The 60,948-nt window shown below is 36.2% G+C and overlaps 2 protein-coding genes across 2 annotated transcripts; both read left to right on the forward strand.

The window, feature by feature from the left end:
- Positions 1 to 47,531: 47,531 nt before the first annotated feature.
- Positions 47,532 to 48,722, forward strand: LOC150035350 (uncharacterized). Its single transcript, XM_090314762.1, has 3 exons — positions 47,532 to 47,695; positions 47,938 to 48,014; positions 48,460 to 48,722. The coding sequence occupies exons 1-3, from the start codon at positions 47,532 to 47,534 to the stop codon at positions 48,720 to 48,722; spliced, it is 504 nt and encodes a 167-aa protein (XP_090170888.1).
- A 4,497-nt stretch (positions 48,723 to 53,219) lies between these two features.
- LOC120079395 (putative nucleoredoxin 1) lies at positions 53,220 to 57,502 on the forward strand. The gene is made up of 3 exons (XM_039033559.2): positions 53,220 to 53,419; positions 54,696 to 55,184; positions 56,706 to 57,502. The coding sequence occupies exons 1-3, from the start codon at positions 53,336 to 53,338 to the stop codon at positions 57,261 to 57,263; spliced, it is 1,131 nt and encodes a 376-aa protein (XP_038889487.1). The 5' UTR covers positions 53,220 to 53,335; the 3' UTR covers positions 57,264 to 57,502.
- Positions 57,503 to 60,948: the final 3,446 nt, after the last annotated feature.

The following is a 60,948-nucleotide window of genomic DNA, read 5'->3' on the forward strand; positions in this document are numbered from 1 at the left end:
GAGATGCACCAAACAAGGGTGCATCGTTGACTCCACCATAGAGGCTAAGTATGTAGCGGCTTGTGAAGCTGCTAAGGAAGCTATTTGGCTTAGGAAATTCTTGACTAATCTAAAATTTTTTCTAGACATTTCAAAGCCCATCACACTTTATTGTGATAGTAGTGGTGCTATGGCTAATTCTCGAGAGCCTAGGAGTCACAAGCGCGACAAGCATATAGAGTAGAAGTATCATCTCATCCAAGAGATTTTGCATCGAGGAGACATGATTGTCACGCTAAGCTTCAGAGCACAACGTTGTTGATCAGTTTACAAAGGATCTCATGGCTAAGGTGTTTGAGGATCACCTGCAGAGTATGGGTCTATGGGACAGGCCACGTCTATACTAGGGCAAGTGGGAGATTTGTACTGGGCGCGTGTTATGCTTTAGTTTATTAACTGTGTACTTTGTATTTTGACTATATTGTACACCCCACTAGCTTTAGGTTAAGTGGGAGATTGTTGGGGTTAATGCCCTAAATCTCGTAGGGTTCTATAGCTTGTAAACATTATTGAACAAACTCATTGTGTATTTAATAAAATATATGATATTTTATTCAAACTCACTGTCTATTTAATAAAATTTGTGATATTTTAGTTGCATTAACCATAAACCAATAAACTAACATCCAAGGTTATTTTTGTAACTTAAACATGTATGTAGAGACATACCTCTGGGGGATAAATAAAAAAAAAGTATATACCCCAGACTCAGTATCATGCCCCACGAGTGAGTTGCCAAGTGCCCCCCAAGAACTACGAGATCGCCCCTTTCAGGTGGATCATGTTTAAGTGATAACCTAAATGGTCTGTAGTAGATGGATAAGACTAGGCACCTTATCCTAGTGACACTACGAGTATGGCTCGCTTTGTAGGTATTACAATTGTTGTAAAGTGTTACAAATGATCTGATCCTGATCATTCATGTATAGACATGTGAGCAGGGATATGCTATACAAAGAAGTTTGTATAAGACTGGACAACAAAATGTTTAGTCTCATTATATAACACTGTTCATAATAGAGACTTACATTTCACCAGGATGACCATAGGTAACATAATCTGAATCTTGAGTGAGTTGTGAACTTTTGCCTATGAGGGCGGTCCTTTGATTTGTATGGGTGAGAGTGGCCAGACCGTCAGCTCAACAAGCCTACCGTTTTGGGGATTCGTTTGATTAGGGAGCTGGGAACATGACTACACAAGAAGGAATTCACTCCTTCCTCAAGGTCGGGGTAAGTAGATAAATTGCTCCCTTAAAGGCTGATTTCGGATCTTGAACAATGTGGCACCACATCCTCTCTTGGCCCGAGAGGGGTTTAGTCATAGTTGAATTATGGTCTATTGTTCACTAAAAGGATCAGTGGTACTTAAGGAGTTAGATGTAACTACAGGGGCAAAACGATAATTTTGGCCTAGCTGTATTTATGAGCAATTTGGGAAGGGTCATCGTACTATTGATTGGTTATATCTAATGGATTCATCAAAATATATCTGTAGTGCGACTTTCGGTCTTTAGTGGAGTGCCCGATAGTTAACGGATGGTGAATAATTTAATTAAAAAGTAATTATTCATGTACCATTGGAGCTTCAAGTTATAGGTTCATCAGGTCCTCTTACTAACTCAATAGGATTAAATGAGAATCAATTTTTGGATTGATCTGAATTGTTCAAATTAATAGAGGGATTTAATTATATATGATATAATTAAGTGGTTTTAATTATATGTGATATAATTATTATAATGTATTTGATACATTATAGTTTAGTAAGAAGAAATAAATATTTGAATATGATTCAAATATTATTCTATGAATTGGATTCATAGTTGTTAAATTTAATATAAATTTGATTTATTTCAAATATCATATTAGAGAGAAAAGAAACTATAGGTTATATTGTATGTTATACAATATTAAATCTATAGGTTATATGTTATATGTGATATAATATATAATTATATATATATATATATATAATATGATAAGTTAGTTATCATATTTGTATTTATATATATTAAATATCATTTTTATTTTATTTTAAATAAAAATGAGGGAGGGAGTTTCAACTCCCTCCCCCTTTTTTCTCTTACGTGGGTGGTTGTAGTATTTGGTTCTTTGAAAGACAGGAGAGAGTCTCCTTCTTCTAATAATCTATTTATCGAGATTGACAGTGAGAAAAGAGACAGAAGAGTTCTGTGTTTGAAATTGTTGCTGAACAATTTGCAAATCTTCTTTTTCCTCTCTCCTAAGTTTCCCTCATATTCCAAAATAGCTAGAGCCCACCATTCCTGAGTTCTTTACCTGAGAATACTGAGGAAGTCTTTGTTGTGGTGTTCGTTCTTGTTTGAAGGTTTCTTGAAGAAAGTTTTCAAGGATTTTGTGTGCTGTTCGAGGGAATTTTGAAGAAAGGACCTCAAAGGTAAGGTTTCTAAAACCTTTTGTTAGCATGTTGTAATTTTCATATAAATGCATATCTTGTTTCTTTGTTTCAATGTAAATTTATATTCAATGAATAATGGGATTTGGGACGATCTTGCTTCCACTTACGGTTCCCTTCAGTTTGGATTCCTTCACTACTTCCTCTATTCACCTTGCTATTGACCCATGCAATCACTTTCCGAACGGAGATCACTTCTAGAGTGACACAAAGTGTTGCACATATCTCACGGTGTGAACTCTTTGAGACATGAGAGCTAAGAACAACATATCATATGTGTTATTAATCTGTCACTGAAGTGTTCTATTTATTTTTTGGTAAATCTTTACTTACGAATGTTCCGGCTAATTAAACAACCTAAGTTTATGTGGTTTATGCAAGTATAACATTTATAATTGGATTTAACCTACGACGTCTAGGTGAAAAACCAATTTTAACACCTCACACCGTTCACATGTGCTCATAAAACCGGTTAACAATGCTCAATTATTCAGCCATAATCCCAGGTAGGAGGTATTTCATAGACTGTCAACTTAAGTACCACCAGCCTTAGACAGGATTATATAACGGTTGATTTTGTAACCGTATTTTACAAGATATTGACTTATTTTAACTATTAAAACAGGTGGTTAACCTACGTGAGCATGCTTTTATCTTTGTTATGGAATTTAATATCTAATCCAATTATAAATACTTATAAGATAATAGACATACTTTGCATCCATAACATGCTTTTATATAACAATTATATAAACATTCATTCCATGCAATTAATATAACAACTTATATCAAAAGCCATGGAATCCTACAAATGCGTATTATACGTTATAATACTTATAATATACTTGCAATGAATGCTATATGCTTATCTTATGGTGGGGTTTTAAATCTACATGACATACAATATGCACACAATAGATAAATTATTTAATTCATACATTCACAATACATAATTAAATACATAGTAAAATGGACCGGATCTGGACGAGTGGAGCACCGACTGAACGAAATGGGCTGGGCTGCGCGCTAGGCTTCAACATGGATAGATTTAGACGAGTGGCGCACTGACAGGTCGAGGTCATAGGTCTGAACCAGGTTTGGGGACCTATACGTGCCAGGCTTCAGTCCGCCGGTTGAATCATCCATTTGGGTCGGGTCGCGGGTCGTGAACTGGGTCTAGGAGGCCATTTCGGGCCTGTGATCAAATTTTCACTAAATTGGAGCTGTCCTCTTTGCCGAAACGGAGCAATTACAACCTAGTTTTGACTTTAATAACTTTAGCAAATTTACAGACCCTTCATGACATGTTAAAGGCCATTACAATAATTATTACAACCCAGGAGGAAAAATGGATGCCAAAACCAAAATTATCAATTTTAGAACACCCAATCATTCATCACATGAATCAATACCGACCATATGCATGAATAACCAAAAAATTGAGTACTTTAAGCATACTCTGATACCAATTCATGGAACGAATACATGCGCAACGGAAGAAAAACAGATCTAAGGTACTCTAATTAGGTTAATTACAAAGATAAGCATGCAATTAAATCAAATAAAATGGGAAAAAGAATACATCCTTTGTAGACTTTAAAACTTCTCCAAAATAGCTCTAATCTCCTCACGAACGGTTCATAGACTACCACGAGAGTCTTCTTGACTATTTTTCGGCCTTAGAATGGGATGGTGGAATCCGGTGAGTGACTAATTTGGAGAGGAAAAATGTTAAGTCTTAGAGAGAAAATTTTTAAAAGAATATCACATAATCTCATTAATTTCAACTATGGCCAAGCGTTCTAAACCATCATAAATCTCCTCCTTTTAAAGACCATTACATGCAAAACATGCAATTTTTTGTTTGATGAGAATTTCATTAAAAAATCCACTAACTCAAAGTGGGATTTAGTGGGACAAGTGTCTTCAAATCAAGACAACACTTAGCCATGCAAAAGTTGACATTTCTCACTCACAAATGTTAGATTTTTCCACTAGTGGGATTTAGTGGGACAAGTGTCTTCAAATCAAGACAACACTTAGCCATGCAAAAGTTGACATTTCTCACTCACAAATGTTAGATTTTTCCACTAACTTGGTCAAAGTTTGACACTCAAAGTCCAAATTCAACAAATTTGACTTTTTGACTTTCAAAGTCAAAAGTCAATAATTTGACTTTCATTGCATTTTTTACCTATTCAACAAATTTGACTTTTAATGAAATTTTGACCAATTCTATTTAATTTCAAATTAATTCTAATAATCAATTGTAAAATTAAATTAATATTAAATAATTAGTTCAAAAATTTAATAATTTAATTTAATATTAAATTCAACAATAATCCCAATGAATATGAATCACCATTCATAATCTTGATATTTAAATCTTATTTAAATATCTCCTATTTTCTCTCTCTTTATGTTTAATTCACAATTAAACATTAGGTTAAATATATCATATATATTTACTGCTTTGCTCCAAAAACCGAATTTGAACACTGCAAATTCGTTCGTCATATTGTTCTAAGTTTTAGTCCAATATGAGCTCGTAGGGGGATCTCATAGACCTACAGATCATGGGCTTCAATGATCCACGATTAACCGGCTAAACTCTTTAACCTTATTAACCATCATTCGTTAACTACTGGGTCACTCCACTAAAGCCCAGTAGTTGCACTTCCCTTACTATTGATATATTATGTCCATTGGATATAACCATGATTAATAAGTTAACCCTTCACAGGTTGTTCGTAATAACAGTTGGGTCAAAAGCTGTTTTACCCCTGAGATTATATCTTGCTCCTCAAGTCCCACTGATCCTCTAATGAACAACTGGTTTGTGATCCAATCACTAAACTGAGTCCCTCTCGGTCCAATGAGAGGGTAGGGCCCCTTGTTCAAGACTCAAAGTCAACACTTAAGGGAACAATCTCTCTACTATCCTTAAAAGCGGGTAGGAATGAATTCCGTCTTGCACCCTGTATCCTCAGCTATCTACTCAGTCTTACTCTGAAATGGGAGGCTAATTGAGCCAGCACTGTGAAGCCAACCTTCACCCATGCAAATCTAAGAATAATCCTAAATAAATAGGATTTCAGAGTTAGCTCAGGATTAATGTCAAGTTACCTAGGTCATTGATTTGAAATAGTCAGTCTTAAACAGTAAACAACGTTATAAAGTAAGAGTTACTTAATTCTTGGTCCGATTTTATGCAAACTCATTGCATAGGATGCCCCCACTCCTCATATTAATACATGAACGAATCAGGCTCACTTTGTTTATAGCACTTTACAACACATTATAATAGCTACAAAGTGAGCCGCATCCAATAGTGTTACGAGAATAAGATACCTAACCTTATTCGTATATTATAGATCATTTTGGCTATTTACTGAACTTGATCCACTCTTATGTCTCCCCATAAAGTTCATGTATTCAAATAATAGACATGGATATTTAATTTATTGGATTTAGTCTTTATAAGTGCAATTCACATCTTCAACAACAGTTTTATTGAATAAACATCAATAACATCTTTATTGATAATAGAATATGTTTAACATTACAAACCGCGATTTTTAGGACATACAACCCAGCAGTCATAGTGTGATTCAAGGTTGAACTCTATTGGATAGGCGCAGGTGAAGAGGAGCTAGCCTAGATATGAGTTAGACGTATGGTTGATTATTTGAGGGGCTTAATGGTTCTTTATTTGAGGGGAGGTTTTTTGGAAATGCGACCAAAATCCCACATTGGTTAGATAAGGAAAGGATCATGGATATATAAAGGAAGACAACTATCTTCATTGGAATGAGGCATTTTGGGGTGAAACCAAAAGTAAAGCCATGAGGATTTATGGCCAATGTGGACAATATCATATCATTGTGGAGATAGTTGAAGGGTGGTGTCCCTATCAAGTGGTATCAGAGCCTTGATCTAAACTTAGCTATGTGTGGGTGAAATCCTCAAATAATGAACTAAGAAATTTAGTGAGTTTTGGATAGGTAATGTATGCTCGGTGGTGGTCCTTTGTTCGAGGGAAAGATTACTGGGAATGCGATCAATCAACATTGAGGGTTTATGCCCAAAGTGGACAATATCATATCATTGTGGAGATAGTTGGAGGGTCGCTGTCCCTTTCAAGTGGTATCAAAGCCATGCCCCTAACTTAGCCATGTCGGTAGAATCCTGAAGTGTTGAACAAAGATGTATAATGGAGCCATTATCTTTAACTCCACAATAATGACAAGTAGGTACAAATTTTGATTTAATATGCAAATCTCTAGTATTTACATGTCTAGGCACAAATTTACCACTATGGATACAATTAGATTTTTCATGAATATGTTTAGGCACAAATTCTGACTTTTCAAGCATGGACCTACCTTTTTCATGCTTAGGCACCAATTTAGTTTCAACAAAATGAGGCACATTAGGTAATCCTTCTTGAGACATACAAGGGGTGACTTTAAAAAAAAAGTAGTACTCTTAGAAGTAGATGAACATTTTTTATTCACATAGCCTAATCCCCTTTTATCGTTAAATTATTTACCTTTATCAATAATTTTATCCAACTTTTGTGTACCACTAGTCAATTTCTTTATACTTTCTTTAGCACATTCAAGCTCATTCTCAACACTTGACTCTTTTTCTCCTAAAGCTTTAACAAGTTCATTTCTATCGTAGAGATCACGTTCAAGAAATTTAATTTTATCAATAAAAGAATTTTCTTCATTTCCTAATCCTATATTGTTAGTTTCCAAATCAATAATTTTATTTTTCAAACTAGCAATTTCATCATTTAATTCCAAAGAGAAAGATTCAATCTTCATATTTTTTATCTCTTAAATCATTCCATTAAAATTTCAATTCACATGATAAGGATTTTAATTCATCATTCTAAACTTCAATGAATTAATCCCATCAATCAAACACATTTCTAATCACAACAAGAATCATGCAACAATACATTATTGGCTCCATTTTTTAAGCAAGCATTTTCATCCATCAAATTTTTATTTTCAATAGACAATGCTTTATACTTCTACGATAATTTCACATATTTGGAACTAATTTTTTCTAAGTCATGTTGCATATTTTCAAAAGCATCATATAATTCATTATAACTTGAAGATTTTTTAATTACCTCATCCTTATCAATTTCACCATCGAAACGAGCCATTAAGTGCAAGGAGGATCCATCATATTTTCCCTTTTCCCATCATAGAAATTTTTTTGATTTTGAAAATAATAAATAATAATTCTCCTTCATATCAAATAAATAATTAGTACAAGGAAATTTTTCTATGCTATAGATATTGTCAAGAAAATTTCGAATATCATATGCATAATCAAATTGTGCAATTTTATCACATACTTTATTATCCAAAGCACTACATATGATATTTATAGCTTGGGCATTAAAAGAGAGCAATTTGTCATTCAATTTTAATTTTGACAAGTTATGTTCACAAACATACAAGATAAGAAAATCAATAACATGCAAACATGTCTTTATTCTCTTCTTCCAAACATCAAAATTTTTACCATTAATGAAAGAAGGTGTATCAAAACATATTGACCTTCTAAAGTTATCATAACAAATAATTTATCAAAATATTAGTAATATACTTTAGGTATCAAAATAATACTTGAAAAATAATTTGCCTAGAAGAGCTACTTACTTTGATACCAATTGTAAGGGTAAAAAACTCAAACAATGGGCATCGATTCAAATAATTTCTGAAAAATGTTTTTTATTACAAACAAGAGCAACTGACTCTAATATCAATTGTTGGACTGGTATGACAACCCTAGAGAGAGGTGAATAGGGTTCATTAAAATTAATTCAAACTTTTTCGTAAAGTTAGCCCAATTAAACAAATTAACAAACTTTTAAACAAAAATGAATAATAAATTGACATTAACAATTTCAAGCAGTCAATTTAATTTCAATAATAAGATTGGTAAAAGATATGCAAATTAAAGAACTACCAAATAAAGTAAACAAATATGAGCAATTAACTTCAGGAACAAATATTGTAATTAATTTCTTGTAATAAAGTATAATAATAAATTAATTATAAAATAAATAGGAGAGAGATAGAGAAATTGACATTGGTAATTTTATGGTTGTTCTGCACAACCCTCTAAAAGTATTTGACTCTTTCTATGACTTAGAGTTGAATTGCTACAACGTTCTTTTTCCGGAAGGACACAATTACAACTCTCTCAATAGAGTGGATTTACAAGTTATAGCACTCAACAAATTAATCCTCACAACACAAAATCCTTCTCTAAAAAAGAATATGAAAAGAATAAATTGAAGCTCAAAGAGAATAACAATAGAGACTTTGAGTTAAGGAAGATTGAAAAGTAATGTAAAATTGTCATCAAAATTTTGGGGAAGAAGATGAGTGTAAATAGAGAAGAAAAAATGCTGGAAACCACCTTTAATTTTGGTAATTGGATCTTCAACGGTGGAGATTTTAAACTCAACAAGCTGTTAAACACAAACAAAAATAAATATAATAATATATATTTTTTAAAATCATTTTTTTAAAACCCAACAACAAGCAATGACCACCATGTCTCCAAAACTAGATGTTAGATGCAAACATAAAATAATATTTAATTCATTTTCTTTTTAAAATAAATCCAAAAATCAAAAGCTCATCATGTGTCACTCATTCATTGTTCAAAGTGACACCATTCAATTGGTTCACTTTGATCAGAAAAATTTTGTCACATCATTAACTTGAGATTTTTCTGTCAAGCTTATTTTGGTCATATATTCTTTGTTTAAACTCTGATTTGAGTGGTTTAAATTGTGTTGGAATCATCGTTCTAAGCTCTACGCAATAGGTACTCCAACACTCAAATTGTTAATGGATAAAAACATATTTGTTATTATCAAAACATTAATTAATTAATTAAAATTAGTTAATTTGAGATTAAGGGCCAAAATGCCAATATAGTTAACTATAGGGGTAAGATGATAATTTGATCCAGGTGTAATTACAAATAACTTATGAAGGATCGACTTACTTGTGATGGTTTATCCATGGATAGAACATGTTCTACAATACATAAGAGTGCAACTACAAGTCTTTAGTTGAGGGCCTCATAGTTAATGAATGTTGATTTATTTATTTAAGAGTTTAATTAATTAATCTTAAATTATTGGAGCTTATGATCTGTAGATTTATTAAATCCCTCTACTAGCTCACAACAGATAAAACAAGGACTAAGTGTTTTGAAAGAATTTGAAATGTTCAAATTGATTAAGGGAATGTAGGTTAGATGTATATGATACAATTAATATTATGTATTTGTATATATTATAATATAAATTTTATTTTGAATCAGATTCAAAAATTAAACTATATAATACAAGAGATTGAAATAATATGAATGAGGTCCATATTATAACCATGGGTTATAATTAAGGGGCAATTGCAACTTTAATAAAAACGAATTGAAAATTGGGTGCGTGTCCCTGGGTTTTGCTTTTCTGCAAACATGTCAAAAAAATTTCGCTTGAAAATTTAATTGCTATTTGATTTCTATGTGATTGTTATGTGATTTCTATGTGATTGTTATGTGATTGCTATGTGATTGCCACACCTATAATTACAAAAAGGTTGAAGTCATGGCTTTGGTTTCTTAAAATGTATTTGCCATACAATGCAATTTCCCTAACATTAATGTGAATGTATTCATAGTATAACTACAGAATAAAAATAATATGAACGAGATTCATATTAAAACCGAAGGATCTCATACCGAGAGTTTCATGAGCGGGTTTAGATCGCTTTGATTTCATAGTGACCGAAACACAAACGATATACATTCAACACATATAGTTATGCATATAATCTAATTATCGGCATGCTCAAGATACAATAAAAACCATGGAAAAGGTTCATACCAAATGAAGACTCTCTTCGAATGTGTGAACCCTAAGCAATGGAAAACCTCCCACCGATCTACCAGCGCCTGACGAGTATGTCGACTGCAATAGCACGATCAGAGCATACACGAACAATGTAGCGGGGACGACACCAACACAAGAGAAACCCGGGTATCATTGGTGTCAAAAATCCAAAGAGTGGGCTTTGGTGAGTTTGGTAGAGGACGGAGGAGAAGGCGTCGTGTAGACGATAAGCAAATGGGAGATGAAACCCTGCTATCGTATAGCAGAAATGTTTATCGTATAGTAGAGCTATATGATCGTGTAGAAAAAACTAAATGATCGTTTAGGAAAAATGTATGCGATCGTTTAGAGAAAGCGTGAGGCAGATGATCGTTTAAACGAATGTGCTTCTATCGTATAGGCTCTCACGATCGCTTTCACGGATTCTTTTGGGCGCGCGATAATACAAAAATGCACGATTGATGAAAATAAAAACGATTATCATTGTTTTAATCTGCCGGTTACCATAACCATCGCAGCCCCACTTCCCACATCCGAACATGGATAAATCCATTACTTACTAAATAATTAATCAATTAATTTAATTAATACATATAATAATATTATATTTATATCCTATAGTTTGATATCATATATCTACTATAGTATTTTCTCCTCTACTTGATATAAATCATATTTATATCTAATTTCCTCCAAAATAATGTATCTCATACATTTAGCCAATTATATCATATATAATTAACCAGTCCAATTATATCATATATAATTGAACTTCCTCTTGTCAATTTGAACATTTCAAATTAACCCAAACACTGGTTCTCGACTTTATCCAAGCTACCCAGGTGACCTAATGGACCTGTGGCTCGAAGCTCCAATGGTACGTGAATAGCTGACTAAACTCTTTAGCCACGAGATCCACCATCCGTTAACTGTCAGTGATTCCACTAAAGACCAACAACTGAACTCTTCTTACCACAGATATATTTCTTTGTCCATCAGATATAACCAATCATGAGTATGATGACTCTTCACAGACGTTCGTAAATACAGTTGGGTCAATTTACTGTTTTGCCCCTATAGTTACATCTCACTCCTTAAGTACCACTAATTCCTCTAATGAATAATACAACATAGTCCAACTATGTGTGGACATCTCTCGGGCTAAGAGAAGGTGTGTAGCGTCACATCATTCAAGCCTCAGAATCAGCCTTTAAGGAACCATCTATCTACTTACCCCTGCCTCAGGGAATGAGTGAATTCCATCTTATGTAGCTGAGTTTCCAGCTCATAAATCAGACGAATCCCCAAAATGGTAGGTTTGAATCGGCGACCTGGCCATTCGCACCTATACAAATCAAAGGATCGCCCTTAATGGCAGAAGTTCCCAACTTACTTAGGATTGAGGTCATGTTATCTATGGTCATCCTAGTGAAGTGAAGTTTCTGTCATGAGCGAGGTTATATAACGAGACATTAACACTTCGTGGTCAGGTCGTATACAAACTCTTTGTATAGGACGCCCCCGCTCGCATGTCCCCAACTTGAACGATCAGGATTAGACCATTTGTAACAAATCACAACACTTGTGACCATTCCACAAAGCGGGCCGCGTCCGTAGCATTACCAGGATAAGGTTTCTCTCCTATATCTATATACTACAGACCATTTTGGTTATCACTCAAGACATGATCCACTTGTATGTCATCACATACATGCTTGAGTCACATACAGATAACTAGGGATTTTATGTTTATTGGTTTATGGTAAAGCATATAAAACAAATAACAGAGCGAAACAACAAGATGTGAAGTAAATATCATATATTAACAATCACAAGTGTTCGTATATGCTGTTTACAAACTATAGGACACGAGACTTTAGGGCATTAACCCCAACAATCTCCCACTTGTCCTAAAGAGAAGTGGGGTACACAAAAAACTTAGTACAAGACAATAAACTAGGGCACATAAAAGCCCAGTACAATAAAATCTCTCACTTGCCCTAGTTCAGCCGCGAGCGATCCTGTAGACCCATGCTCTGTAGGTGATCCTCAAACACTATAGCCGTGAGAGCCTTCATAAACAGTTCAGTAACATTGTGCTCTGAAGCTATCTGCGTGACGATCACGTCCCCTTGATGCACTATCTCGCAGATCAGATGATACTTCTGCTCTATGTGTTTACCACGCCAGTGACTCCTTGGCTCCTTGGAGTTCGCCATTGCCCCACTATTATCACAATAGAGGGTAATGGGCCTAGACATATCTGGAACAACATCCAGGTCTATCAAGAACTTCCTGAGCTAGACGACCTCCTTAACAGCTTCGCAAGCCACTACGTACTCCGCTTCCATAGTGGAGTCGACGATGCACCCCTGCTTAGTGCTTCGCCACACTACAGCTCATCCGTTAAGAGTAAAGACTGACCCTAATGTGGACTTACGAGAGTCCTTATCAGTCTGAAAGTCAGAATTCGTGTATTCTGTAAGGATCAAATCCCTCGAACCATACACAAGCATGTAGTCGCTCGTTCTCCGAAGATACTTGAGGATGTTCTTCACTACGATCTAATGACCCTGGCCTGGGTTAGACTGATACCTACTGACTATGCCCACAGCGTAGCAGATGTCTGGACAAGTACAGAGCATCGCGTACATCAAACTGCCAACGGTAGATGCATATGGGACCTGTCTCATCTCCTCAACCTCTTGAGGCGTTTTAGGACACATTTCCTTAGACAAAGTGACTCCATGCTTGAACAACAGTAGGCCCCTCTTGGAGTCCTGCATTGAGTACTCGAGCAACATCTTGTCAATGTACGATGCCTGAGACAGTGCTAGCACTTTGTTCTTGCAATCCAGAAAGATCTGTATACCTAGAACAAACCGAGCCTCTCCCAAATCTTTCATTTAGAATTGGGTTCTTAGCCAGTTCTTAACTGTAGTCAGTAGACCTACATCATTCTAAATAAAGTAGGATATCATCTAAATACAACACTAAGAAGACTACAGAAGCGTTGATGATCTTCTTGTAGACACAAGGTTCATTACCGTTTTGGTCAAAGTCATACTATTTGATAGCATCAAATCGTATGTTCCAAGATTGAGACGCCTGTTTCAGTCCATAAATGGACCGATTAAGTTTGCAAACCTTTTGCTCTTGACCTTGGGCTATTAATCCCTCAGGCTGTACCATATAAATGGTCTCCTCAGGATTTCCATTCAGAAAAGTCGTCTTGATGTCCATTTGCCAGATCTCATAATTATAATAAGCTGCAATGGACAGAAGGATACAGATCGACTTTAACAAGGCAACAGACGAGAAAGTCTCCTTATAGTTGACTCCCTTTACCTGGGTATAACCCTTTGCCACAAGTCGAGCCTTGAAGGTCTGTACCTTCCCATCAACACCCCGTTTGTGCTTGTAGATCCATTTACGACCTATAGGGCGAACCCCATCAGACGGATCTACAAGATCCCATACTGAGTTGAAGTACATCGACTCCATCTCGAGATCCATGGCCTTGACCCATTCATCCCAGTCAACATCCTCCATTACCTTCTTATAAGACAACAGATCCTCAACGTCACCATCTGCTACCATAGCAAGGATTTCCATGAACCCAGATAGCGAATGGGTGGGTTCGTAACCCTCACACTATGTCAAGGTTCCCTCAACTCTTGAGGTGGAACTGACCTACTGGATGAACTCCCATCAACAACTCTTGTCGATGTAGCAGGCTCTTCAACAACTCTTATTGAAGTTTCAGTAGTTTCATTGGAAAGCTCACGCAACACGACTTTGCTTCGTAGACTGTGCTCCCTTATATGATCATCCTCCAGGAAAGTAGCATTTGTTGAAACAAACACCCTATTTTCCGTTGGATCATAAAAATAACCCCTTCGTGTACCTTGGGGGTAGCCTACAAAGAGGCATAACCTCGACCGTGGTTCCAACTTTTTGGGATTAGCCTTAAGCACATGTACAGGGCACCCCAAATTGCGGAAATGACGTAAACTAGCTTTACACCTGTTCCACAACTCCAGAGGTGTTCTTGCAACACTCTTTAAGGGAACACAGTTGAGTATGTACACCGCAGTTTCCACTGCAAAACCCCAAAACGATCCCGATAAGGAAACGTAACTCATCATCGAACGAACCATGTCCAATAAGGTCCTATTTCTCCTCTCCACTACACCATTTTACTGAGGTGTACCCGGCGCTGAGAGTTGGGAAACGATTCCATATGCTATCGAATAGTCCTGGAATGCGAAGTCCAAAAACTCCACCTCGGTCTGATCGAAGTGTTTTAATCTGTCTATCTAATGCATTTTGAACTTCACTTGAACTCTTTGATCTTTTTAAAAGATTCAGACTTTCGTTGCAAAAGATAAACATACTCGTACCTGGAGTAATCATTAGTAAAATTGATAAAATACTCATAGCCACCTCGGGCTCGCACATTCATAGAACCACAAAGATCAAAATGTACTAATTCAAGAGGCTTATTGGCTCTAAAACCTTTTCCAATAAAAGGTCGTTTAGTCATTTTACCGTCAAGGCAAGATACGCACACGGGTAAAGAATTTTCTTCTAACTCACCTAGAAGTCCATTCTTTACCAGTCTCTCAATACTATTGAGATTTATGTGCCCTAAACGTAGATGCCAAAGTTGGGCATTTTCTTTTGGAGAAATTCGTTGACGTTTTGATTGAGTTACGACAGTTCTGGACATTTCAGTATTATGGAGGGAATTAATGGCTAACGACCTTAGCACATATAAATTTGATTCCAGATTTGCTGTGCAAATAAAGACACCATCTTTATGAATAAACACTTTACTCAAATTGAAAGAAACAGTATATTGACATTGCAATAAACACTTTACAGAAATAAGGTTTCTTTTTAGTTTAGGAACAATATATACATCATTTAAAATTAGAAACCTATTATGTAAAATTAACTGGAGTCCTCCCACTGCCACAGTTGAGACGACGTGCCTGGTGCCTACTCGCATTGTCATCTCATCAGCTCTCAGCTGTCGCCAAGATCTAATCCCCTGAAAAGAAGAACAAACATAGTTACTGGCGCCTGAATCCATTATCCAAACAGAATCATCATTCTCCACTAAACAGGTTTTGAGCATAAGTAAATCACATTTACCTTTATCTGACTTGGTCTTAGCCTTGGCTACTTTTTTCTCCTTCAGATACCGAGGACAGTTCCTCTTCCAATGTCCATCTTGGTTTCAATGGAAACACTTTCCCTTAGCAATTGGTGGATGCCTCCTCGGGGCGATAGACGGTGGGTTAGTAGGTGTCTTCCCTTTTCCCTTACCACCCTTCTTCTTCTTCACCTTTGCAGAGTTAGAAGTAGAAGGTATGTACTTCGTTCCTGAGGTCGAACCTCTATGGAACGTTCTTGAGGATGAAGCAACATTTGCCTCACCGTTCTGCCTTTCCTTAGTTTTCAGTAAAGATTGGTATGTCTGCAACTCGTTGAGGAGAGTTGTAAGGTTATATTTCACTTTGTTAAGAATCACATTGCTAACAAAGAGCAGGAAGCTCTCTGGTAAAGAATGCAGGATTATGCTAACTTGGCTGCCCTCATCGACGGTAGACCCATTCAACTCCGCCACATTGAAGTGGACCATCATGTTTAGCACATGTTCATGAACAGAGGTGCCTTCTTGCATTTTGGAGTTGAATATGTATTTAAGAGCCTCATGCATAAGCTGTTCAGATGGTTGTCCAAACATCCCCCGCAGCGACTCCATGATCTCACGGGCTGAGACCATAGGCTCATGCTTCTTGGCCAAGATGTCAGAAAGACTTGCCAAGATATAGGCTCGAGCCTTCTCATTCGCCCTTATCCATCGCTCGTATGCCTCTCAAACATTTTGACTGGCATTTGAAGCTCGGATAGGAGGACAAGCCTCTGTAAAAGCGAACATGAGATCCTCGATGATTAAGATCGTCGTGATCATGTGTTTCCATGTTGAAAAATTGTCGCTAGTTAATTTTTTCGGCACTTAAAAACGATAAGGTGGTTGTAGCCATTTGAAAAGTCGCTGAAAATACGAACAAATCTTTATTAGATTTTTTCTAAACCACTTTTAAACCAATTTGTTTTGCAAAACAGTTTCAAGTACCCTAAGTTATAGACTTCTATTTTGCAATGATGCCCCAGTGAGTCAAGACAAACGCCACCGGTGAGGTGATCAGTTGCCTCTTCATTGGGATGAGACATTCTCAACAATTAAGCAGAACCAACTCTTGGAATTGAACCTAACAGCCACCATTTTTCGGTCCAAAATTGTTAACCTTTAACTATTCCTTGTAAGTGTAACCCTTTGTTTTTGGTGCCAGAGTCCTGCCCTAATGTACTTACCGTAGGGAAAAGACAGATTAGAACAAGAGACTAAGTTACCTTATCCTCTTACAGGAAATCAAATAAAGAAACGCAAAAAACTGCCATCCTTTAGGGGGACACTCCCAGGGTGCCTTGAGGCGATGCACAGTAACTTTATTCAACCTAACGAGGGAGACCGAAGGATATGCTGTCGCACTTCCCGCTCCCACTTACTATGAACATTCTCTCCATCCACCTTGATATCGACCTACCCAAACACCATCCGTTGGGGGGACACGCCAAAGATGCTGCGAGGCCGAGGATAGATCTCACGGTGTGGACTTTAGGAGAAAAGTGAAAGGTTTAAGTGAAGCATCTTATGCCTCAAGTACCTCCCACTGAATGTTCTACCTAGGGATTCATTAACCTAGACAATCCAGCTACTGATTTTAGTCTAAGTGGTCTTTTTAAAGCCTGCTCATAAACAACGTTTGTTTATGAAATATAAACAAGTTCAAGTAGTCACATTTAAACACTTTAATGGACTGTCTTTAACTTGCATGCATGCATCAAATCTATCTTATTCACCTTTTCAGGTAAGTTCCCAGGTAGGGGTGTTACGTTTCCGTCAACTTAAATAATCCAACCTAGACAGAATCCGCCTTAGACAAAAGGTCCCTTATAGATAGATTTGCTACACTTTAACCTTTTATTAGCCAATTTAATCCTATTAAACTGATTAAAAGATTAAAGCCTTAGGGTTGCTAATCATATTAGAACCGTGATCTTAGGTCCATGTGATCCAAGTTTTAAACATTTTAAAACCACGGATTAAACCTAAGTGAGCATGCATGTCTTTCTTATTTCTTTTAGTTCTAATCTTTCTTTAACTCTTAAAAAGAAACAACTAAAAAACATTGCGCATAACGAGGTATTTATAACATTTATAAAGTAACCTTTGTGTCATGCTTCATGCAATGTCCGATCATTACTATATAACTTTTATATAACGTGTAATAACCAATCAAACATGCTATCATTCACCCTTATACTAAAACAATTATAATATAAAGATGATGTATGCCAATGCTTTTTATGCATGCATAAATATAACTCTTATATTATATGATGCATGAGCATGCTCTTACATAATTAAAAATCATGCTTCTCTAAATTATAACAATTACAATAAAGAAATGATGCATGATCATTGCATAACCTAAGGTAGGATTTACTATATGTGCATACCATATGACATATAAAACATACATCGCATGTATTAAACAAAGAGATTAATGGACCAAGATGAGCCTTTAAACCAAAAAATCGGAATGAAAAACCCTATCTATTACATTTTTCATCGAGCAAACCAGTTCACAAGCGAATCGGGTCTTGAACCGCCAGGAGGTCTTCATCGTGTAGCAAACTCCAGTAGGTAGAGGATCGTTTAGTGCGCAGTAGACGATAGGAACATTAGCAAACAATCGCGTAGATGACGATGAGGCTGTGAAGCCTGATCGTCCAAACGATCGTGTAGCGCGATGACAGGTAAATGATTTACCTAGAGTTACTAAGCGGTCGTTTAGTCAGTTACTAAGCGATGAAGCTTGTTGACTTAAACGATCGTCTAGCGCGCTTTAAATGATACGCGAGCGTCTGATCATCTAACCAATGCATGCAACTTGGTAAACGATTTACCTTGCGATGCTAAGCGATCGTTTAGTTAGTTACTAAGCAATGAAGCTTGCTGACCTAAACAATCATCTAGCTTGCGCGCGCATTAAACGATACTCAGCGATCACATGCCCGATCGTCAACCCGATACGACCAACTCTTGATCGCATACCCCATCTCAACCGATGCGTACAACCACGATCGCATAGTCCTTCATCTTTACGATGCGATGGACAACGATCACATAGAACCTCTTATGAACGATGCGATCAACCCTAGATTATCTCCTTCCTCGAAGAGCCGCAACCTTTGCCCAGAACTTCGAAGAACGACTCAAGACTTCAAACATTTTGAATACAGACTCAATTACGATTATTTATGCCTAAAAACACAGGGGTCTTTACAAACAACCGCAAATGTAAAAGGAATTAAACAAACTGAGGCAATTCATCCCGAAATCATCCATTAATCCGGCACATCCACAGTAGAATTAACATTTAAAACAATGTAGAAATGCACCCACCATGAATGTATTGGTTATTTCGTTCCAACAGATGAAATCGGAGTATCAGAAACCTAGCTCTGATACCAATTGAAGGATCTCATACCGAGAGTTCCATGAGCGGGTTTAGATCGCTCCGATTTCACAGTGACCAAAACACAAACGACATATATTCAACACATACAGTTATGCATATAATCTAATTATAGGCATGCTCTGAATAGAATAAAAACCATGGAAAGGGTTCATACTAGATGAAGACTTTCTTCGAATGTGTGAACCTTAAGTAGCGAAAAACTTCCTACCGATCTACCAGTGCCCGACAAGTATGTCGACTGCAACAACACGATCAAAGCATACACGAATAATGTAGTGGGGACGACACCACCACAAGAGAAACCTGGGTATCCTCGGCGTTAAAAGTCTAAAGAGTGGGATTTGGTGAGTTTGGTAAAGGACGGAGGAGAAGGCGTCGTATAGACGATAAGCAAGTGAGAGATGAAACTCTGCTATCGTATAGCGGAAATGCTTATCGTATAGTCGAGCTACACGATCGTGTAGGAAAAACTGAACAATCGTTTAAGAAAAATGTATGCGATCGTTTAGAGAAAGCGTGAGGTAGACGATCGTTTAGACGAACGAGCTTCTATCGTATAGGCTCTCGCGATCACTTTCACGGATTCTTTTGGGCGCGCAATAATACAAAAATGCACGATTGATAAAAATGAAAACAATTTTCATTATTTTAATCTTCTAGTTACCATAACCATCGCAACCCCACTTCCCACGTCCGAACGTGGATAAATCCGTTAATTATAAAATAATTAATCAATTAATTTAATTAATAAAAATAATCATATTATATTTATATCCTATAATTTGATATCATATATCTACTATAGTATTTTCTCCTCTACTTGATATAAATCATATTTATATCTAATTTCCTCCAAAATAATGTATCTCATACATTTAGCCAATTATATCATATATAATTAACCAGTCCAATTATATCATATATAATTGAACTTCCTCTTGTCAATTTGAACATTTCAAATTAACCCAAACACTGGTTCTCGACTTTATCCAAGCTACCCAGGTGACCTAATAGACCTGTGGCTCGAAGCTCCAATGGTACGTGAATAGCTGACTAAACTCTTTAGCCATGAGATCCACCATCCGTTAACTGTCAGTGATTCCACTAAAGACCAACAACTGAACTCTTCTTACCACAGATATATTTCTTTGTCCATCAAATATAACCAATCATGGGTATGATGACCCTTCACAGACGTTCGTAAATACAGCTGGGTCAATTTACTGTTTTGCCCCTATAGTTACATCTCACTCCTTAAGTACAACTGATTCCTCTAATGAACAATATAACATAGTCCAACTATGTGTGAACACCTCTGGGCCAAGAGAAGGTGTGTGGCGCCACATCGTTCAAGCCCCAGAATTAGCCCTTAAGGGAGCCATCTATCTACTTACCCCTGCCTCGGGGAAGGAGTGAATTCCATTTGATGTAGCTGAGTTCCCAGCTCCCAAATCAGACGAATCCCCAAAATGGTAGGTTTGAATTGGTGACCTGGCCACTCAAACCCATATAAATCAAAGGGCCGCCCTCAATGGTAGGAGTTTCCAACTCACTTAGGATTGAGGTCATGTTACCTATGGTCATTCTAGTGAAGTGAAGCCTCTGTCATGAACGGTGTTATATAACGAGACATTAACACTTCGTGGTCAGGTCTTATACAAACTCTTTGTATAGGCTCCCACTCGCATGTCCCCAACACAAATGATCAGGATTAGACCATTGTGACAAGTCACAACACTTATGATCATTCCACAAAGCAGGCCGCGTCCGTAGTATTACCAGGATAAGGTTTCCCTCCTATATCCATCCATATACTACAAACCATTTTGGTTATCACTCAAGACATGATCCACTTGTATGTCACCACATACATGCTTGAGTCACATACAGATAATCAGAGATTTTATGTTTATTGGTTTGTTGTAAAGCAAATAAAATAAATAATCGAGCAAAACAACAAGATGTGAAGTAAATATCATATATTAACAATCAAAGGTGTTCGTATATACTGTTTACAAACTACAAGATACGAAACTTTAGGGTATCAACCCCAACAAAAACTATAGGTTAACAGTTAATGTGAATTGGATTCATATTGAAACTATAGGTTATAAGATAGAAGTATTTTTTATTATGATTCAAATATATGTTTAATTAAATATAAGATATTTAATTAATTAATTAATATTTAATTTAATTAAAATTAAATAAACTACAGGGGAGTGGGGAGTTATTGAACTCCGTTCTGCCTCACTTACGTTGTAATTGCAGACAACCTACAAGAAAAGGAATTGCTTCTTTTCTAATATAAAAATACTCTCTCGAAGAAACAAACTCTATAAAAAATTTACAGAGAAGGAGCTCTGCTAAAAATACGTTCCGTGATTTTTAAAGAGGTTCCCACCAACCAGTTTTTACCAAAAAATAACAATGAAGATATGAAGGAGGTGTCCTACTTGCTTAGAAGACTTAGAGAAGATAAAGGAACAATTCTTCAAAGGTAATTTGTTTTATGCTTAATCTATTTTGTACAACAATATGAGATGCTTGTTTTTTCTCTTAATTTCATGTAATTTGAACTTCCCAAAATGAAAACAAAAGCGTTCATACACTTCTGTTGCAAGATTTGATCCTATCACATTCTTCCTTTATTTGACCGATGTATTACAGATTCTTTTCAGATTACATGAATTTCCCACAGATTGCACCAACTGTTGATGGCAAAATTCAGCCAAGAAAACTCACTTGTCTTTCACATGCTGTCAATAATAAATCTATAATTTGAGGAAAATTTACTTGCAAAATAATAAAAAATAACATATCGATGTGCTGCTTGTTGCAAATACTCCGATGCTTAAGTCAGATCTTAGCACAAAAGGTCAAAGCAAGTAGTTTTAGGGAGGAAATGAGTTTAACTTTTGCAGGACTATCATGCTCTAATTATACTGAAGTTCAGGGGTCTTCCTTATCACTCTAGGATTTGGAATCTACTTCCTTTACCTATTCTAAATCCGAACACTCGGAACAAAACTTGGGTCACTTGAGATGGTTTAGAATAGAGGATCGATCTTGATCGGTCACTTATGAAGGATTATTGGCCTCAGTCTCGATTTGACCTCGACATGGCCTCTGAAACCAAGGCGGGCTCTTTGGTCGTGAATGACCAATTGGCCTTGGCCTTGGTCTCCGAGGTTGAGACGAGCCAATTGGCCGTAAAGACGTAATTGTCCTCTATCTCGAGCTCTAAGATCGAGGCAGTCCAATTGGGTCTTAGTCCAATTGTCTTTTCTCTGTATTTGTAGGAACTCTTCCAGGACCGTTTCCTATTGGTCTTAGGTCTGTTTTATGGGATTAAGCAACTCTCCTTGTTTTACCTTTATCGATCCAAAATTACCCATAAAAGTAGAGAAAATCTTTGTCATATTATACATTGAGTACTCTCAAAGTGCTTAGCAAATCAAATCTCTGTCGTACATGCACATGAAGAAATTTATAAATCTCTAATATCTCAGGTCTAAGATTTGGAATCTAGATTTTCAATTTAAATATTTTGTCATATCTGCCAATATCCAAACATTAAAGACACACTTGCAACTATGAATTTTGGATTTGTCACTCATTATAAATTTTCTTTAAAATATCTCTCGTTTCTTTTAACCCTCTACACTTTTTTTGCTCGACTTATAGTAGTAAAGTTTTATTTGTGAGAGGGGTTTTTTTAGAAAGATTTTTTTTTTTTTTTTGGGTGTAGTTGGTTTTTAATAGATTGTTTTTATTTTGTTTTTCTATCTTATATAAAAGATGATTTATGAGATTAGATACGGTCTAAATTATACTAAAATATTGTTTTTGAGAAAACTATGGGTGTTCATGGTTTTCAGAAAACCAGTTGTAGAGCCATAACCTTTTAATTAATAATAATGTTTTTCGCCCTCTCTTTTTTTCCTACCCCTAGGACGATCAACACATTTTAGTTGAACATAATCTCAAACTTCTACTGCATATGAATAGACAAAAGATAAATAATGAGATCTAAAAGAATACAATAAATATTAACAAACACTGAAATCACATCGAAACTTTTAAAGAAAGAAATTTCACTATGTCCAACATTAGGACAATCACAGCTAGAGACGTCGGGAGTGGGGTGGGATTAGAATGCCATTTTTCATCCCATTTGCCCTCCCATTTCATTTATCATCCTCATAAAATTTTGTATGGAATCGAAGCGGGGATCGAGTTCCCGCCAATAATTTTTCCCTGTTACCTTTTTGTTTCTTTAGAAAAAAAAGTCAATTAATTTAAATATGTGAACAAATTTTAATTAAATAATTAACTTTATCATTAAATTATTTATTAGGATTAGTTTTACATGACAATTTGAATTTAAAGATAAATTACTCAAATTTTAGCCTAAAAAGGCTAATTAATTTTTCTAGTAGAAAACAAATAAATATATATCAAATTATTCATATATATAATCTAAATTTAAATATTCAATTTAAACATATTCATTATCTTTCCTAATAAATAATCAAATTTTAAATTTAAATGTAATATTTATATAATAATAATAACATAACATTAGATAACTATACTAAATAGATATGTAAAAGCTAATTGGGGCAAGGATGGGGAGTGGGGCAGGGGCGGGGCGGGGGCGGGGATGGGGAAGGGGAATGCATTCCCCATCTTTGTCCTCGTTTAGCTCACGGGGAATTTTCCCCCAACTCCCTCCCCATTTCCTGTCTAATCGGGACGAGTCTCCGCAGAGCTCCGTCCCCGTAGAGAAATTGAACATCTGTGATTCTCTCTCCCATTCTAATTACCAAAGCATGCGTCCCCGAACTTTTGGACAACTCATTAGTTGTTTTTCATTTTCATACAAGAAAAGACAAAAATAAAAATAAAATAAAATAATTATTGTCCGTACACTCAAACTTCTAGTATTTTGTACCAGAACAATTTCAAACTAAAACCATATACGGTGGTTTTATACTACTTGGGACTTATTTAAGTACTTTTTCTTTTTTAGAAGAGAAACTCATTTCTATTATTTTTAGATGTAAGAATTCATTAATTTTCTATTCTTACACGATGCAAGATTTATTTCGTCAAACAGTCCAGAAAATGAAATGGATTTTAGATAACTATTTAGTATTTGATTTTTAAGTATAGAATTTTAAGTTTTTTATTACAAATTAAACCTAAAGTGAATAGATTTTGATAAATTTAATTATATCAATTATTAGCATTTTCATCCATTGATTTTTTTTTTATTTGTTATCTACTTTTGAGAGTGTTTACATAAATAATATCAACATCAATTTTTGAAAACTAAAAAATATTTATACAAAATCAAATATCAAATTTACTTTTCAAATTTAATAGAAGAAACAAAAATTGAATCAATGAGCCCAAACAAACTTAGCTAAATGGTAATTGACATGGTTTTTCTTGTAATTGTCACGTCATTTCTCAAATTAATGGTCAAATTACAATCAATTGAATTTGGAACTAATAATAGGTTGACATTTGTCCCATATTGAAAATAGGAGTACGCTTTAGAATAGAGGAGTTCTCGTTTAGAACTAGAGTTCTCCCTACGACTCTCTAAGCTTCTGAAGACTAAATCACACTTGAAGAATGAAGACTGGAGTCGTCCTTTGAAGATACAGACAAAAAACATTCACACGTTCCGCTTTTCTTTAAGTCAAATGTATGCATTCAAGATTGAGGATAAACTACAAAACTCTTGAGATAAATCAACATTCAAGAACGAGTTGCAAAGTCCTCGAGACAAATCGACATTCAAGAACAAGTGACAAATCACTCGAGATAAACAAACATTCAAAACAAGTTTACTTTGTACAAAGTGATTGTACTAAAAAAAAGAAAATGAAACAAGGATCTAGTAAGAAGAAAATAACTATCATCCAAAAGTTAATGGTTCATCTCAATCCTGCTAAAAAAAAAAAAAAAAAACACAGATAATCAAGCAAAAATATATGGACATCGACGGCAACAATATGTTCCTTGATTTTCTATCTATCAGTATTCTCCAACGATCAAAGTCTTCGATAAAACAGAACTGACCTATACGGGAATGAGAAAGGGAAAAAAATGCAATTAAGAAAAAAGACACTAAATTAAGGTAATAGGGGAAAAGAAAAGCTGATACCTTAACGAGAATGTGGGCAAAGAATATGGGATTTTATCAACGTTGAGTGGTCAAATGTTCCAAATATATGGAGATGTATTGCAATAATCATCAAGACTTGAGCCAGAAATTTGTAAGCCAGTGGATGTGAGCTTCTTGCACTTATAAATGGACGAATAGGTTTTTAGACTAACACAACATGTTAAGTCCAAATTAACTAGATGATTAAGGGTACTAATGGATGAGTCAATAGTATGCAATCTTGTACAATTACGTAGAATCAAACTTTCAAGCTTTGGAACCTTACTAAAATCAGGAGTCTCTTCCAAATTCTTCGAATCACTAGCATCAATCATCTTCAATTTCTCAAATCTCTGTTTAATTATAATCAAAATTGGTTTATTCTTGTAGTGTTATGAGTATTATAAAATGTTGATATTGTGTGTGTTGATACTAACCTTTCTTCCATTCCAAAGTTTTTTAGTTTGACTAGCAGGTAAGAATAGTCGATGAAGATGTGGTGATTCAAATTTTGAAGGCAAATATTCTAAAGGATAGCTACGCCAATTGATAAATCTCAATTGTTTAGAGAGATATGTGAGGTCTCCATCAAGCTGCACTTCACCAATTTCTAGTATCTTAAGATATCTCATTTTTTTCAAAAATTGAGGCCTCCAACTCTAACTCTAATAATTCATCTGCCATCTCGTTCAAGTCCAAAACTATGCCTTTAAGGTGTTTCACTTTCTGAGACAAAAAAACAATCCAAATAAGCTATAAATAATTGTTAAGAAATCAATAAATAAAGATGTAATAGAGAATTGACACGTAGATTACGTAGTTTACTAACATAGTGGTTTAGTTAAACAGAGAGAGAGAGAGAGTGGAGTTTTATTATTGGAGAGAATAGTATCATGTTAGATTTAGAGAGTTTATATAACACATTTCTCTAAACTCAAGAGTCAGAACGTAGATATGACAATAATAAAAATAAATAAAGAATACAAGAGAAAATAAGAACTATATATATTTCTTACATGTTCATCAAATACATTGTGGAGGTCTTCTCAAATCCAAACCCTGGTTCGATTCGTTGCGTTGCGTTCGATTTGTTGACCCGGAGCTTGAATGAAATTAGGTATAAAAATATTTCCTTGGGTAACTTCAATAAGGAAACTATCAGACAACATTTGTATTTCAGTGTGGGGCTCATCGTAATCCAAACTCTCAAGAACTCTAACCATTTTATCTTGTGCACTTCCATGAAAGAAACAAGCCAAATCAAGAAAAACTTGTTGACTTGCTTCCTCTAATCCATCGAAACATAGCTTTAATATGTTTAATAAACGTTTATTTCGAGCTTTCCTCAAACTCTCCAACTGTTCTTCCCATATGTTTTTACTTTTACCATGCAAAAATAATGCAAATTCTTTCAAAGCTAATGGAAGACCTCCAATGTTCCTAACAATCTCATCACAAAGACCCTTTAAATGCTCATCACAATCCCCATCTCCCAATGCATACTTGCAAAACAGAAAAGAGGCATTCTCATTACTAAGTAACTCCACATTGTATTCTTTTATTTTATTTCTATAATTTTACTGACGAAACAATCCTTTATTTCTAGTAGTAATGATGATTCGACTCTTTGGACCAAACCAATCAAAACTTCCAGCTAAATTTTCTAATTGTGTTTTGTTCTCGATCCCGTCTAGAACAATGAGAACCTTTCTTACACTCAAACGACTCTTAATCAATTCTGCTCCTTCCTTCTCATTATAAATTTCAATAAATTTTTCTCCCAAAAGTGTAGACAGTAGTTGTCGTTGTAAGAAAACTGGATCTTTCTTACCAATGCGAAGGAAGCAACTATTTTCCCAAAATTGATATAAAATGTTATCATATACGGCTTCAGCCAGAGTTGTCTTACCAATACCACACATCCCCACTATTCCTACAAAATGTACAACATCATCATTACTATTATTCATTTCTAAATCAAGCAGCTTTTTCATTTCGGCCAACCCAGTATCTACTCCAAATAAATTCATAGACTCTTGAGAAGATACTACTTTACAACGCATAAATATCTGCTTCGTTATTTCTTTTAGCTTCTCCACTTCGGGGCTGCATTTGCAACAATAAAACGATCACATTTGTATAATCACAATTACATAATTAATATAGAAAAATACTTGGGTGCAGTCTAGTTGTACTTGTCTTTGTGTAGCCATGTTAGTGTCCAATAAAACTGTTTGACTAATTTTATCAATGCTGACACGTGTAATAAACGTTGGAAGCCACAAACACAACAAACATGAAACAAAGTGACTCAAATCTCTCTATTCTCAAGCATACAGAGGAGAAACAAAGAATCTGAAGACAGCGATCAAATCTTACTAAGGAGAAGATAGAAGCTAAGTACAATTCCACTCATCTCTTAATTGCTCTCTAACCCGATTTCATGAATGCTATGGGTATTGTAGATGTGTAAGTACAGAGTGATGGTAACTAATGAGAATTACTAATGTAATTCATAGTATTTTCTTCAAATCTCCGCCTTGAATGAATATGTAATAGTCGGTGCTCTTGTGATTGATCTATTTTCAACCACTTTCAGGTAGATGAAAATGCATCTGATCAAGGCAGTGGTCGAATTTTTATCTTCCGACTGGCTTTGTTAATATGTCTGCTAAATTTTTAGAGGTATGAATTTTTAATACTTCAATGAGTTTATGTATTTTGATCTAATACTTGATGATACTTAATGACACTTAATGTGTATGTATTTTGATGTCTTATAAAATGATACTTGATGTCTATGTATTTTGATCTGTCGTAAAATTGTTGGTTCTTTGACAAGTATATAGCACTTTGGTTATCTTTGACAAGTATATATCTTTACAGATGATTGTGATATCTCCAAATTACTTAAGAGACCTTTAAGCCATAATCTTTATTTGACAACTTCAGATGGTGCTATGAATTTCGGAGGAGAGAGCAATTAACTGTTTGTACAGATGCCTTCTACCTTAGAACATTTGCCCCCTAATAAAGATATATCCAGTTAGAGACCTTCTTCTGTCCAAGTCTCTGGCATAGTCAACATCTACGAATCCATACAATTTTAACTGGTCATTGGAGACTTGTTTGTAGGTTAGTTTTGCTCCTTAAGTACCTTTTAGAACCCATTTTGTCACCTCCCATTGTCTTTTTTCTGGCTTAGACATGTATCGACTAACAAGACTTGTTACATAGGATAGATCCGATCTTGTTGATATCGTGAGGCATCTTAGACTACCACAGCTTGAGCATAGAGGACATTTGTCATGTATTTAATATGATCAATTTCTTTTGGTTTAGATGAATTTTGTGTAGATAATTTGAAATGAGAGGCTAGAGGTAAGGTCACTGGTTTTGCCTCTTTCATTTTAAATTTATGCAGAATCTTGTTGTAGTAGGAATTTTGGCTAATGCTGAGAAGTCTTTTACTTCTCTCTTCCGAACTTCAGTACCTAAAATCTTTTGTGACTCCCTAGGTCTTTCATATCAAATTCCTTCTTTAAGAGAGTTTTAACAGAGGTAAGAACTTTTTTTTTTTATTTGCTTTATATCAACATGCCATCTACATAAAGTAGAAATATAGGAGACTGATAGGAGTTAGTGTTTATGTAAACACAACTATCATAGGCATTCTTTTGAAAGTTTATTTTTGACATAAATGTAACAAATTTTTGATACCAACATCTTGGGACTACTTCAAGTCGTAGATTGATCTATTTAATAGGCACACTTGGTATTCTTTCCCCTTCTCTTCATAGCATTTAGGTTGCTTCATATATATAGTTTAGATTAGTTTTCATTTAGGAAGGTTGTTTTTACATCTAATTTATCTAATTCTAGATCAAATTGAACAACTAAATGAAGTTTTTGGTGAATATTCGTTTTTCTTATTACTCAAAAGGACACAATAATAGGTGATTATAATATAAGAGAAATTCCAACTAAGGAAATTAATTAAAAAGGAAAGTACAAAAAATCATAATTAAAATAATAATTAAGACAAATATATACTAAATAAAAATCTACACTCCCCTTTAGCTGAGTTGTATATAGAATACAATCAAAGTTTGGAATTGAATTCATCAAAATTTCTCTTCGGTAAAGTTTTGGTGAGAATGTCAGCAATTTGATGGCGAGACGGAACATATTTTAGTTCCGCTATGTTTTTGTTGACCTTCTCAAATATTAAATATCGATCTATCTCTATGTGTTTTGTTCTGTCATGATGGACAAGATTCTTTGCTATGTTGATTGCTACTTGACCGTCACAAAGTATTTTGAACGATCTTTGAGTTTTTATCCTTAGTTCTTCCAAAAGCTTTTGAGTCCACATCCTTTCACAAATCCCAATGCTAAAGCTTGATATTCAGCCTCTGCACTACTCTTGGCTAAGTTTCCTTGTACATAAGAGCAATACCTAGATGTAAATCTTCGATCAGTTAACTCTTCAGTATAAACTACCATCAGTATAAAGTTCAACCATTTTGTTTGATGACTTTTGAAATTGTTATAATTCTATAGTTAGGGTTTTCCATTCTTGTAAATATTTTGTGATATTTTCCTTTTCTATGCTTTGTATTCTTGTATATATTCATATTTTTGGTGAATGAATAAAGTATTCCGATTATTTCTCAAACGTAAGAGTTTTACATGGTATCAGAGCTCTCTAAATAAATTTAGGGTTTTTGTGAACCTTAGGGTTTGAGAATTTAGAACCCATTTGTGATACGCTTAGGGTTTTGTGGAGAGGTGAGTTTACAAATTTCCTCACAGTTGCCGTCTTCGGTTTGTTCGCCGTCGTTAGTCGCCGCCGCTGCCACCGAAAAAAAGGCTGTTTTTTCGACACCGCCCATTCCAACGAGAAGTCTAGCCGCCGTTCTACAAAACCCTAAAGTCCGGTTGCCATCTGACCAATGCGTGAGGCTCACGCACCGATTGTTCCAGTTCACTGTCCGTCCATGCACCAGTGCGTGTAGGCGCGTGCGCCGCCGTTTTTCGTCCGTCTTTAGTGGGTTTCCTCAGTGTTGTTGGCTCTTCTTGGTGATGTGTTTGTTTGGGATATATAGATATACTCACTGCTTGTATAGATATCTCTTCGGTAAATTAGAGTTTGATTCTTTGTTGTCCGGTGTCTACTTTTTGAGGTAATGGCTGATAAGAAACAAGTAATGTCTGAGATTGTTCCTATGGTGTCAAAAGTAACTGATCAAAAATTGAATGGATCCAACTACTATTCATGGAGATCAAATCCAGGAGGTGTTATTTGCTATTATTGTCATAAACCTGGCCATACGAAACGTGAATGCAGAAGATTGTTGAATAAGGGTCAGAGGATATCATCACCCTCTGCACATGTCGCCTCTACTCCTGATAATCTTAACAAGTTAATTACGATTTCTGTAGGGGAGTTTGCTAAATTTCAGCAGTATCAAGAGTCATTGAGGGCATCATCTTCTACTCCCATTATGACCATCGCAAAGATAGGTAACATTTCTAAATGCCTTCTTTCCTCCACGTCAAAATGGGTCATTGACTCTGGCGCTACAGACCATATGACAGGTAACCCCAGTTTATTCTCTACCCTTTGTACATCTTCCTCTTCACCTAATGTCACTATAGCTGATGGAACCTCCACTCATATTTTAGGATCAAGAATCGTCCATCTCACTGAATCAATTTCTTTGTCATCAGTTTTAAATTAAATTTACCAAATTTCTCGTTTAATTTGATTTCAGTCAGTAAACTCACTCGTCATCTTCATTGTCTGTCTTCTTTTTTCCTGTTATTGCTTATTTCAGGATCTTACGACGAAACAGACTATTGGTAAAGGGCGGGAATTTGGAGGTCTTTACATCTTTGAACCACAAACACCTACTGCCATCACATGCTCTAGCATGTCGTCTCTCTTTGAAGAGCATTGTTGTTTGGGTCATCCATCTATCTCTATGTTGAAGAGTCTTCGTCCAAAACTTCAACATTTGTCTTATTTTGATTGCGAGTCATGTCAGTTTGCTAAATTTCATCGTTTGAGTTCGTATCCTCGAGTCAATAAACGAGCTAGTGCTTCTTTTGAATTAGTCCATTCTGATGTTTGGGGTCCCTGTCCTATTGAGTCCAAAGGAGGGTTTAGGTATTTTGTTACATTTGTCGATGACTATTCTCGTGTTAAGTGGTTATATTTAATGAAAAGTCGTTATGGGTTACTTTCTCATTTTTCTAACTTCCATGCTGAAATTCAAACTCAGTTTAGTGGTATTCTTAAAATCCTACGGAGTGATAATGCTAAGGAATATTTCTCTTATACACTCAAGTATTATTTAGATGCTCATGGCATTCTTCATCAATCTTCTTGTGTTGATACTCCATCTCAAAATGGGGTTGCAAAACGAAAGAATCATCATCTCCTTGAGACAGCTAGAGCTTTGATGTTTCAAATGCATGTTCCAAAATCCATTTGGGCTGATGTTGTTTCCACAACTTGTTTCTTAATAAATCGCATGCCCACTTCCATTCTTAAGGGTGGATACCTTTTTGTACTTTATTTTTCAAGAAACATTTGTTTCCCATTCCATACAGAATATTTGATTGTACTTGCTTTGTTTGGGATGTTCAACCTCAGCATACCAAGCTGGATCTAAAGTCCTTAAAATGTATTTTCCTTGGTTATTCCCGTGTCCAAAAGGGATATCAGTGTTATTGTCCTAGTCTAAATAAATATTTGGTCTCTCTTGATATCACGTTTTTTGAACATACCCCATTTTTTTCATCATTGTCTTTCTCTTCGAATAAGAGTCAAGGGGAGCATAAGGAATTAGAGGATGATTTCCTTGTCTATACAGTTATTTCTCCTTCCGATCCTCTTCCTGATTCATCTCTTCCTCCCATCGTTAAGGTCTATACTCGACGACAATCTCCTCCAGTTCCATGCCCTGTACCAGAGTCTTCTTCGTCATTGGATCTAGATACAGGTGATGACCTTCCTATTACTCTTCGTAAAGGTAAATGTACTTGTGCTCATCCTATTTCCTCTTTTGTTTCATATAACCATTTGTCACCTTCCACGTGTTCATTCATTGCATCCTTAGAGTCTGTATCCATCCCAAAAACTATTCATGAGGCTTTGTCTCATCCTGGTTGGTGTGCCGCAATGGTGAAGGAGATGACTGCTTTAGGTGTAATTGTACTTGGGATTTAGTTTCTCTCCCTACAGAAAAGAAGGCTATCGGTTGCAAATGAGTGTTTGCAGTTATTGGTGATGATGCTTTAGGTATCCAGTCTGTAAAGACCTTTCTTCATAGTCAATTCCATATAAAAGGTTTGAACATGTTGAAATACTTCTTAGGAATTGAGGTAATAAGAAGCAAGAAAGGAATTCTATTATCATAGAGAAAAATTGTACTTGACTTGTTGACTGAAACAAGAAAGCTAGGGGCTAAGCCATATAGTATCCCAATGATGCCCAACTTACAGCTCACAAAAGATGGAAAATTGCTAAAATCCTAAAAGATATAGGAGGTTAGTGGGAAAACTTAATTACTTTACAGTGACTCGACCCGACATAGCCTATTCAGTAAGTATTGTGAGTCAGTACATGTCATGCCCTACAATTGATCATTGGGCTGCATTGGAACAGATTCTTTGTTATTTAAAGGCTGCTCCCATGTGTGGTTTATTATATAAGGATTATGGTCATACTAATATTGAATGTTTCTCAAACGTCGATTGGGCAGGATCTAAAGAAGACAGAAGACCAACCTCAGGGTATTGTGTTTTTGTTGGTGGTAATTTGATTTCTTGGAAGAGTAAGAAGCAAAATGTGGTATTACGTTCAAGTGCAGAATCAGAATATAGAGCAATGGCACAACCTGTGTGTGAATTGATTTGGATATATGAACTTCTTGTTGAGTAGGGATTTGAAATCACCACACCAATAAAGTTGTGGTGTGCTAATCAAGCAGCACTTCATATTGCTTCTAATCCAGTTTTTCATGAAAGGATCAAACATATTGAAGTTGATTGCCATTTTGTACGTGAGAAAATTCAACAAGGGTTGGTATCTACAAGACTTGTGAAGACTGGAGAACAATTAGGAGATATCTTCACGAAAGCATTGGATGGAAGACGTATAGATTATCTATGTAACAAGTTGGGCTTGATTAACATATATGCTCCAACTTGAGGGGGAGTGTTATAATTCTACAGTTAGGATTTTCCATTCTTGTAAATATTTTGTGATATTTTCCTTTTCTATGCTTACTCTTGTATATATTCATATCTTTGGTGAATGAATAAAGTATTCTGATTCTTTCTCAAACGTAAGAGTTTTACAGAAATAATAGCTCATGACCTGGAATACCTTTCAAGTATTTTAAAATCTTGTTAACATCTTTAAGATGATATTCATTTGGACTGTTCATGTGCTGACTAATAATGCTCACAAAATATGATATGTCTGGTCTGGTATATGACAAGTAAATTAACTTTCTCACAAACTTTTGATACATGCCCTTGTAAACTGGGCTAATCCTTTCAATTTGGTTTCGGACTAAGTTTGGATCCATAGGTATTTCAGCAGGTCTACACCCCATATTTCCAGTCTCCTTTAATAAGTCTAGGATATATTTTTGTTGAGAGATGACAATGCCATCTTTAGGTCATCACCTGGGGACAATCTTTCTTGAAATGCCCTACTTGTCCGCATTGGAAACATACCCTTCTACCACTATAGCATACTCCAAGATGCCTTTTGCCACAGCTAGGGCACATCGGTTTCCTGTCTGTGTTGGCTATCTACTCACCAACTCGTGGCATCTCTGGTTACTCGCCTGCTTTACTAAAAGATCAGGGAGGCTTTTCCCGAGTGGTTTAAGACCCGGTTCACTTGTGAACCGGTTTGCACGATGGATTTATGTAATAGATAAAATTTAATTTTCGTTGCTTTTAGGCTAATCATCTCGATCCATTAGTCTTTTGTGAATGTACATAAGAGGTATTTTATTATATGTCATTTGGTATGCCATATAGTTGAAATCCCACCTTAGGTTATGCATTGGTCATACATCATCTCTATATTGTAAGAGTTATGATATAGTAGTTAGTATGACTTAAATTACATAAGAGCATGCTCATTCATAAGTGTTAATGGGAATGGTTTTGGTTGTTTCTTTTATAAGTGTTATAAGGGAAATTAGAACTAAAATCAATAAGAAAGACATGCATGTGAACTTAGGCTTGAATCATGGTTTTAAAAGAGTTTTAAAACTTGGTGGAGATAAACCTAAGATCACGGTTCTAATGAGATTAGCAACCTAAGGTTTAATCTTTTAATCAGTTTAATATGATTAAATTGACTAATAAAAGATTAAATATGTAGCAAATCTATCTATAAGGGACCTTTTGTCTAAGGCGGGTTCTGTCTAGGCTGGGGTACTTAAGCTGATGGAAACAGAACACCCCTACCTGGGAACCTACCTGGAAAGGTGAATTAGATATATTTGATGCATGAATGCAAAATTAAGAATAGTTCGTTAAAGAGTATAATGAGACTTGACTTGAACTTGTTTAATTTCAAAGATAAGAGATGTTTTTGTGCAAATTGAACTGACTTAGATAAAATCAATAGTCGGATGGTCTAAGTTAATGAACCTCTAGGTGGAAAATTCAGTGGAAGGTACTTAGGGTATATGATACTTTACTTAAACCTCTTAATGTTTCTCCCTTTATGTTCACACTGTGAGATCTATCCTCGGTCTCGTGGCACCTTGGGAGTGTTCCCCAAAAGAATGGGGTTTGGGTAGGTCAATACCAAGGTGAATGGAGAGAATGTTCATAGTAAATGGGAGCGAGACGTGTGACAATATATCCCACGTCTCTCTCATTAAGTAGGATAACGTTTTTGTACATCACCTAGAGGCACTTTGGGAGTGTCCCCCTGTAGGATGGCAATTTTGCACGTCTCTTTATCTGATCTTATGTATAGGATAAGGTCCCTTTAGTTTTTTTTCCTAATCTACAGTTTCCCTACGGTGGGCACATGAGGTTGGGACTCTAGGGTCGAAAATGAGGGGTTATACTTACGTAGAATTGTAAAAGTTAACAGTTCTTGACCGAAAAATTGTGACTGTTAGGGTCAGTTAAAGGAGTTGTTTCTGCCTAATGGTTGAGTGTCTCATCCCAGTAAAGCGACATCTGATCACCCCACTAGTGACTTTTGTCCTACCTCTATGAAATCCCAAACCTATATAAGTAACTTGGGTTAAAGCTTGATTAGTTAAGTAACTTAAAAAGAAATCAAAGAAGAGGAGAATGCCTCAAGTATTTAAAAGTAAATCTTAAGAACTAAACATGAAGCTTGGATTAAGTAAAAAGTGGTAAGTAATAAAAATTTGATTAAGCGTTGAAGCTTATGAATAGCGTCGTGTGAGGGATGTAAACAAAGGACAAGTATGGAGCATGCAGCCAACCATTGAGATTAACCAAAGCCATGTGGGACACATGAGAGATGGCTATGCGGACATAGTGGTATGTTGTATACTTGATGTAGTTAGCCAAGTTTTTAAAGGTTATAAGGGGTTAGGTATCAAAGCCAAGGATAATAATGCATTAAGCTTGTGAGGTAGGGGCGCATGCATTGGGATTGTAAGAGGCTACGTGAGCAAGTAGCAAGGAAGACCATCAAAGGATGGGACAGACGCAAGCAAGGACGTGTGAAAGCGTGCGCACTGTGCGTTGGTGCATGTGCGCGGACAATCGTATAGTTTCTTGCAACGCTAGATGATAGCACTAGTCGATAGGCATAAGCACTAAACGATAGGCGATAGGAATTAGACGCAAGCGCTAAACTATGGTGCTACACGATAAGTGTGAGCACTAGACGAGAAGTGTTACGCACTATGCGATGGGCTATGCGGTGAACGATGAGCGACAGTGAGAGATCACTAGACGATGGAGCTATGCGATGGGCACAGGCACTAGACAATAAGTGAGTGAGAGGGCTAGATGATGAGCTATGCGATGAGCACAAGAGCTACATGATGAGCTAGACGATGAGCCAAGCCATGATAGGCATATAGTGAAGTGTCTATGCATTGATGGGGCTTGCGTTACACAAGCCTTGTGAGGTTAGTTTGTGCTGGTCTTGAGCAAGAGACTAAGGGCATTGGCAAGGAACAAGCACATGCTAATATTTGTGATGAGCTATGCATTAGCAAGAGGCTAGGCGATTGTAAGACAAACCATGAGGCATTGAGTTGAGACCTTGCTTAATCAAAGGATTGGTATGTGTTGGTGATGTGCTATGTGCCGAAGACATTCGAGGGCATGTGGGCGTATAGGACAAAGCTAGAGCAAGTAGTATGCGTCGGAAGATTATGGTGGTCATGCGCCTAGTTGAACGCATGTGCCAAGGGTGAGCCATGCAAGAGAAGAAAGGTATGCGGTCAAGAAAGAACTTGTGATGACTTGAGGATTAGTGTGGCATAAGTGATGCATTGCTAAGAGAGCTATGGGTTGATAATGGCTAAGCCATGCGACCATGTTAAGTGGTGTATATGTCGATGAAGGAGAATCTTGGAGAGCAAGTTGGAAGTACTGGTTCATTCGAGCATGTGGTGAACTAGTGAAGTCTAGAATCTCATGCAAATTGAGGTGGATGGCCGAGGACGCATGTAGAGGAGGACCTATGCGTTGGTTAAAGGGAATTAAGACACATCAATGTCATTGTGGCAAAGAGTTGTGTATGCCATGCGAAGGTAGAACATTTGGTCATTCAACCAAGTAGGAGGCTTAGGATGAAGGACTCTCATAAATCATTCGGGCCATTTGAGTGAAATTAGAGTTAAAATACTCAGAAAGGAAGGTCGTGACGGATATCGGGTTGCCATTGTGTTTGGAGTTCTATAGAAGAAGGAATTTACATTGATAGCAAGGTGGTCCAGCTGAACGTATAGGCTATCACCCAGCAGCCTTGTCATGCATTATTGCCCGCCCAAGCACGCGCGCCTTACTAGACGCATATCCGGACAGTCGCAGGCTTGCATGCTCTGTATCGCCCAGCTTGCACACGATCAGCCTGGCACACGCCCAAATGCTTAGTGCTGCTTGTGGGAGAGCTACCACCCAGCGTGTCCCCCTGCCCCACTTGCACGCACAAATGCATCCACTTGCTGCCCAGTGCCTCCCAACTTGTCAAAATAACCTTCAAAAGTCTATTTTGGAAAAGCTCAGCCTATTTTATGTTGTTTAAAGTGGGTAAGCTAGTTATTATAATTTTTAAGGTTATTTGTGAATAAATTGAGATTGTTAGAGGAATAATGAATTAATTTGAAATTCTAGAAAAAGGAAGAATCTAAGGAAACAGAGCAAGGAGCGGCCTAAAAGAATTCTTAAAGAATAGAACAAGAGGAACTATGAGTGGTTATTCTATTGTTTGTATGACTGATTTCTATGTATATATGTGATTATATATATAGGTTATATTTATTGACATGATCGGAAATGTGTTTTTTCTGAACTTGATTGTTGTTGTGTTATTGTCATAATGTGTGTATAATTGCATTTGGAAATGGGATTTCTACCTAGGATACTGTTAGCATGCTTTGTGGATGCTTGGTTGAGATTATCAGGGTATCTGGCTGAGATTGTTAGCGGACCGAAACATGTCTAGTAGGAAATGTTGACATGTGCACATTCGGCGAGTTATAAGATGCTGAGGTTTGTTCTACATTAGTCATTGCGGGCTATTCACGGAGAATACCCGGGGGTGGGAATATATGATCATGCTAGGGACATCCAGCTGATAAGCTGGGAGGTTACACTTTATATTATGTGATTCATGTTTGATTTTGGAATTATTTTCCCCAAAACGAATTTCTAAGGTCAAGTTTACTTTCTTGGAAAAGCTCAGCCAATTTTTGGGTTGTTTGAAGTGGGTAAGCTAGTTATTATTATTTTTAAGGTTATTTGTGAATAAATTGAGATTATTAGAGGAATAATGAATTAATTTGAAATTCTAGAAAAAGGAAGAATCCAAACAAATAGAGCAAGAAGCTACCTAAGAGAATTCTTAAAGAATGGAACAAGAGGAACTCTGAGTGGTTATTCTATTGTTTATTTGACTGATTTCTATGTATTTATGTGATTATATATATAGGTTATATTTATTGACATGATCGGGAAATGTATTTTTTCTGATCTTGATTGTTGTTGTGTTATTGTCATAATGCGTGTATAATTGCATTTGTATGACTGATTTCTACCTGGGATACTGTTAGCATGCTTTGTGGATGCTTGGCTGGGATTGTCAGGGTATCTGGCTGAGATTGTCAGTGGACCCAAACATGTCTAGCAGGAAATGTTGACATGTGCACATTCGGCGGGTTATAAGATGCTGAGATTGGTTCCACATCGGTCATTGCGGGTTATTCGCGTGGAATACCCGGGGGTGGGAATACATGATCATGCTAGGGACATCCAGCTGACAGGCTCGGGAGGTTACATTTTATATTATGTGATTCATGTTTGATTTTGGAATTGTTTTCCCCGAAACGAATTTCTAAGGTCAAGTTTACTTATAAAAGCACCACTCACTGGGCTTATAGCTCATGTTTTCCAAGTTTTGTTTCTTTCCCCTCCCAGGTAACGGAAGTGGATCATTTGGGAAAGTCACTAGAAATCTGAGTTGATTTTATCTCACAGGGTGGGACTCAGATCATGTTAAATGGAAGTCAATAAGATAGTTAGGTTAAAGCATGTAAAAAAGTACAGTTAAGTATTTACAAGTATTAATGAGTTATGATAACCTAGCTAGTAAACTAATGAAGTCGGGCAGTCGATATCACAAAAGGTTGGTATTGGTTGTCTTCACATCCTCTTTCAGTCTGAGTAATAAGGCTTGGGAAAGGGTGTGACAAGGTGGTATCAGAGCAATGGTTTATGAAAAACCTGGAGAAAAATGGATGAGCGAGGTTTACATAGAACCTGAGAAGGTTGAGTTGGTACCTAGTTGGTATTAGGAAATAAGAATTAGGGAAGTTTTGGCTAGCTCATAGCAAGTTTAGGGAAAAGGGTATAGAAGACCATGAGGGAAAATAAAAAGAAAATTAGTTAAATCTAGTAAATAATCTAAATGACTTTCAATGTAGGAGATGAATCCGAGCAATAGACCCTAGAGGTGGCAAGAATCCCAACCGCAGGAGGCGATCCGTGAGGCTGACTATAGGTCAAATCTTGAAATAGATGATGCTTGTTTTACTAAACATGAATTAAGTTTATCGGAATCCACCATAGATTTGAGATGTCCAAAGTGTGGTAAAGATCATAGAGGTCCATGTTTTTTGGGGACTGGTATTTGTTTCAGATGTGGGAAACACGACCACATTCGAAAAAACTGTCATTATTTTCAGAGGAAAAATAGAGAATGAAAGGAACGAGTTCTGAACTAGTTACAACAAATCACACGTTAGATAGTGGGAACAAGAGGTTCCTGCTAGAGTTGACTTATGATAGAGAGATAAAGAAGTTCAACGTATCAGGAAGTTCGTCTCAGTTGGTAGAATCACTATGAAACGAGTTTTTCATCTGGGTTTGGTTTTGAAGAAATCCACAAATTTTGTCTTTTCTGCTAGCAACCTGGCCATGTTAAGGAAGAATGTCCATGGATGGACGAAAGACTTACTCGAGGCACGAAATTCGAAAACTTAACCTTTAGAGATTAGGAACTGAAGATGAGGAGCAAATGAATAGATTTGCTCACAGACTACAAGAAAGCTTGGGAACCCTATAGTTCGATCTCGAAAAGAAATATAGGATAGAGCGTTTGAGGTCATTGGGTGCTACAGTATTTGAAGGAAGAAAGGGCCCCATGGATGTAGAGACGTGGATCAACCAATTGGAGAAATATTTTAACATGATGAGATGCCCTAAAGATAGAAAGGTCAACTTTGCAATCTTCCTATTACAAAAATGGGCGAAGGATTGGTGGAAAGTACTGATAAATAAGAAAAGAGGGAAAGTGGGACCTAGTTGGGAAGAATTTCGAGAAAGCTTCTACGAAAAAATTTATCCTCGGTCGTATCATGGTACAAAACAAGATGAACTCCTACAACTCATACAGGGAGATATGACTGTAGCAAAATATGGGGTAAAGTATACTAAACTTTCAAGGTATGCTTTAGGTATTATTTAGAATGAGAGGGAAGGTTGCAAAAGGTATTAAGCTGGATTAAAGAAGGAAATCAAGGCCCTCATGACAACAAGTGTTGCATGGGTAGAGTTTTCAGGATTGGTGGAAGCGGCCATGAGGGTAAAAAAAGTATGACGATGAAAGAACCAGGATTTGAGGGAAGTCTACCGGTGAATGAAGGGAATAAAAAGGGAAGTAAAAATTTTACTTCTCGAATTTGAAATAATTGTTTTTTTAAGTGGAAGGGAATCACGAAAACTAGATCAAGCTCTGGAGGAGCGTGTCAATTGAAGGAATCTGTAGCGAGTGAAAACCAAAGACCCAGGTGTTCAGTTTGTGATAAATACCATTGGGTAAGGTGCCCGGAATCAACTCAAGTACGTATTTGCTATAAGTGCGGAGAACCGGGACATTTTAAGAGGGACTGTCCCCAAGTAGTGGGTCAAGTAGGTGGAAGCATGTCGCAAACAATTAGCCAAGGAGCCAGACCTCTGAGTTCATGAAGAGGACGTAGTGTTGAAAGTAGAAAGGATAAGGCAGGGAAGCAAACCTTGAGACAACTATATGGTTTAACTCAAGATGAGGAAATGCCTGATGCCAGAAGAAACAAAGGAAAAGCTGTAGAAGATTAGCGTGGAAGTCATCTTTCTGTAATTAAAACTTTGATATGTGGTTTGTTTTATGAATGTTCATCAAATTTCAAGGACGAATTTTTTTTTAAGAAGGTGGTAAATGTGAAACCCCAAACCTAATCTAAGTAACTTAGATTAAAGCTTGATTAGTTAAGTAACTTATAGGGAAATCAAAGAAGAGGAGAACACCCTAAGTATTTAAAAGTAAATCTTAAGGACTAAACTTGAAGATTCGGTTAAGTAAAAAGTGGTAAGTAATAAAAATTTGATTAAGTATTGAAGCTTATGAACACCATGCGTGGTGTGAGGGATTCAAACAAAGGACAAGTATGGAGCATGCGCCAAACCATTGAGATTAACCAAAGCCATGTGGGACATATGAGAGATAGCTAGACGAACATAGTGGTATGTTGTACACTTGATGTAGTTGTCAAAGTTTGTAGGGTTATAAGGGGTTAGGCGTTAAAGCCAAGGACAACCATGCGTTAAGTTTGTGAGGTAGGGACGCATGCGTTGGGATGGCAAGAGGCTGCGTGAGCAAGCAGTAAGGAAGATCATCAAGGGATGGGAAAGACGTAAGCAAGAATGCGCGCAAGCATGGGCACTGTGCAATGGAGCATGCACGTGAAGGATCGTATAGTTGCTTGCGACACTAGACGATAAGCACAAACGCTAAACTATAGGTGCTAGGCGTTAGAGCAAGTGCTAGACGATGGCACTATACGACAAGCGTGAGTGCTAGACGACAAGAATACGTGCTATGCGATGGGCTATGCGCTAAACGATGAGCGATGGTGAGACCGTTAGATGATAAGTGACAGCGAGAGATCACTAGACGATGGAGCTATATGATGGGGCATAAGCGTTATGTGATGGGCGTAAGCGCTAGACGATGAGCGACAGCGAGACGGCTAGATGATGAGCGACAGCAAGAGATTACAAGATGATGAGCTATGTGATGAGCACAAGAGGTACACGATGAGCTAGACGATGGGCCAAGCCATGATGGACGCATAGTGAAGTGTCTATGCGTTGATGAGGCTTGTGTTACACAAGGCTTGTGAAGTTAGTTTGTGTTGGTCTTGAGCAAGAGACTAAGGGCATTGGTGAGCAACAAGGACATGCTAGCGTTAGTCATGAGGTATGCGTTAGCAAGAGGCTAGGAGATGGTAAGACAAACCATGAGGCGTTGAGTTGAGACCTAGCTTGTCCCAAGGGTCGGTATGTGTTGGTGATGTGCTATGTGCCAAGGAAATTCGAGGGCATTGGGGAGCATAGGACAAGGCTAGAGCAAGTAGTATGCATTGGAAGATTATGATGGTCATAGGCCTAGTTGAACGCATGTGCCAAAGGTGAGCCACGCGAGAGAAGAAAGGTATACGGCCAAGAAAGGGCTTGCAATGCCTTGATGATTAGTGTGGCATAAGTGATGCGTTGATAAGAGAGCTATGGGCTGATAATAGCTAAGCCATGCGACCAAGTTAAGTGGTGTATATGTTGATGAAGGAGAACTTGGAGAGCAAGTGGGAAGTACCAGCTCGTCCAAGCATATGGCAAACTAAGGAAGTCTGGGATCTCGTGCAAATTTAGGTGGATAGCCGATGAGGCATGTAAGGGAGAATCTGTGCGTTAGCTAAGGGAAAGGAAAACACATCAGTTTCATTGTGGCAAAGAGTTGCGTTGGCAATACGAAGGCAGAACATTTGGTCATGCAGCCAAGTAGGATGTGTTGAGCTTGTGGGGACTTTGGATGCCTGTAAATAGGAGGCTCTGGACGAAGGACTCTTACAAATCACTCAGGTCATTTGAGTGAAATCAAAGTTAAAATACTCAGAAATGAGGGTAGTGAAGGATACCGGACTGCCATTGCCTTTTGAGTTCTTAAGAGTTGCGTCGCCCAGTAGCCTTGTCACGCATTCTCGCAAGCCCAAGCACGCGTGCCTTGCTAGACACATATCCGGATGCACGCACTCCAATACGAACACACGCTTGCATGTACCGCATCGCCCAGCTTGCACACGATCATCCAGGCGTACGCCGAGACGCCCGGTGCTTCCTATGCGAGAGCTACCGATCAGCATGTCCCCCTGCCCACCTGCATGCATAGATGCGTCCATCTGCTGCCTAGCACCTCCCAACTTGTCAAAATAACTGTCAAAAAGCTATTTTGGAAAAGTTCAACCTATTTTTGGGTTGTTTAAAGTAGGTAAGCTGGTTATTATAATTTTTAAGGTAATTTATGAATAAATTGAGATTATTAGAGGAATAATGTTTGAATTTGAAATTTTTGAAAAAAGGAAGAATCCAAGAAACGGGGCAAGGAGCTGCCTAAGAGAATTCCTAAAGCTTAATAGATTCAAGTTGAGAATCAGTTTTTGGGTTAGTTTGAAATGTTCAAATTGAAAAGAAGGAGTTTAATTATATATGATATGATTAAACTGGTCAATTATATATGATATAGTTGACATGATATATGAGATACATTAATTGGAGAAAAAGGATATAAATATGATTTCTATCTAGTGGAGGTAAAAATGACTATGGTTTGTATGTTTCATATGATGTGGTATTAAAACTATAGGTTATAAATATAATATGATAAGTTAGTTATTATATTTATTTATATATGAGATAATTGTTGGTGGTTTTCTCCATAACTATACATGAAAGTGGGAGGTTGCATTCAGTTTTCATAAGTGAGGGATAAAATGAAAATAGTTTTCATTTTTGCAATAGTATCGGACAATCGCTTCACTAAGTTATACACTGCCCATCATATAGCTAACGAGAGCCTACACGATAACTCAAGTTTTCCTAAACAATCATGTACACGTGCAGTCTACCTAAACGATAGTATAGCTTTTATGAAACGATCATGTGTGAAAGTGAGATTACCTAAACGACAAAATGATCATACTCGATTACCTAAACAATCGTGCACCTTTTCTAAACGATCAAGCACCCATCTATACGATAGACACAAAATCTCTTCCATTTGCTTGGTCGTTGAATACAATCGTGCTTCTTCCTTCCCTCTACCAAATCCAACAAACCCACACCTCCTGGATTCTAACTCCGATAATACCAAGGACATTGAGTGGTGGTGTCCTAGTTTCTGCTTGTTTGTATAAAAGATCGTTCAGTGGTGAGCAACAGTGAGATTTGGTAGACGATTGGCATGGTGTTGTAGCAACAGCGAGAGCTGTTGTTCATGACAAGAGCGAGATAGAGAGAAGAAAAGTTCTTCAAGAGGTATGTCTCTCATTCCTTCGTATTTGCTATTAAAAGCATGTCTTAATTTGATAGTAAATGTATAACTTGTATGTTTGTTTTTGAATGCTTTTATTTCTATCACGATGAATTTGGAACGATCTTGCTTCCGCTCATAGGTACTCTTTGATAAGAGTTCCTTAAAAAACAACTTCCAAAATCTCAAGCGGAAGCTGGGTTCAACTCCAATTCTTACAGTGCCAGATGGATGAGGTGGTTTGGTTATCTATAGTGATGCCTCCAAGAAAGGTTTTGGATGCGTGCTAATGTAGCAGGGTAAAGTGGTTACTTATGCTTCTCATTAGTTGAAGAATCATGAACGGAATTACCCATCCCATGATCTGAAGTTGGTAGTAGTGGTTTTTCCTTAAAAGATCTGAACACATTATTTGTATGGGGAGAAAATACACATTTTCACCGACCACAAGAGTTTGAAGTACTTGTTCAGTCAGAGGAGTTGAACATGAAACAACATAGGTGGTTGGAGTTGGTGAAGGATTTATTGGGGATGATGCCCTAAAGTCTCGTGTCCTGTAGTTTGTAAACACAATTTGTACGAACGTTTGTGATGTATAATATATGATATTTACTTCATTTCTTGACTTTGTACATTGAATGTTTTATTTGCTTTACCACAAACCAATAAACTAAAATCCCTGGTTGTCATTATGTAACTTAAGCATGTATGTGATAACATACAAGTGGATCATGTCTTAAGTGATAACAAAAATGGTCTGTAGTATATGGATATAGGACGGAAACCTTATCCTGGTAATGCTATGGATGCGGCTCGCTTTGTAAAATAGTTACAAGTGTTGTGACTTTCTACAGATGGTCTGATCCTGATCATTCGTGTGGGGACATGCGAGCGGGGGCATCTTATATAAAGAGTTTGTATAAGACCTGACCACGAAGTGTTAACGTCTCGTTATATAACGACATTCATGATAGAGACTTAACTTCACTAGGATGACCATAGGTAACTTGACCTCAATCCTGAGTGAGTTGGGAACTCCTGCCATTGAGGGTGGTCCTTTGATTTGCATGGGTGCAAGTGGCCAGGTCGCCGACTCAAACCTACCACTTTGGGGATTCATCTGATTTGAGAGCTGGGAACTCAACTACACAAGATGGAATTCACTCCTTCCCCGATGCAGGGGTAAGTAGATAGATTGCTCCCTCAAGGGCTGATCCCAGGGCTTGAACGATGTGACACCATACACCTTCTCATGGCCCCAGAGGTGTCCACATATAGTAGGACTATGTTGTATTGTTCATTAGAGAAATTAGTGGTACTTAAGGAGTAAGATGTAACTACAAGGGCAAAATGGTAAATTGCCCCAGTTGTACTTACGAGCATCTGTGAAGGGTTATCGTATTGATGGTTGGTTATATCTAATGGACACATAAATATATCTGTGGTAAGAAGAGTTCAGCTGTCGGTCTTTATTTGAATGTCTAGCAATTAACGAATGGTGGATCTCGTGGCTAAAGAGTTTAGTTAGCTATTCACGTACCGTTGGAGCTTCGAGCCATAGGTTTATAAGGTCCGCTTGGTAGCTTGGATACAAGTTGAGAATCAGTTTTTGGGTCATTTTGAAATGTTCAAATTGACAAGAGGGAGTTTGATTATATATGATATAATTAAACTGGTTAATTATATATGATATAATTGAACTGGTTAATTATATATGATATAATTGACTTTATGTATGAGATACATTAATTGGAGGAAATCGGATATAAATATGGTTTATATATAGTAGAGGAGAAAACACTATGGTTGATATATGATTTCAAACTATAGTTTAATGAATATAATATGATTAAATTTATTATTTTATTAATTGGACAATTATGGGATAATTGACCGCCGTTTTCTCCGTAACCATGCATTAGTGGGAAGTTCCATTTGGTTTTCGTAACTGAAGAATAAAATGAAATTTTTTTTTATTTTGCAAAAACACGATTATTTGCTCACATGTATTTAGCTTTTTATCGGTTAGTAAATCAAAGCCTATATGATAGCTTGTGTTTACTAAATGATCACTTAAACACACGCGTGCATCTACTAAACAACCGCATACCATTTCCTAAATGATCGCTTAGCGCCCAAGATTTACTAAACGATCGTATAAACGATTGCTTAGCTTTTCCTAAATGATCGTATACCTCAACTAAATGATCAAGCATCTTGTTTATACGATAGACGTTGCCTTCTCCCACTTGCTTGATCGTTATATATGATCTTTTTTTCTCCTCCCCTCTACCAAATCCAAACAGAGCCCACTCTTTGGATTCTCACTCTGAGAATACTAAGGGTTCCAAGTGGTGGTTTCGTTCCTATACTTCATCTGTTCGTGTGGAGTCTGTTCGTATTTGACCCCTACCCACTTCCTTGTTTAGACTCCGCACCTTTAATGGTTGGGCTCTACTTCACAAATGAGATTCATGAAAACCAATTGAAACCACCTTTTGAGGAAAGACGATCGGGGGTTGCTGAACGAAAGCTTGTTGTTCTAGCGAGAGCGCGAGGAGTCCGTTCCTAGAGAGAGTGAGATTTTCCGAAAAGAGAGTTTTCAACTGGTACGCTTCTGTTCTCTATGTTGCTTTATCTCTATGCATGCTAGTAATTTAGTAGTTTGATGCATATTTGTTTGTGTGAATGTAAATGTGGTAATTCTATCACAATGCTTTTGGAAAGATCCGCTTCTACTCAGTACTCTTGTATAAAAGTTCCTTCAGGATTACGACTGGAGGATTGTATACCATCCGGGAAAGGCGAATGTTTTTGGCAGATGCCATAAACAGAAAGGTAGCTCATTCAGCAACACTCATTACAAGACAGACTTCATTGTGCAAGGACCTAGAGCGAGCAAAGATTGTAGTAGTAATAGGGGAAGTCACAACACAGTTGGAGCAGTTATCAGTGCAACCGAGTTTAAGACAGAGGATTATAGATGCTCAGCGGAGTGATCCTTACCTAGTCGAGAAAATTTACAAGGTGGAGATAGGGCAGAGTGATTCTATATATGCGAAGGATGGTCTTCCCTATCAGTGGCGCTTACGCGTACAAGCAAATAATGACCTTAAGAACAAATTATTTTCGGAAGCTCACATTTCCCTATTCTCAAGATATCACGATAGTACCAAGATGTACCAGAACTTGAGGCGTTGCTACTAGTGGAACGACATGAAGAGGGAGATAGCTGTTTGTCAGTATGTGTTTGGTGTGTCAGCAAGTGAAAGCCCCGAGACAGAAGCAAGCAGGCTTATTGTAGCCCTTAAGCGTGCCAAAATGGAAGTGGGAGCACGTGTCTATGGACTTCATCGTGGGGTTTCCATGGACAGCAAAGGGTTTCACTATAATTTGGGTTATAGTAGACAAACTCACTAAGCTAGCGCATTTCATACTTGGGAAGTCTACTTTGTCAGTAAATAAGTGGGCACAGCTATACGTGAAAGAGGTGGTTAGATTGCATGGAGTGCTTGTCTCCATTGTGTCAGATAGAAACCCCCGTTTGACATCCAACTTTTGGAAGAGCCTTCAGTCAACATTGGAAACTCGGTTTGATTTCAGTACAGTTTTTCATTTACAGGTTGATGAGGCAGATAGAACGTTTGAATCAGATTTTAGAAGATATGTTGCATGCCTATGCAATAGAATTTTCAGAATGTTGGGATTCTCACCTACATTTAATGGAGTTTGCTTATAATAGCAACTCACCCGCAGACTGATGGGGTAGATAGAACACTTGGAATGTCACCATTTGAGGCCATATATGATAAGAGTTTTAGGCCTCCTGTGTGTTGGGATGAATTGGGAGAAAGGAAGTTTCTAGGACCTGAACTATTCCAAACCACGAACGAGACAATACAGAAGATTTGGGCTCGTATGCAAATAGCATAGAGCAGATAAAATACCTATGCCGACGTGAGACGTAAGGACCTGGAATTTGAGATTAGTGATAAGGTGTTCTTAAAGGTGGCACCTATGAAAGGTGTTTTAAGGTTTGGAATGAAAGGAAAGCTAAGTTTGAGATTTATTGGGCCTTTCGAGGTATTGGAGTGAATTGGTTCTGTAACTTACTGATTGGCATTGCCTCCCTCCCTTTCTTCAGTTCATAATGTCTTTCATGTTTTGATGCTGAAAAAGTATGTGATAGATCCATCCCATGTAGTTGACTTTGAGCCATTGCAGTTGAATGAAAACTTGAGTTACCAGGAGAAGCCTATTGAAATTCTCGCCCGAGAGGTAATGACATTGTGCAATAGGGAGATAGCTCTCGTGAAAGTCATGTGGCAGAATCACCAATTCAAGGAGGCTACTTGGGATCGAGAGGATGAGATGAGAGCCCAGTACCCAGAGCTTTTTGAAGAATGAACTTTTGAGGACGAAAGTTCTTTAAGGAGGGAAGAATGTAACACCCCAAAATATGTCCGTAATGTATTTTCAGTACTTTCTAATATTTGAGAACATTTTTGGATTTTTTTTGGATTTTAAGATACATGAATTTAAATTGGAGTTAATGTCAGGAATTAATTTCATTTTGAAGGTTGTTAGTTAAATTCTTTTTTAATTGAAAATTGTGAGGAAAAAAAGGATTAGAAATTTAAGGAAAAGAAAAAAATAACATAAGATAAAATATAATACAATAAAATAAAGTATTTTATTTATCTATATTTTATTGTTTGATATACATTATTTTCTTCTTCTCTCCCTCACCCCTCTCCTTCGCAACCGAGATCCCCCCTCCCCCTGTTTTCTTTTGTCTTTTGCATACCCTAGCAGTCGCCGCTACTTGCACCTGTGTTCACTTGGAATTTAATTGCCAAAAACTTGTAAGGTTGATGACGTATGTGCTTTCCGATAATAATAAATGCGATACTACGTTCTAAAATGATGTATGCGATGATGCTAATATGCATTCGTAGTATGCTTTCCTGTAGTACACACGTGTCACAAGTTTTCTTGTGCTGGAACCAAGTATAATTCCAACACAAGTTTTTCAGAGTGATCTAAGGTCAAACATGGGGATTGTAGTGATTAATGCGATACTAATGTGATATATGCGACCGAAAAACAAAATAATAATGAATTGTGTTGGGAAAGTAAAATGCGATGAAAAAATAAAATGCGATAATAAAATAAATTACGGTGATAAAATAAGATGCGGCAATAAAATAAATAAATAAACAAGTAGAGGATTGTCTATGAAGATGTGCAAGAATCTGATAGTATGCGGTGGCAAGTCTTGTGAAATGTGTTAGAAAGAGAATGGGTTGGGGGAAAGGACATTAGAAGTTCGTCAATCCTGTTAAGGACGCAACTAAGGTTCCGCTTTCCCTTGGCTTACACCTCTCAGTAATCGGCCGCGTTCCCATATGTCTATGGTGAATCAGGGATGAATGTTGTGAACGCAAGGTTGTTTTCATCTCTGGAAATAATTCTCGCTTTAGTCAATGCATTCTTCCAACCTTCTTTCAAGAGGTGGAATAACACCTTCACTTCTGCTCTCACAGGTGAAGATGTTGTTGAGCATGCGTTAGCTAAACTCAGCTAATTTCTTCAACAAGGATTAACTTACTCGCTTAATCCTTCCTCCTTATCTTGGGGAATTAGTTACACGTGGTGAAGGAAATGGATGATGAATGTATGGTGAAGAACAGAGAGATGATGATGAATATGATAATGATATTAAAAGATAACGATAAAGCGTTTGTTACAGATAATGAATGAAAGATTAGAAATGAACACAGTTGATGATAAAAAGTGAGAAAAAATAAGGAAAGCGTGTCAATGTCTTTACATGGATCCCGATCGGAGACGATGTGCTTGCCGGCGTGTGGGAGGAATGTGGTGGAGAACTTCCTTCTCAAGCTTGTTTTCTAGGTAGAAGTGATCTTTGCACAGAGCTTCTTTTCGGGAATGGGAATGAATTTATTGCTCCTGAGACTTCCCTTTTGGTCTTGTCTCGTCTTTCTACTCGGATTTTCTCTAATTTGTCTCTTCAGACCAGCCTCCTTTCTTTGAAATTGATATAGCTATTTATAGACCTTGGCACCTCCTTTGTTAGTGGTCCCGTTCTAAAAAGCTACTTTTTCTGCCACGGCTTGGTGGAAACGTCTGCTCTGCTTCACATTCAATTTGTCAGATCGTACAACAGAAAAGCTGTACAATTTCAAAAATCCTGGCGAATGCGTCGCTCTTTTCATCTACGATTGATCGCCCCATGCAGTGCAATTGTGTTGATCTTTTTATCGATTGCCGCATGCGGTGCAAATGCGTTGGTCTTTTTCGTTCTCGATTGACCATCGCATGTAATGCGATTGCGTTGTTCTTTTTGTCCTCGAGCGATCGTTGCATGCGGTGACCTATTTCCTACAAAACAAAGACTTGGATATTCCATTTTGCCATCACAATGGGGTTAGCAGGTGTGCTTACGACACTACTTTTGCGTTTCTAAGCCAATTTTTATACGTTTGACGCAACTTTTTCCTTCTTTTTGCCGTATAATCTAAATAAGATGGTATAAATAACTTGTATTTTTACAAGTTATCAACCTACTCGCCTCACTAGATCTATCTATCGTCAGTCCGAGCTCCTTATCCGCACGTCGATGCTTTTTTGGCCGACCAGATCCACTCGCTCTTCCCTGTTTGTGAGCATCCATTGCGTGTCAGCCCTCTTCGCGCCAAAGCTCCTTCGGCCGACCAGATGTGTTTTTCGTGCCCATGTCCGAGGACCCACCCACCGTTGACCGCTGCTGCACCTTACAAAGGAGTCGCCCGTCGACAGTCATACAAAGGTGTTTCGGGTCTGTCATTTCTTGTCATTCGCCCTGCCAACAATGAGGATTGCCATAATTTTTTTTTAAGTTTTGGGTAAGTTTTTGCTTGGTTGTTGGGCTAAATTCTTGGTTTAGATCTCAAACATCCAATTTGATTGCGTTTAACTTCATTTTCCCCTTATTGTTGAAAGGTTAAGCCAGAGCTTTTGGAGGGAAGTAGCAATTGTATCGTGGTGTTGGTTCTTCCGACAAGATTTAGGTCAATTCTTGACTTTATTCAAGGCGAAAGACTTGGTTGTTTGGTTTGATCTTTGGGTTTAATTCAAGGTATGTAATCGTACTACTGGAACTGCCTCGTGCCAGACAATATTAAGCATGTTGTATTAAGGTTGTTTATTAGATTTATTGTTACGTATGATTTCCCTGAGTGAGTTGCACGAACTAGATACACATGAAAGAGGATTGGAAGCTAGCATGATTTTAGTACATTTTATTCTTTAAGATTCTGTTGAATCTAAGGATGATGAGATGTATATGTATGTTATGGATTTATGATGATGAGATGTATATGTATCTTATAGAACTATGTTATGATGCTTGTGATGTAGTAATCATGATAGTGTGCTCACTATTAGTTAGATACCCATTAGAGGTTGTGTGTCCTTCGGGATTCACTAGAGGTGGTGTCTCCTTTGAGATTCACTAGAGGTGGTGTCTCCTTTGAGATTCACTAGAGGGGTGTCTCCTTCGAGATTCACTAGAGGTTGTGTGTCCTTTGAGATTCACTAGAGGTCGTGGTTCCTTTGGGATTCACCAGAGGTCTTGTTTTCTTCGAGATTCACCAGAGGTTGTGTTTTCTTTGGATTCACCAAAGGTTGTGGGTCCTACGGGACTCACTAGAGGTTGTGGCTACACTTAACTACAGTAGGGTGAATTCAAATGTTCATGGATACGTGTTCTAGGAGGTCTAGGGGAGAATTTATATTCCACAAGAAGTGGGCATCTAGAGGACATAGATGTCTAGCCTGACTGTAGTAGTGGGTTACTTACTGATTATTTTATTTCCATCTTCTCTCATGTTTATGTTTCAGGTAAAAGTAGGGATGCACAGACAAATGACAAGTGGAATCCGTGATCAAGCCACTGGGACCAGCTTTATGCTTCTGCTCATGTCTTAAAATTTCTTTTATATGTTTTAGATTTTCAGTCCTGGTGTCTGAAACTTATCATTTGGAATTATTTTCATTTTTTAAAGTTCCTAGACTTATTTATATCTATTTATTATATATGTGTAACTTGTTACTTAACTTTTATTATTTGGTTTTAATTGAAATCTTTTATTTTACTTTATTTATCTAGCATTTATGTCATTATGAAAATGTGTCATTTTAAATTCTATGCATGCACGTGTATAGTAAAATCCTAGTTTCAGTCCTAGGGAGTTGAGTCGTTACATAAGTATATATATATAGATACGTTGAAAGGTAATTGTTTTAAATGGTAAAACGGCTGAAAATATTTTCAAATATAGCAAAATGTCACTACCTATCGTGATAAATTGCGATAGACTTTTATCACAGTCTATAACTGGTAGACGTGACAATTTACTATATCTGTAAATAAGTTTGCTCGTTTTCTTTATTTGTAAACAACTCTACGATCATTTTTCTTCTTCTTTTTTTTTTTTTGGCAAAGGGTTAATTTTTCACTTTAGACATTCAATTTTATTAAATAACACTTTAATATTTCAATCCTTACTTTTAGACGAATAAATGCTATGGCCATTTTTTATTATTTTTTAATAGTTTTTCTTGTGAAGAATTTCTAAGAAAAATATTTTCATGTGTAGTCAACAAATTGTAAATTACAATGTCTTACGGATCCAATTTTGATTGCCAACACATATGTATGTCAATTGAATTATACTCGTAATTTGATATCTTAGAAGAGTGGAATTTAACTGCAATACTTTATTAAAGTCAATGTTCCAATTTGATCCAAGTGAAGGACATACATAAAGTATGTTGGATGACTTTGATTCGATTCTTTTTATTTTTATTGACTTAAGAGTTTCATCACATTTTTATAATCCATAGAGTAAATTACTTTCCCACTAAGTTTGTGTTTTCTCTATATTAAATAGCGATTTCTTTGATTTTTTTAAGATGCAACAATAAGTTTAAAGAATTTAGAAAAGATTATTTTCATGGCTTCTGATGCTGTGCATGATCTCACTTCCCTCCTTTCCTCTGAGGGGAGAGACTTTCTCATTCGTAACAATGGCGATCAGGTACATATCTTCATTTTCATTTTCCACTCGTATTTTTGGTCCTACACTATTTTATTCATATGGAAATTAGTTCGATTCGTAACGTTTCTATTTTTATTTTCATGTTTATTATTTATTGTTTTTCGTTTTCTAAAGAAAAAAAAAACAATTTGTAATTAAAATGTGGGGTGGAGGAATGAAACCTCAGATCTCGAGATCGATAATACAAATGTTATGTCAGTTGAGCTCTGCTCTTGTGGGCAATAATATCAGGATTCATTTAATAAGGTTGACCATGTTTCCATGTTCTTGTTTACAAATTTTGAGAAACAAAAAAGTATTTGATAACTGATCATGAAATATTTTTCGTAAACTTGTTTCCAAAATTGTGTAGGAACTTTAGTACAACAACAAAACAAAGCCATGTTTGATGATAAATCTATATGTATTTTCAAACTTCAAGACAAGTTTTGAAAACTAAAAAAAAAAAAAAAAAAAAAAAAAAAGTAGTTTTTACTGTTGAAATTTAGCTAATAATCCAATATTTACTTAGGAAACATGAAAACTATGGTAAGAAAATTGAGAGAAAATAAACACAATTTTCAAAACAAAAAATAAAAAATTAAATAGTTATCAAATAGAGCCTACATTTGTTGTTTCCTGATTTTTCAATAAAAATATTATATATATATATATATATATATATATATATATATATATATATATATGTATATGTATATATATTTGGCATAGGTATTGTAATTAAAGTATAGGGGACATCAAACCTTTGGTCTCAAGTTCGATAGTATGAGTAATATGTCAGTTGAGCTACGTTCATATTGAAATTTATCACTATGGACTTATAAGATATATAAATAATACATCTAAAAATAAAAATAACACAAAAGTTTAGGGTATTGAAATTTCAATAACTAGAGTTTCAAAGAACATGATGCCAAAATGACCGTATTTCAGCTGATTTAGTATTTGTACTATCAACCTCAAGATCAAAAAAATACATACATATATATATATATACTTGGTGAAAAAAACATGCTTTTTTAGTAATGAATAAGACATTAATTTGTTGTTGGAATGTCTTGAGTCTGTTATATATCGCTTCGAACGACCAAGTATGGGGTCTCTCTAATAAAATTGCTCCCCCTCTACTTTGTGGACGTAGTTATCACACTATTAGTGAATAACGTAAACCTATGTATCGATTCTCTTTATACTTTTACGTTTTTTGTATCCTTTATTTGTCGGTTTCGTAACATCTGTGTTGTGTTTTGAGCAGGTAAAGATTAGTTCCTTAATTGGAAAAAATGTGGGATTATATTTCTCGGCAGGATGGTGCCCTCCTTGTTGTTCTTTCACTCCAAAATTAGCAAAAGTTTACGAGGAATTAGCTTCTGAAAATAATGACTTTGAAGTTATATTCGTTTCTTCTGATGGAGATGACCGCGCATTCAAAGCTTACTTCTCCAAAATGCCATGGTTGTCCATTCCATTTGATGATTCAGAGACCAAAAAAAAGTTGAAATTACTGTTTGAACTTAGTGGAATTCCTCATCTTGTTGTTATTGATGCTAATGGGAAGGTTTCAACTGATGAAGGAGTTGATTTAGTTAGAGAATTTGGAGTTGATGCTTATCCTTTTACTTTTGATCGAAAGAACCAACTTTTGGTTGAGAAAGAGGAAGAAGCTAAGAGAAACAATCAAACCATTGCTTCCCTTTTGGTTTCCACTTCTCGCAATTATGTGGTTTGTAATGATGGAAATCAGGTATTTATATCATCTCTTTCTTTCTTGCTTTCTTGCTAGGTTTTAATCATATCTTGGTTGCTACCACTCTCGGATTTTGTTTCTAGTTTAGAGCATGCTTGTGAGAATGATTTTAATGTTAAATCACTTTTCGTCGGTTTCTCAAACATGCTTTTAAAAGGGTAAAACCAAATACTAAGGTCAGGTTTGGTAACTATGTGATTTTGGGTTATTTTTAAATAAACAAAATAAACTAACTTATTTACAAATACAACAAAATATCATTAATTATCTATGATAAACTGCAATAGATTTCTATCACTAGAGAGTCACTCAGTTATAGAAGTCTATCACGATCTATCACTGATCCACAATGATATTTTTCTATACTTGAAAATATTTTTAGTAGTTTTAACATTTAAAATAATTAACCTTTCGTTTTTAGCTTTTTATTTTTTAAAAAAATTAAGCTTGAATATAAACACTATTTAAGTTTCCTTGTTTTGTTATCTATTTTCCACCCATGTTTTAAAACACTAAGCCAAATTTTGAAAAACTAAAAAAATAGTTATTAAAAACTTGCTTGTTTTTTTTTTTTTTTTTTTTTTTTAAACAGCTATTTTCAAATATAGAAAAATGAACCAAAATATTTACAAAATATAGCAAAATTTCAAAATCCATCATTTGTCTTTCAATATCTATTATTGATAGATTCTGAAATTTTCCTATAATTTATTAATATTTTCAAGAATTTTGTCATTTGTAATAATTTTTCTTTTTAAAATTTGACTAAGAATTCTAGTGCTTCCTTACAAAAATGTAAATAAAACCATATCGTATGAAATTTAAAAGAAAACAAACACAAATTTAAAAATTCACATAACACTAAAAACAAAATCGGTTACGAAACGTCAAATATAAAGCTTAAATTGTTCTTTTAATTATTAAATGTATGTTTAGGAGTAATTTTGAATGCCGCACAAAAGGCGACTTTTTCATGGATAAGAATAAGAGCTTTTAATACCCTAATTTTAATGCTAATCCCAAGGGAATGTTGATTGGGAATGAAGATGAGAATGGAAAATAATGTAGTACATAATTCATAGTTTAAATTTGGTGTAAGGTTTAAAAGATGGAATGTGGAAATAACTTTGTCATTTTTATGCTTTCTTTATACACATCTTTTAAGGGTATTTGATACCCTTCTAAAAGATAGGAGCTTTTAAAATCTCCTTCTCCCTCCTCACTTTTCTTAATATATTATTCCCTGATAAAGTGTGTTTATAAAAACCTAATTAACTTGCACCTATTGAACTAAATGCACCTATGTATAATTTCTAATATTAGTTACAGACATTTTATTTCCAGATATCTATTCAGACGAGAATAAAATATAAAAGAACCAAAATAGTCATATTTGAAGAGAGTAGTGGAACTAAAATGAAAGTACCCTACGCCTTTCTTCAATGATATTTTGGATTCTATTTTTTTTTTCAATATATTTTTTTTAATCTGAATCACTGTATTGTTTTTGTTGTGTAGATTCCTATTTCTGAGCTAGAAGGGAAACTCATTGGGTTGTATTTCTCAAAGCAAGGCCATGAACATTGTGATGATTTTACACCAAAATTAATCGAGGCTTACGATAAATTGAAGGAGAAGGAAGAGAACTTTGAGATTGTATTCATCTCTTTAGATGATGAAGATGAAGATTTATTCAAAAAAGCATTCAAAACAATGCCATGGTTGTCATTGCCTTTTAAGGATGAGAAATGTCAAGAACTAAAACTATATTTTGAGGTTGGTGATCTTCCTGCCCTTGTTATAATTGGGCATGATGGGAAAACTTCGAACACGAATGCAGTCGAACTAATCAAAGAGCATGGTATTGATGCCTACCCTTTCACTACCAAGAAACTCGACGTACTTGATGAGATCCCGAATACAAAGTGCAAATCACAATCTCCGAAACCTCATTTTGTTGAGGAGGTAAAAGTTTCTTGTTGCTGCGATGGGTCAAAAAACGATGATGAGGAAATGAAGGACAAGGAGGAAACCAAGGAGGAAACAAAGGAGGAAAAAGAAGGTTGCAAAGGATAAGAGAACATATTAACACAGCAAACAATATGGAAGTTTATGAGTATGCATATACATCCATCAGCTTTTATATGTGCTTCACTTGTTGCCTTATTTCATGATATTCCGTTGTTTGAATAAATCAAGAGACTTCTAGTTTTGAGCACTTTATGACTTTTTGTTTGGCTGTTCTAATTTGATGGCTTGAGCTATATCTCTCTTGTATGTGATATCTAAAAGTTCTAAAGTTATTCTTTACAGTATTTGTGAGTGTCACTTTTTTCCTCCATATTATTTGTGTGATACAAATACCTAAAATATGAGCAACATTACTTAGATCTTTAGGGGTCATTTAAGGTAAAGAGTGGAGTGGTGAAGTTTGAAGAATTATAAGATTTTTGAAATATCTTTATTTAGTTAGGGGCTCACAATGTAAAGAGTTACATGAAAATTGAGGTTCTTGTTGTGGTGCCTACAAACCTTTTGGGCCAAATACGGAATGAAGTTCAGTACTCTTCCCCCGACTCCAAATCTTTAGACCAAACGAATGAATTTGTTACTTGCCAATTTATAATAATACTTTTGAGTTGGATGGAACAACAATTTTTCGTATATAATATTGTCCTTTACTCTATTAACCTAATACTTTGCCTCTCCTTCATTTCTTTTGATTTGTGGCATACAAACTTTTGGACTAAATTATATGAAAATGAATACAGATTAAAAAAGAATAAAAGAGTTTTATATTTTTAAGATAAGTAATCGTAGAAAATAACCTAAAAGTTATTTGAATATGAAATTGAAAATAAGTTTAGGTAGTTTAAACTCGTGCATGACTAAAATCTATAAATAGAACTTAGAATACAAAAGTGTAGAACACTTTGTATGAATTTCAAGTTGTAAAACTCTTTGTTAATTCTTCCATAAAATTCTTCTCTCAATATAGTGGATGTAGGCATTGTATTAGCCGAACCACTCTAAATGTAACGACCCGATCTCCTAGGACTTAGGTAAAGCCGTTACTAAAATAAATGCATGCACAGAATTTAAAATGACGCTCAGTTATTTGAAATAAATGCTACTTAAACAAAAGAAGTTCAAAAGACATTTATTAAATGCAATTATTAAAACAAATAATAGAGTACCCAAAATTCTTAAAGACTAACAAAAATATATAAAATAAATAATCCTCAGTAATACATTTTAAACAGAAAAACTAAATATTAAGAGAAAAATAAGGACTCAAATTTCAAGGTGCGGAAGCGAAAAAGTCTAGTCCCAGTGACACGATCACGAACTCCGCTGCGCCATCGCCGGTGCATCTTTACCTTTTCCTGAAACATCAACATAAGAAAGGATATTCAGTAAGTAACCCCACCACTAGGGTCAAGCTAGGCATCTATGTCCTCTAGATACCCACCTATGGCACACATAAACACATGAAACAGACAAGAGATTTAGTCCTATCCTATTGTAGTTAAGTATGCCCACAAAACTGGTGAATCCCGAAGGAAACACGAAACTGGTGAATCTTGAAGGAAACACGAAACTGGTGAATCCCGAAGGAAACACGAAACTGGTGAATCCCGAAGGAAACACGAAACTGGTGAATCCCAAAGGAAACACAAACTGGTGAATCCCGAAAAAAAACACAAAACTGGTAAATCCCGAAGGAAACACAAAACTGGTGAGCATCTAATTAATCAATGAGGATATTCACACAGTCTCAACGTTCAAAGAATCAACACTGTACAATTCTAAAACATACATGAAATCCTTGGTACCATGGCTCCATCACATACACCTAATCCTCAACAACATATTATACAACATTCATGTAAACCTTACATCACAATTCTACTACATACCAGTATGCCTCAACACCAGCAGATCAGACGTCGACATATGAAAACACATACCATCACATACTAACGATCAAGTGCTTAGGTGTGTATTTAAACAATTCAGAACTCGTTCCAGAACATACTTTGATTCAAGTCATACTATCAATCAACATGCTAACAATTTACCATAACATACACTCACCATGCTAGCATACAACTAAGGCCTAGCCCGTGGGCAGTTCCAGTGGTAAGATTACTTACCTCGAAGTCAAAATTATGTCTAAGCGACAAGCAAATTAATCTTCCTCCTAGCTTAGATGGATCTTGAATTAGGCCTAAACATAATCCAAATTGCAACTAATAAAAGAGCTTAGTTCCAATAACCAAATTAACCAAATAATTCCCAATAATCTTACCCAAAAGCTTGTCGAAACCATAACCAAATCCTCTTGATAGCACACTTTTAACTTCAAAGCTTCTCCAAAACTTGATTTTTAAAGCCCAAACAAATATGTGTCAATAGATTGAAGTAGAACACCATTAGCCAATAAATCCAATTAAAAAAAAGGGTACAATCTTACCCCAAATCCATAAGTTCCAACGACCCTTACTGTTGGCAGCACAAACGATGAGAAACGACAGATTCGAAGCACCTTGCACGACTGACAGCGAGCGACTTGGCCGTCGGGTTGTGAATCTTCAGATCTGGGCTCGAGTGACTGTGGAATCTTGAGACTTTGGGCGACGACCTGTAATCCACGGAGACCAACACAGTTTGGCGAGCAATACCATCGAGGTTCGATGATCAGAGATGCGACTGATCTCGTGAATCGAGTGGCGGCGACTGCTTCGTGGCCTAGACGACTGAACGGAGTCGAATAGACTTGGGAGGAAAGAAGAAAGAAAAATTGGGGATGGTGGTGTTGTACTGCGGTGCGAGAAGAAGAAGGAGAAGGGTTGGTGGGGGTTTAAAAAAAAAAAAATAATAAATGTAATAACTAAAAAGGAAGGTATAATTATAATAAATTCTTTCCATTTCGAAAGGAAAATTAATTTCTGCCATAACTTTCACATTGAAATTCAAAATTGAATAATTTTCCGCCAAACATAAATTCCCGCATTTATACTTGAGATCCAAAATTTCAAAAATGTCCTCCGACTAAACAATTATTGAATTACCAAATAATAACGTTATTGAAATTACATTATTATATAAAAAAATGTGCGGGGTGTTACACTAAACTCATCGTGTCAATTCTCTCTTCTACTCTCTCCTCTTTGCTACAAAAATCTTCACTATGATTTCATCTAAGTACCTCCATTCAACATCAATAACAAGGTTTGCCAAAAGAACATAATAATAGAAGTAAGATCAAGAAGAAGAAGTGTAAAGAACTTATCGTGAAAGAAGAGGAAGAAATTAGAGTGTACGTTGCAAAGAGCATCACTTCGAAGAGAAGAAGAAAGAAAATAAATCTGTAAATTTTCTTCATCAGAATGTTTTGTTACATGTAGAACAAGGGGAGAGTCAAACATGCATCCAAAAATAGTGTCTTCATTCCTGTCCCTAGATGTGTAATCACAACAATTTGATACCAAAGCTAGTAAAGTTCAAGAAAGGTACAAGAACCACTAGTACAGAAACTGTATTACTTGACATTTTTTCGCAGTCAAATATCAGTGTTACTTGACGGTTTTAAAACGTCAAGTACTCCATTGTCAAGAATAAGAGAATTTTTTGACTGGCTGAAAGGGTCAAGCTTTAATTTACTTGATATGTTATAACGGTCAAATATATGAGATTTGTTGATTATTTTAAGTGTCAAGTATTTAAATTCTTGACATTTATCATGGATCCAGGTTTT

This window comes from Benincasa hispida, chromosome 6, assembly GCF_027475165.1.
Source record: "Benincasa hispida cultivar pf3 chromosome 6, pf3_genome.v1.1, whole genome shotgun sequence".
NCBI classification, from domain to species: Eukaryota; Viridiplantae; Streptophyta; class Magnoliopsida; order Cucurbitales; family Cucurbitaceae; genus Benincasa; species Benincasa hispida.

Bases quoted from the DNA above. Each gene is read 5' to 3' on its own strand.
- LOC150035350 (XM_090314762.1), top strand. From the start codon at position 47,532: ATGAAGAGGGAGATAGCTGTTTGTCAGTATGTGTTTGGTGTGTCAGCA. The intron at 47,696-47,937 runs GTTTCACTATAA...TTTCATTTACAG, and splicing joins GTTTCCATGGACAGCAAAGG to GTTGATGAGGCAGATAGAAC. The intron at 48,015-48,459 runs GTTGGGATTCTC...CCCTTTCTTCAG, and splicing joins TGCAATAGAATTTTCAGAAT to TTCATAATGTCTTTCATGTT.
- LOC120079395 (XM_039033559.2), top strand. From the start codon at position 53,336: ATGGCTTCTGATGCTGTGCATGATCTCACTTCCCTCCTTTCCTCTGAG. The intron at 53,420-54,695 runs GTACATATCTTC...TGTTTTGAGCAG, and splicing joins TTCGTAACAATGGCGATCAG to GTAAAGATTAGTTCCTTAAT. The intron at 55,185-56,705 runs GTATTTATATCA...TTTGTTGTGTAG, and splicing joins TTTGTAATGATGGAAATCAG to ATTCCTATTTCTGAGCTAGA.